This window comes from Glycine soja, chromosome 19 (assembly GCF_004193775.1).
Source record: "Glycine soja cultivar W05 chromosome 19, ASM419377v2, whole genome shotgun sequence".
Classification (NCBI taxonomy): Eukaryota; Viridiplantae; Streptophyta; class Magnoliopsida; order Fabales; family Fabaceae; genus Glycine; species Glycine soja.
In genome coordinates, this window is record NC_041020.1 from 36208679 (window position 1) to 36272998 (window position 64320).

General features: G+C 33.5%; 4 protein-coding genes and 1 pseudogene across 4 annotated transcripts; 4 read left to right on the top strand and 1 right to left on the bottom strand.

Annotated features, from left to right (window-relative positions):
- The first annotated feature begins 24206 nt into the window (after positions 1 to 24206).
- LOC114398796 (protein qua-1-like) lies at positions 24207 to 24789 on the top strand. Its single transcript, XM_028360939.1, has 2 exons — positions 24207 to 24547; positions 24624 to 24789. The coding sequence occupies exons 1-2, from the start codon at positions 24207 to 24209 to the stop codon at positions 24787 to 24789; spliced, it is 507 nt and encodes a 168-aa protein (XP_028216740.1).
- Positions 24790 to 30894: 6105 nt separating this feature from the next.
- On the top strand, positions 30895 to 33064 carry LOC114398146 (NAC domain-containing protein 87-like). The gene is made up of 4 exons (XM_028360304.1): positions 30895 to 31229; positions 31455 to 31735; positions 31908 to 32683; positions 32720 to 33064. The coding sequence occupies exons 1-3, from the start codon at positions 31043 to 31045 to the stop codon at positions 32655 to 32657; spliced, it is 1218 nt and encodes a 405-aa protein (XP_028216105.1). The 5' UTR covers positions 30895 to 31042; the 3' UTR covers positions 32658 to 32683; positions 32720 to 33064.
- Positions 33065 to 39374: 6310 nt separating this feature from the next.
- Positions 39375 to 50320, top strand: LOC114400677 (U11/U12 small nuclear ribonucleoprotein 65 kDa protein-like). The gene is made up of 11 exons (XM_028363249.1): positions 39375 to 39829; positions 41300 to 41371; positions 41644 to 41871; positions 42697 to 42778; positions 42914 to 43093; positions 43450 to 43614; positions 43700 to 43870; positions 48805 to 48892; positions 49088 to 49146; positions 49359 to 49424; positions 49701 to 50320. Exons 1-11 carry the CDS (start codon positions 39624 to 39626, stop codon positions 49782 to 49784), a joined length of 1401 nt encoding a protein of 466 aa, XP_028219050.1. The 5' UTR covers positions 39375 to 39623; the 3' UTR covers positions 49785 to 50320.
- A 1437-nt stretch (positions 50321 to 51757) lies between these two features.
- On the top strand, positions 51758 to 56089 carry LOC114399721 (annotated as a pseudogene).
- Positions 54765 to 60523, bottom strand: LOC114398797 (ras-related protein RABC1-like). Its single transcript, XM_028360940.1, has 5 exons — positions 60379 to 60523; positions 60215 to 60283; positions 59989 to 60058; positions 58909 to 59110; positions 54765 to 54857 (listed from the first exon to the last, which is right to left on the bottom strand). The coding sequence occupies exons 1-5, from the start codon at positions 60512 to 60514 to the stop codon at positions 54765 to 54767; spliced, it is 570 nt and encodes a 189-aa protein (XP_028216741.1). The 5' UTR covers positions 60515 to 60523.
- Positions 60524 to 64320: the final 3797 nt, after the last annotated feature.

Sequence of the window (64320 nt, forward strand, 5' to 3'; positions counted from 1 at the left end):
ACGCTCTGCACTTTCAGCATGGCCATTGCCTATTGACATTGCAAGTCCATCAAAGTCTTTCAATTTCTTCATTAAACCCTGATCAGTATTTCCATATGATTTAGGTGGTGTCTGTATGCTTACAGGAGTCCCAGGCTGCATCGTTAAACCAATTGAAAACCAATCAGTATTCAACTAACAAACTTTGCTAACAAGTGTCCACATTTTTCAGACGCACATAAATCATACTTCAAAGTTCAAACTCCTCCGCTCCCATCAATACCTCTACAAACCCCAATTTACCTACAAATGACATTCATGTTTGACACAACTACAAAAAGGAAAAAAAATAGCACCACAAGGGAAGCACTAGACATGGCAAAGAAAAAAGAAATAGGAATCAGCGATCTACCTCTGAAAAGGATCCAATCAATGTGAAGATCCTGTGTTTGGCAATCCCATCAGAGGCAGAGAGCTCTAAAAATTAACTTGATGAATTCAAGGTTCCTTGTTTGTCACCTAATAGCAGCAAACGGATAATAGTCAGTAATAGCAGTCATATTAAAAAAAACAAAATGGAGGTCTAAAATCACATGACAAAGTAGCCTTGAATGCATGATAAGTGCAAATTAGGGAAACATTTTTCCTGACACAAAAACTAGGCCATGCATCCCTCATATTCCCAATCACACCATGCTCTCTGCACTCGATTATGTAAATACACAAGTAACAAACTACTATACAATAATGTGTATCTCTTCATTCATTCCAGGGTAAATGAATAACAAAATAGGTGACCAAGCACTAAAGGAAATATGAACTTGAGCCATAACAATAACATGATATCAACTTGAAATTGATAATTCAAAATATCAAACAATTGGAAATATATGTAATAAGAAACTACCTTGATCTTCCAAGAAGAAAGCGTCCAGTAGTTGATTCCTTTTGTGTATTGAAACCTCTACAGGACACAACCAATAGGCTAGGGGGTAAGGATGCAATGTGCTGCCATGTAAGTAAAGCACTTTGCCTGGACTAAACTCATCCATGATTGTATTTACTATCTAAAATGAGAATCCAGGAGGCTCAACTCCTTTCAGTTGAAATGTGTGGACATCATGTCAAGGAACCAAGTGATCCAAAGATTGTGCAACAAAAGTAAAACACAATTTGAAAACAATTGAACTTATAATTTCATTTCTAAATTCTAAATCATAAGGATATAGCCCATGTTGCAATGCAAAGAACTTCAGACCCCCATGACATGCTTCCAGGTAAAGAGGGAGACTCAAACAACCAAAAGGTTCCACCTTCTACAAGCTCGACCTTTACTTTAGGGGAAAAAACTTCGGTAAACCAATTAGTTCTCCAACCAATTAAATAAAAAATAATAACAAATAATACTGAAACATTATCATACCTTTTCCTTATCATAGAAGATAATGCAGTGCTCGTCAGTAGTGTCTTCGAGCCCTTTTCGTGATATCCAAAAGTGATCATAACCTGAATTTTTTTATTCAAAGTAGAAGACACCATTTAGAAACATAAATATTAAGCACAAAAAGGGGCTAATTGGAATTGTCAGTTTAGAAGAAAAGTCCTCCCATTAGTCATATAAAGGTAACAAAGTGAAGTGAATTATTTATGTCTAAGGTGACTGGAGCCAGTGCTGAATACAAGTAGATGAAAATAGAACACTTCCTAGTAATAGGATGGAAAATGAAGTCTCATGTTCATAAAGATCATTCCCTTTTTCATTGTCTTGAGCAACAAGCAGTACCACTGATATTAAAAAGAACAAAAAAACTTTTTTCATTAAGAGCTTGAACCTCTACACAAAACACCATTAGAGTTGCATTTTATCTTGTAATCTCACTTTCACAAGTGAAGGAAAGACAAAATCCTATGTATCATTATTGAAGGTTTGGCTATATACCTTCCTGAAAAGATTACAAACAAGCCTCAAGCGAAGAGATTTTTTGAATGCATTCCTAGTCACAGATGTTGAAGGCCCCGCATGTTGCCCCTCCCCAATAACATTTTTTAAATCCTAACCACAAAATCATGCACATTGCCATCAAACATAGAATCCAAAAGCTTTTTCAGCTGCTCCACTGAAACCAGCACTTACTTTATCAGAACTAATATTTTGCTGGAAAGATCTAGCAGGTTGATGTTCATTCTTGAACCATTCATCCTCCAACATCTCATCAATTGTAGCAGGACAGGGATCAAGGGTTGTCTTAATTAGTCTCGTTACACTTGGAGAAAAAAATTGAAGGACAAGTGAAATGAGGTTGGCATTTCTGTTACAATAAATTTTAAAACAGACAAAATTCAATTAATTATAAATCACAACTCAACAAAGAAAGATACATGGACAACAATTTACGTGGCATCTCTTACTGAAATTATTCAAATTTTATCTTGAGTTTATGATTGGTTGTACTTACTTGTACTACATAAAGCACTATATTCAATTGCTCATGATAGAATTGCCCAGTGCTCAGATATCAGGAGTTCTAGAGTAACAGATAAATGTGCTATGTTATGCACTTACGCTAACCAACATTAATTAGGTTCAGAAACATTTAGGGATAATTACCTTTATATATAAAGTCTTAATGTCTTTATCATTGAAGGGTAAATAACTAGCCAATAGAACAAAAAGAATAACACCACATGACAATATATCAGCGTGTGCACCCTCATAGCCAGTAATGCTTGCCACCTATATAATATATGATAAGAGACAACAGTAATATTATTAATAACCGAAAGAGAGAAACTAAATTTGAAGTTTAAGATAAATAATATATAGTATACCTCTGAGGCCATATAATGTGGGGTACTGCATGGTTGTGAAGCTAATAGTAAGAATAGGATAATCAATTAGAAATTGGACATCAATGCCCTTTAAATTTTTGAAAAATTAGTTAGTAATATCTCACTGGAACTTGTTCAGACAGTGGCCTCATTCCAAAATCTGATAGTTTAAGCACCCCCTTGGCATCCAACAACAAATTTTGTGGCTGAAATTAATAGATCATTAATAAAATAAATGTTAATGAAATTGTTCTCTCTTTTATTTTTTAGAGGATGGGAAAAAAAAGGAAGGGACAACATATATATTAATGACATAAGCCACAACACCTCACTACTCACCTTTAAGTTTCCATGGGAAACACCTTTACTTTGACAGAAAGCCACTTTACATATAAGCCTTTGAAAATATTCCGTGCTTCCAGTTTTGTCAGTCACCTGCTGTTTGTCTGGCTCGATCAACAAAATAAAACCAAAAATGTCAACAGTGAATAAAAAGATTGTAGAGGATTTTGATCCCAATTGATGGGAAAAGATAAAAGTGTCTTACGATTTTATCAAACAGTTTTCCACCAGTTACATGTTCCAGTACAATAAACAACTTTTTTCCAGAATGCATGACCTACGCTAGGTATAATGCATCTTTATAAGCCACTTGCAATTAAGAGAGAGAAGTAAAAAAAATATGACAAGCGAAATTTGAAGATAGCATAATTAAATCTCACAATACAAGGGAAGTAATTTCCCTTTTCTTCTAACCTCATACACATGATTCTCAAACATCACAGATTGTCCTTCTTCCGTTTTGTTAGCCATAATCTACAGCAGACCAAAATACACAACAACCAATTATACAACATGTGTATAGGTGAAAATGTATCCAATTTAGATGTCTTGTCTTTCACTACATATGTTGGTCAATTTCTTTATATTCCTGAAAACATTTCTCCAATCAATTAATCATGTTCACAATAACCTAGACTGGCGAATTTGAATTAACCTTTTTACATAGTTATATCAACCTATAACAAGAAGTGGAATAATCATGTTCAAGTTACTATAAATATAGCTATTTGTTCCTTTTTACCTCGGCTCCACCCTCCCATTGAGATTTGTAATTCTGATGCAACAAGGACATGTTAAGCAATAATTTATAGTATTGATTTCTTAAAAATTGGTAATAAACAAAATTGGAAAATAAAAGTTTCATATCAGCATACAAGAGTGTAGTTGAAAGAACCTTATATTTGTTGATGTGAATTAGGCTATCATCGAGACTATTGTAATCCTCAAGTTGACAATGACCTGTAACATGCGCAACTTGGTCGCACAATAAACACTGATCCTATCAATGCACATACCAATTGCGAACACAATGCATTGTCCAATGATTTTGGTGCAAAGAAAATGAAATAAAGAAATATGTATATTTACTCTCAAATAATTGTCAATAATTGTACAGACTTATTGTCAATATTTTAAGTAAACATCAAACACACCATAGTGGTTCTTCCTATCTCATCTAACGCTTTCTAGATCGGATGTTTTTAACTTTTAAAAAATATGTTGTCCATTTCTTGTGAATTGTTGTCATGGTCTCCACGTCTAACGGCGTGCAATCACCAAACCACTACAAATTATAAAATATACAGATTAGTGACGTACATGTAAAATGAATAAAAAGTAATAGTCAACTAATAAATTTTTTGGAAAAGTAAATATACCATGCTCTAATCATTCTTCAACTCCCCGCTTACTATGTTCCACATCCATGACATAATAGCCACACTTATAGCCTCCACTTTGAACGTGACTCTACATTCAATATAAAAATATTTGAGTCTGACAAATACAAAGTTACAAAACATCACCAGTCGAAAATAAACATTCATTATATGACTAACCTTTACTTCAATCCACTGAGGTGCAACTTGATTAGTTTGACCATCCAAAGTAGTCTTTAATGTCTTCATTGCACTGGTTAGAAACAAACATCAACGTATATACGAGGACAAAACTATTTATTTATCGACGTTTAGAATACATTAAATGACTTATGATATAAAACTTAACTTGTTAATTGCAGCTTTGATATGAACATCAAGCTTCTTACGCAACAAACCAAACCCAACGACAACATCCTTCATAGGACAGAAAACAACCAGTTTCCAATGGGCCCTGAATTTGAAAATAATTAGGTGCGTATAATACAAACATTCTTTACAGGGATTTCATAAATTTTACTTACTGATTCAAGTAAGCTCCTAGGTAGACCTCTCGTTGGGATTCCTTAAGCCATGTTTCAATGTAATGTTGACATTCAACACGTCAATCCTTTGCATTGTGTATGGACTAAGGCTTAAGGAATCCATACACCGAACCATGACCCAAGCTTGAGCTCCACTCATCCATGAACCTATTTTGAAAATTTCAAATGAAAATTGATAATCATGTATATCATAATGAATATTAATTATTAGTCAATGATAAGGAATTTACTTACATCATCCACAACTGTAGTATGGATATGTTTAAACATTTGTCACCTGATATTGTTTCATTAACATCAGAATATGTTAAGAAGAAGGATGCATCTACATTTGGAATCCCAAATTTAGTCGTATCCCACAACAACTCAATAGGCTTCTCGTAAATATCATAAAGGCTCTTAATCAACCCACACAAGGGATCATCTACAACAACATTATTTGACCTTTGAACAGGTTCAACAGTAATATGTGAATCCTATATGGTTAATGAAAAGAAGAATTAAACTAATGTTAATAATTAATTTACATCAATCTATATTTGTCTTAATCCATGTTAAACAAAATAAAAATTACCTCATGCGATACAAGTTTGACAAGATTTGTCGGCCATGCAATGAATGTGTCAAGGGCCTTCCTGACATATTGTATTTCAGACGTTGAGAACGGGACTTCAGCGTCGCCATCAAAATTTTTTTCAACACTGACTCTTACCACATCATCTAGATAAGCTACGCTATGTATGGTAGACCCCCCCTTCATATATTTTTCCCAAGGCCACTAGGTGTGTACAATGATCACCTTGCACATACAACCCCATAATCGGTATCACATGAGCAACATGTTCTTCCCCTGATGGGGTGACAGCAGTTTCAGCATTGCTCCCCTTTGTGCTCACATGTGCACTCAATACTTGTATTTCTACCTCAATCGGGGGTGAGTACTGCGATCCCCTTAGGGATAACTCAATTTTTATGGCCTCCTTAAGCTTCTGTTTCATTTTCTCTAAGCTCTATTTGTTTTCTTCTTCCAACTAATTCCTCCATTCTTCCTTAAGGTTTCCAATTATCTCATTATTCTACTCTTCCTTAAGGCTTCCAATTATCTCAGCCAACTGTTGTTGGGTGATGGATGTGGAGGAGTTGTTGGAGCCATGTGATGTCCTTCCATAGTATTGACTAATTGTCACACCAGACCCCACTGCACGAACACGACCTCCATGCTCCGGTTGCCCAATGCTAGTGTTTAGTATGTCCTCATGACCATGGGAAACAAAGCTACCCTGTGTTTTTTGTTCTTGTAACGAGTCCTATATCAAGCACTACATAGACAAACATCAAATGAGGTCATTGTTATTAATAAGAAAAACAAATTATTGAAATTAAATCTCAACTATGAACTCAATATTTTATCAGATATTTCTTGTGCCACTTGAGATGTCATTTGCCTATATCGCTTTATGTGGGCTAACTTCCACTTAACATGTCATTCAATGGGGGATAGGGGATCGTCAATCAATGGTGTATTCTCAGTCAGCATTGTCTCCTCTTTTCTTTTCTTCCTTTTCTCGACTAATAGCTTCTTTTCAAGCAAATCATATCCCCCGTGAGACAATAAATAGGGACAGTCATTGTATTTTTGAATTTCTTGTGCCTTTTTCCTGATTCCCTCTGATGCAGCATATATAATTTCCATCAAATTAATTCAAATGAAATGATTACTTTAAATTGAAATTTAAAGTCAAACATATCCACATCTAACTTGCCAATTAGGGGTCTTGTGGGTTGCAGCAAATTCCTCCCAAGTTTATGGATCTAGATCATATTTTATAGAAGGGTCCTGTTTATCTTGGCCCTCAGTGTTACCATACACAAATTTCATGGTGAGGGAAGACTTAAACTGCCTGCATCTAGTGGTCATTATAGACATGACCTTATTATTCGCATTAGGTGCTTCTGGGATATCAATTTTGGCCTGCGTATGACATTGTTGTGTAACAGTTAGTCAATGTCAACATTTTCAAGTCTTCATAAAAATAAATTAAATACACCTCCATGTTAAGTGGACTTACCAAAATATCATCCCATACAAGGACCTTTAGAGATTTCGGTACATCTTTTCAATTGCTATGTACAATAGGAATCTTTTCTCGAGAAACAACCCCCAGATAGCTGTGGAACTTCTCTTTATGTGGGTATGGTCCTCTCCCAGTTATAGGATTGATGTTAACAGATGGTCTGGGCTTATCCAAGGTTCTTAAAGTCAACCTTCTTAGCCGTGTGGGTTGTCTACTCCTCCTAAACGTAGCCTCTGACTGACCATCTGAATGCGGAGGGAACCTTGGTGGTGTTCCCATGACCCTATGCAAATAAAACATATTCATTAATGTACATCGATTACCTATCGCATATACGTAACAAATTGTAAATATCCACGTTAAAAAACTAGGTTAGAAATAACAAAAAATGATATACATTACTTTGGTACAACGCAGTTACGTAGGAATGTTCTCCCATAAACCTTCATCGTGATCATTATGATTTGCATGTACATCATCCACATTGTGTTCTTCATTTATAGAAGGCATTCGTTTGAAAAAAAAAAAGGTGTCTCACAAATGTCAAGTGTTGAATCATCATTTTGGTGACGGATACCACTTGGTCTTCCTTATAGAACCACTAACAATCTTGAATCACATGGATCTTAGAGGTACAACACATGTCTGGCTTGTTCTGCCATAATGAAAGGTCCATCCATGTGAGTCACCTTATTAAGGTTTACTAAAGTAAATCTCAATTGATCTTGATACACATTGGTACTTCCATTAACCCACTTACACTTAAAAACAAACACTCTAAATTCACTGTAATCGAGCTCCCAGATTTGTTCAATCACCCCAAAGTAAGGCATGGATGCTCAAATCGGGTTATTGTTTGATGCACTACAAAAGTGATCTGAAGCAGCATCAACACTCGCCCCACTGTTCTACACGCTACTTTTATCATCTTCTGACTTCATGTAGAAGGAATAATTGTTTATATCATATCACTTCTAGGTAGGGACATTTATATTTGGCCCAACAACTAACATCTTAATGTTTTGGAAGTACTGTCATCAACAAAGATTGTTTTTCTAAACTAGTTGATGAAAGTTCTATTGTGCTCTTGCAACACCCTCATCATGTTCATTTTTGGGTGAGCAATTGTGACTTTTTTGTGAGTATCTATGTATAGGAACACCTCTGTTGTGTTGTTTAATATATATAAATGCGCTTGTGAGACCTCCTGTCGAGTTATTGTGACAACATTGTATCCTCGTGTACCCTTACCTCCCTATGTTTGATCATGACAAGTTTCAGGATGCCCGACAAATTTAACTGTTTCAATGTACTGAGAGCAAAAACTCAATAGATTCTTTAGTAACGTACCTTTCAACATTGGAAGCTTCTAGTCGGTATTGATTCTTGGTATAACCCTTTAAGACCTTCATGTATCGCTCAACTGGATACATCCACCATAAAAAAAAAAAAGGACCACACAACCGGATCTCCCTCACGAGATGAACAATTAAGTGAATCATTATGTCAAAAAATGATAGAGGAAAATACATCTCCAATTTACAAAGAACAATGACAGCCTCATTCTCCAAATCATCCAATTGTCGAGGGTCAATGACTTTGCTACAGATAGCATTAGAAACAAAGCACAAACAAGTTATGGCAACCCTAACTTTGTCAGGCAAGATACCGCAAATCGCTACAGCCAATAGTTGTTGCATTAACACATAACAATCATGAGACTTCAAGCCAACCAAATTGAGAACATTGAGGGATACAAGGCTCTTGATATTTAAAGAGTATCCTTGTGGGACTTTAGACTCCACAGACATTGACAAAAACTATATTAAATTCCTTGTCATTTCCTTAAAAAAAATAGTAAATTAAAGGAATTCTAATCATTCTTAATCAAAATTGACTATCAATTAAATCCAAATTTCACATTTATCACTACTTCAGGTTTAACTGTTGAAATAAAAAAAAATTCACAAATTTTTAAGTTTTTTACATTTAGACCAGTATCCCCCAATCCATATATCCCTAGATTCCTTTTTTTCTTCATTTCTTTCTTTTGTCCATCGCTAGCTAATGATGAGTGCCTGATAGTTCTCAATTCATAAGACATTTGGCATACTTAACAGTGCCAGTTCTATTTTAATCAACTACTAAAAACAAGCAAATAAAACCTCCAAGTAGCATTTCATAATTTGCATAGAATATTCTAAGCTTCTTAAGAATTCAAATAAATCTAAACTAAATGTGAAACGCATATTAATCAACCCCACCTGATCTACAAAATTCAAAGGACACTTCCTAAGAAGCTCCTTGGGACATTCAATAAGTCCTAAATGACTATAAATCCATAAATACACAAGGTCTTAGCAAGGGAAAGAGTAAGGGAAGCTCACCTTCAATGACAATGACCAATGTGAAAGTAACACAAAGTTACAATGAGTTCAGGGCGCGAGCTACAGTGAGGCCACGGCGTGGGCTACATTGACACCACAATGCAAGCCATAGTGCAGCGACGGCAGGAACTAGACTGAGACCACGACGGGAGCTTGAGTAAGGGAACAACATGACCTACAGTGAGAGATTCGTAGGTAATGAGGGCAACTAGGAGGTATGCTCCAACGAGTGTGATAAGCACAAGAGGACATGTACAACTTTTGTATCTTTAAAGCTAAAAATGGTGCTAAAAGACTGTCTTTGTCTACCTACCTTCTAAGACGGTTGTATCTTGAAATCGTCTTAAATGATTTGCCACTTAATTTCAAAAATGCCAGTGTTTTTTTCATACACTGGATTCTAAGATTGTTTTATAGGTAATCATTGTCGAGGAGGTCATTCAAAGATGGGTTTTCAAAACCGTCTTTGTTTCAAAAGTTGGGATTTACGAAAATGTCACTGCCTTATTATCTAAGACTGTTGTCTAACAACCGTCGTTGAAACTGTGTCATACAAAAGACTTTTTTTAGTAGTGAGAATTTATGTCAAAGTGTTCAAAAAGAACAAAGGTTTCTGCTAGTGGAAATTACTCGTCATCTTCTAACCAAAAGACATCCATAATATGATACGCCATCGCCAATGTCTCACCTGATTGGACAAAAAGCAGCAAAAAAGAAGAGCAAAGGTAAAGAAACTTCTAACACTCTTAATTTATCTAGCATAGAAAGTGTATTGAAGGACAAAAATGTGAACACATCAAAACTTATTCAGTTAAAGGAGGCACAAGAAAGGCATTTACAAGAACAGGAAAGGCGTATGAAGTATGAAATCCTCTTGAAGGATACATCCAACATGTCCGAACAGCAACGACAAAACCACAAAAAGTATTGTGACCATATTAAGAAAAACTAGGATATTAAATGTTTAGTTCTTATGTACGAATGTTATGCTAATGTTGTGTTTGATATTTAATTTTAGCAGTGTAGGTCATTGTTGTATCTTAAATTCAGAATTTTGTGTTGTAAAACTAGCTGTTGGAAAATCAGCCTCTATAAAATTAGCTCTTATGGAACATGTCACTATGAAACTAGCCGTTATAAAATTAGCCATTATGAAACTAGCCATCATAAAACTAGCATTGGAAAACTAGTCGTTATGAATGAAGCTATATAAATGTCCAATGTTTCATCATTCTCACATGTTCTCATGCAAATTACGCAATATTTCCCTCTGATTTCAAACACCTCAGTTACTATATAATGGATCCAAATATCGATTTAGATGAAGTTTTGGATCAAATGATAGATGGAGAATTGGAAGATAACACCAATGAAGAAATCATTAGGTTGATACTTGAGAGCCAACAACAACTACATGGCAATACCACTAGGCATAGGCAAAGAAGAAGAGTGGTGCATCAAAATCATGAAGAAGGTCATGATCGATTGTTCAATGACTATTTCTCAGCAAATCTTGTGTACACAAAGATTAAGTTTCGAAGGTTTTGTATGCGAAGGCATGTGTTTCTCTGAATTATAGACGCGCTCAGCAATCATGATGAGTACTTTCAAATGAGGGTCAATGCACTGTGTCGAAAAGGCCTATCTCCATTGTAAAAGTGCACAATTGCTCTTTGTATATTGGCTTATGGCTCACCTGCTGACAGTGTAGATGAATATGTTCGAATTAGTGAAACAATTGTGCATCTCAATGCCACAAGGAGAAAAACAAAAATTATTTGCACAACGACAAGAATCGGCAAGAAAGGATATAGAACGAGTGTTCATAGTGCTCCAATCTCGATTCATAATTATACATGGTCCGACACATTTTTGGGATGTTGTTAAATTGAAGAATATCATCTATGCATGCATCATATTGCATAACAATGATAATATGATTGTTAAGGAAGAACATGACACATATCAAAATAATATTGATTATGATAGTATAGGTAATAGCACGTCAACATTCGAAGTATCTTTAGGTGTTCACTCTAGTATCAGATCAACATACCTCCAAAGGAGAGCAGAGGTTCATGACAAACAAACACACCGCCAACTTCGAGCAGATTTAGTTGAGCATATTTGGAAACGTTTCAGAAATGAAAATAACTAATTAATTTTATGTAATATTTTTTATTTTTTCATCATTATATTTTTTATTTCAATGTCATTGTGTTTAATTATCTATTATTATGTCAAAATGTATTTTTTTTATTGTTACACATTTCCTTTCAATGTTATCTAATTTTTATTATTTTTAATTAATATTTAATAATTTCTTCAATTATTCATATTTACTATTTGTATACATAAAAACTGAAAAAATGAATTAATTATTTTAATGAAATAATAATTAAGTTATAATAAAAATATATAAATGTGTAGATTTTTTGAAATTTCTTTATGTTTCTTGTATTTGAATAAAATTTTATATAAATTTTTTTATTATTTATATGACATTGTAGAGACCATACAAAATATTATATTGAAAGGTTTGGAGGGGTCAGAGATGGCACAGCTGTAATGTTGTGGACGTGGAATGATGAGGACAATCAGAAGTGGAAGTTGGTACCATACTATAAGTTTTGTATCCACAGCACATCCATTTTTATTATGGATGTGTGTATTCCTTGGTTCAAATATATCCTGAGTTAGGGGACAAAAGGAGGAAAAAATTATCAACAGAGAGTTCGAATTTACAAAATTAGCGTGCCAATAAATATATATATATATATATATAATATTTATATGTAATTTTTAAAAAATGAGGAATGAATGTATCCCTTTTCACTTAAGTGTGTATCCATCACTACTTATAATTAAGTGCTTAATAATTTTAATATTTTATTGTCTAAAAATAAATTTTGAAGAATAATTAATATATAAAATTATTTTATATTATTATTCAATCACAAACTTATATATATATATATATGGGGCATATCAGGTGAGAGAAGTGTTTTATTATATGAGAGATGAGATGATTAAATAGTAATCCTTAGATCAAAATAAAAGGCCCATATTTAATTGCTAATTAAATGGGGTGAGAGAAAGATTATACCTGCATTTAATATTAGCTCTATGAGGCATAATATTTTTCTCTCATCTCATTTAATTAGCAAGACCTTCTATTTTGATCTAAGGACTACTATTTAATCATCTCATCTCTCATAATAAAACACTTCTCTCACTTGATATGTCCCCTATATATATATATATATATATATATTAATAATTACTTCAAAACCATGTCATTATTTATTGAATGATAATTTAAAAACATTTACACTAATCATTGATATCAAGAATATCTAACTCAATGTAGTTAAACAATGTGTTTTAAGTTATTGTAAAGTCAATGTTAGAGTCCTTTGGATTAAAAAAACACTGACCATTCACACAAATTAAAGTCTGATTTTTAGTGTGAAAAATTGTATATGTATAATTATGATTAGCTGTTGTCTGAGGACTTTGTCGTTCAAATTTTCTTTCTGCAATGTTCTTAAAACTATGTGTTATCACGTTTCAGATGAGGAGTCTGCTATTGATGCTGACCAGAGTCTGATGGGGAGATTGGATCGCTCTTGGAGTTGAACATGCAGGCGAGGTTGGATGCTCAGCAACAGTATCTTGAGGGCTTGTCTCAGGGTTTTGATGATCATGCTAAGCAGATGCTAACTATATTGCAGCAGCTCCAGGCTCCAAAACCACTTCGGGTTTCCCCTTCCTTCCTAGAGCTAGTTGATTCATCTTTGGAAAAATTTCCTTATGTTTATTTTGCTGTTTTTTTTTTCTTTGCTTTATGTTGTTTCTTGTTTCCTTTTGTCATCTTAGACTCCTTTGTCTTTTATTTTCATTTTAGCATTGGGTTTGCATGTCTTAAGACTCGATGAAAAATTATCTGGTTATTAAGTATCTATATCTTATTATGGGGAGAAGCCTAGATTATTTACATGCAGAAAACGGTTTCTGGGTGCAGGTTTTGTGCCGAAGAGAATAAATTAAAAATACAATAAAGTTAAATATTTTAAGTTATACACTTTTTTTAAGTGATTAAAATTAAAAGTTTACTTTGCTTGGGTTTGTTTGGTGATTGATCAATGATCATGCACCACATACAATGAGCAGCATCTTGCTTGCTGACAGGATAAGTGTGCCATTTACCAGTTCGTAATCTTTTGCTTTGTTTCCTTTTCTACCAAAAAAAAATGGACTAGAACTAGTTGATTGGCTATGAAGGTTGCAGCTTGGCTATTGCTTCCTGCATTTTCTTTTTGCCTTTCAGAATGTAAAATTATATTTCAGAAATTTTTTTTTAATTTCCCGAGTAGCCAATTAGGAAGGTTATATATATATATATATATATATATATATATATATATATATATATATATCGAAAAGAGTATAAGAAGCAACAACCTTGCAAGGCTTGTTCGTCGTATGAAATATTTTGTTTTTGTTCTATGGATGATATGTATGATTTATGATTTAATGGGCTTCAAAAGTAGATCTACAGTGGTTGTAAGGCTTGTTCGTATATAATCGGCGGTGTGTTGTGTTTAGGTATGACAAATGAATTTAGGCATTCATTTGATTTTTATCGAAATATTATGAAAAATTGTGAAGATGAGTTTAAATTGTAATCATGATTTGCCTATATATGTTAGGATTGGCAAACATAAATAATAAAAAATGATAAATTTAGTTATGATTGAAGTTGTTAATTTAATTTATTAAATTATAAATGTGATAAATTATTTATTGAAGTAATTGATAGTGATATTTTTATTTTTATTTAATTATTTTTATGAATATATTTTTTAAAGTTAATTATAACTTTAAGTTTTTCAAAAAGTTTTGAACTCTTGGAAGTTTTCTATAAAGATGAATCACATCCTCATATCTATTGGAAATCTATATACTCGCTTACCCGATCTTCATCTAGACTTTACTCATGTGGAACGTAAAAAAAAGTATTAATTAAAAAAATAGTACAATTAAATTGAAAGTTTATTTTTAAATAATTCAAACCTAACGTTAAATCATTCAAACATTATAAATATAATCATTTCTATATATCAATGTTGTAATTCTTAAACTTCAATAATCAATACTAGGTTTCAGTAATTAAATTAACAAATAAGTAATAAAATATGTAATTATATATAATTAAATTATGATAGGTAACAAAATATGTTTTAGTAATCAATACTTTTTTTAAAGGTAGTAATCAATACTATATTTTAGTAATTTAAGTTATTTTAATTACATTATGATATACTAATGACTTTTTCTTTGATCCTAATTATAAGTAACAATGACTAGTTTTTAAACTTATTTAGGGTTAAATTTATTTTGTATCCTTAATTTATCGTTAACTCCATTTATAAGCACTCACTCGATTATAATTAGTAACATTAAATATGACCATCACTTACAACATTTAATGTTAAGGACTTTTTTGAAATAAAATTTGAATTTATGATAATTGTAAATGTGCCCACCATTTTTTGAAATAAAATTTCTTTTGGTCCAATGTTGCTTATATATAGGACCAAAAGTAGTATATAATAATTGTGGGTATAAGACAGGTTGGGAATGATGAGAGGGACCAAAGAGAGATGGATTCCCAAAGGAAAAAGAACAGAGAAAGGTGGAGGCATGGTGAGAGATGGGGTGATGGATACACATGAGGTGAGGGGAAGAAGGGATACTAATTTGGGATTAGTTGCTTATTTTTTTACTCGTTCCCCAAAAACAACATATTGAGTAATATGTGAGATGTTTTTAGGAGAAAGGGAAGGGTGGTAGGCATTTTCATTACTCCATGGAGGAGAAAAAATGGCGAAAGATTCAACTTTGTCAAATTTAGGGATGTTAGAGACGATGGTGCGTTGGAAAAAGAACTCAACAACATTTCTTTTGGAGATACCATATTGATTGTCAATCATCCACAATATGTCAAGAAAGGTCCAACACCAAGAACTCAGTATGATAGGAAAATGGAAGCAAGAAAGACAAACACAAGATTTCTAGCATACAGAAGGGAAGGGGTTGTTCTTATGCCCAAGCAATCAATAATACCTGACTGGTTCGAAGGGAAACTAATTATAAATAGGGAGGAGTTGAGATAAGGATAAAGTCAACATATCAAAGCTAGTTGAAGAAATGTCTTGTAGGTAGACCGGTAGAGAAAGCATCCATAATCATCATCAAGGAGGCATTTTTCTGAAGGGTTTGCTCTAATTAGAATTAGAAATTTGGGGGTTAACCTAATGTTGTTTTCTGGAAACCAAGGGGAAGACTTACATGTTATTATAGATAGAGCCAAAGAATGGTTAAGTGCATGGTTCAAAACATATAAGTCGGGGTAACCATATCTTTTACTAGGAAATAGATTGGCTTGGGTACATGTGTATATGGTGTTCCATTGAATTTCTAGAATGAAGATGGGTTCTCGACTTTTACAAGCATGTACAGAACCTTCATTACAATGTCAAAGGAGACCAAAAATTTGGACACTCTGGATGCAACAAGGATCCTAATCTAAACATCAGGGATGACCCCAATAGTCTTTTTCCAATGATTCATTGTTGAAAGGAGACTATTTGGTGTAAGGATTATAGAAGAAACACCTTCATGGGACCAAGGTGGCGTTGTTGCAAAGAGATGTTAGAAGAAGACCAAGAGGAACCATTTGAGGACTCAGTGGATGAGGTGTGGTGGGGTCAGCAAGATATGAGGTGGTTAGACATTGATAAGAGTGAAGAGGAAACTATTAAGTAAAGGGAGGAAAAAGTGATAAGAACACGGAAACAGGATGAATCGCCCTAAAGATTTTAGAGTTAAAAATTGATTTAGTTTTCTTTTTAGGAAGGATATTGATGTCACACTCAAGATATAAGTGAGAATGTGAGTTATAAGTCATAAGTTTGATCACCACAGGTTGTCTTCATAAGATTAGATTTAGTTCTTTACCCAAAAACCAAGGGAAGTTCTCACAAAGGGAAAAAATTCAAACTTTCATTTAGACTTAATTTGCGTCAAAGCTACAAAGTTTCTCCTATTCATAGGCTAACCTTTCTCTAAATATCCCACTAGGAATTAATTACCACTAAGAACTAAATTCCACTTAAATTTATTTCCCACCAAGAATAAAAACCCTACTAACCAATATAATGGCTTAGGAAGCCTAAAAAACATAAAAATTGACCTAAAACATATCATGAGTCATCTAAAATTATTACATGAGGAAAATTAGAAAATGGACCTTAATTATTTCTTTAGCCCAAAAGCTATGTAATTCATCCAAACAAACTTCAACTCACAGTTACATCTTGAGTATAAACTTTTGGTTATTGTGCTCTTCAAATTATTGTCTTTAAATTAGAAAAATGAGTGTTGTATATATTCTGAAACATGAAAATAATCCTACTCTACAAATAAAGCACAATGGGAAAGGAAGGGTAGTCATAGAAGGTTGTTGGACAAGTCACTTCTCAAACACATAAAAACTTGACATTGTAGAGGAAAGAAATACAAAGAAGCATGCTTATGAGTCGACAAGAAGGTGTGACGGTCAAACTATGTTGGTAGACGTGAAGAAGACATCAGAAAAAGGCAGTAGGGTTAGGAGAGGGGGCAGAAGAGACAAAGTTTGAAGGGAGCAACTCAAAAGCAAACTGACACGCTATCATTGTGGGTAGGACTCACTTGAGCCAGGGTACAATATTAACAAAAAAAAGGTGGGTGGAGTGAACCTTTTAGTAATACCTTGGAGGCTGAGGAAGTAATAATGGAGGTGTCAATTGAAAAAGGGAAAGAACCATTTGATGTTTGTGGGACTCAAAAAGAGGGAAGTCATAAGGGGATAGATAACTCTATATTATGGGCTCAAAGGAAAAATCTGGATCTTATGTCCTTAAGGAAGTTGCAGTGATGGATGGGCGTCATGATGTTATCGCAACATATAGCAGGGATCATGAGAATGGAGTATTAGAAGAAATTGTTGGGCTAGGATCTTAAGAAGCATTCCGCTAGAGCAATAGTTAGGCAAATAAGCAGGTTGTTATTGGAGGTAGCTTTCTAAATTTTAATGGTCCTAAACCAAAGTATAATTGTAAAGGTAAGAAGCGAGAGAAGGTTGTTACCGGGGCTAAGAAGCAACAAATTCATGCAGTAAATACCAGAGCCCATGTTGCTAATGATGAATTGTTTTCATGTAAGGAAACTGAGGAAGTAACGCATATCCCTATTGAAGAATATGCACACGCAAACTATTGGCAGATAGGCAAAAAACAAAAGGAAGACCAAGTGTACATCAATGCTAATTACTAAGGAGTGTAAATATACTAAAGAAAGGGGAGGAAAGGAGATGAAATGGATGAAGAAGAGGCAGGGAAATTATGTGACATTACTAATTAAGTTGGGTTTGTTTTCAAAGGCTCTAAAGAAGAGTTTGTGCAGAAAATGATTCAACTGGGTGCAAGAGATCAACTAGTAACAAATTCAAAGAGAAAATGGGGTTTGGAAAGGGGTACTAGAAGTTGTCCGCGAAGGTATCAACTTACAAGGGTTAAGGAGTAAGGTGAAGTTGAAGGAGTTGAGGAAATTTATATTGAAAGAAAATCCAGATTTTGTATGTTTACAAGAAAGAAAATGGAGGATATCAATGACAAGCTTTGTAGAGAAATTTGGGGGGATGTTCATGTGGAATGGAGGTTTGTTCCAGCTGTAAATCACACCGGAGGAGTCCTATGTCTATAGGGGAAGGAAATTTGGCGAGTGACTTCAATGTCGTGAGAAAAAAGGAGGAAAGGATGGTATATGGAGGTGTTAGCCAACAAAGGGGTAGAAAGATAGAAGAATTCAATTCCTTCATTGATGGGATGGAATTGGTGGAGACATCTATAGTGGGTAAAAGGTGTACTTGGGTTCATATCGGCGGTAATGACATGAGTAAAATTGATAGAATACTTATGCTTGGGCCTTTCGGTAGGGGTGAATGCAAGAAAGATTAACACTTAGCAACCAGTCATTGACAAGATGAAAAAGAAGCTTGCACCTTGGAAGAGGTACCATTTGTCTTTTGGTGGGAGAATATGCTTGATTAAATCGGTACTATCTTCTTTATCCCTTTACTACATTTCATTTCTTAAGGTACCTAAGAAAATGGTTATTATTCTTAATAGCATTCAAAAAAAAAATTCTATGGGGAACAAGTGGTGAGGAAAATAAAGTCTCATGGGTAAGGTGGGAGGTTGTTTGTTCTCCTTTAAAAGGGGATGATTGGGAATAAAAAACCTTGAGCTCGTTAATAAGGTCCTCTTAGGGAAATGACTTTGGACACTTTTGAGTGAGAGTAGTGGTCTTTGGAGAGACATTTTCATTAGGAAATATGACATTGTTAGTATGGATGACCTTATGGGGGGCATTTATAAACCCAATGGTGGAGTGATATTTTAAAAAGTTGTGAGGTTTATGAAAATAGGCTTGGGTGGTTTCAAGATAAATTGTCAAGAGTGGTGGGAGACGGAAACCATGTGAGCTTTTGGAAAGCTAAATGGGTGGGGGAAGAGAACTTATGCAAAAGCTTCAATCATGTGTATCTAAATTCGGTAAAAAAAGAATTATATGATTGAGGATGTGGGGTCTTGGCATAATGGGGTGTGGCGATGGAATTTGCAATGGAAAAGGCATTGGTTTGATTGGGAGCAAGAAGTGGTGTGTCACATGTGGAATGCCATTGAGTGTCACGGACCAAAATTGACTGCACTTGATGGTTGGGATTGGTCTACAAACTCAGGGAAGGTTTATAATATGTTAAACATAGGGGACACGATGGTAGGAGCAGATTTTTTTCAACAACTTTGGAAGTTGCCTATACCATCCAAAGTTAAAGGATTTATTTGGAGAATGGCCCACGACAAGTTACAGACTATGGATAATCTCCATAAGAGGAACATCATTACTAATGTCATTGACATGAAGTGTGTGCTCTGTAGAGAGCAAGTGGAAACTTCTCGACACTAATTTTTCGAATGCAAGTTCTCGCATCACATGGAATTATTGCTACTCATGGTATGGTGACACAAGGGTGCTGCCAAATGAAGGCATTACTCACTTTTGGCAACACCAAGGGGCACTCAAAGGGAAGCATGCGAGGTTGACTTGGTGGATTGTGTGGGCCTTTGTTTTATGGGGGATTTGGCTGCATAGAAATGAGATTAAATTCAACAATAAAAGCTGGGACGTAGAATCTATAGTGGACACATTTAGGAACCAAGCTTCGACCTGGGCAAAGGCATATGTGAAGGGCTTTTCTCCATCCCTCTACGCCTGGAGTCTACAGCCAAAAGAACTATTAAAGCAACTAACATAATTACCTTTACTTAATTGTGGGTAGCGTGTTGCAGAGGCGCACTTTGTGATTTGTTAATGTACTCAACCTAGGATATTTGATTGCCTTTGGTTATTGATCTAAACGTGAGTATTGGCAATCAATTCTTGCTACATATCACGTGTGGACTAAGTTGATGTAACTTTGCAGTTGGATTTGTCATATCTTATGCCAAACTCAACTCTTCATTAATATATTCTTTTTGCATTTCAAAAAAAAAAAAAAAAACAGGTTGAATATTATAATACTCATACTCCTATTCATCCCTATTAAAAATTTGGACAATTACCTAATTTTGACCCATCCCAAGGAGTGAATATTTACCTTATTTATTTATGAATATTTTTTCACTTAACTATAGGATATAGGTACCACCATTATCATCCCTGTGCTCAAAGGAAAAAAGGTATAATTATCATCCCTAGTTGAGATGAGCTCCTGATTGCCTTACCGTGGTAGTTTCCTATTGCTTGGTGCTTCGAAAACTCTATTACTATCATTTAAGGGGTGAGACATATTTTATTAATAAGTTTGAGTTTTATCTTAATCACCTTAAATGTCACACATACAAACAATATACGACAATTAATTTCTCTCTATATATATTGAATAATCTTATTAATAAATTAATTAAAAATAATATAACAAAATTGATCATTTAATAATTCAAATTTAAATTAATTTTTTAAAATTAAAATATTAGAAACTCGAATAGAGTCTAATTAAGGCGGTTGACTCAACGAGCCAGCCATGACCAGATATGTCTTGAATACACACTCATGTCTTATGTATTCATTTCGTGAACAGTTGCTAAAAAATTTCACCTCAATTGCCGCTGTTCGTAGTTTCTTTGGTCTTGTTTCCTAGTATCAAACTCGAACAGTTTATGACTTCTTGGAACTTTACATATGATTTTGAGTTTTTTTTTCTTCTTTTCTTTACTTTGCAATGTTTTCTAAACAAAAAAAAAAACTTATTTTCATATCATTGTATACATTTTTTTTCTTTAAATCTATATACCTAATTAAAGTCAAATAACATTTTTTATCTTGAGAAATTCCTCCGTACACACTGATTCATTATTAATGGGCTTAAATTTGTCCCTTGCTTTTATCTATTGCTCCCCATTTTCCTAGTTGACCAAGATGTTCAAGCATTGAATTTTCCCGTTGAAGATTTTTGCTCCTTTACTGGTGTAGAATGTACTAGCTCCGAAGGGTACCTCATGACGAGAACAGTTGAGATATAAATCTCCCACTCATGGTACATGAGATATTTTATTCAACTTTGAACCAGTTAATTTGTTTATGATGATTATGTCATCAGAGCCGTGTACTGTCCTAATATATTTTAATTTAATGGCAACCATACCCTTTCGACCTAATAATTAAAAGCCAAGTACCACCCCTAAATGCTACCAATTCATGGTAAAATACCTACCTCCTATGATATTTAAGTCCCATTGATTTTATTTTTTAAAAAAAGGTATATAGATTGAAATACTCTAGTCAATGGAGACCCACTTGCTGATTAATTTTAACCGAGTAATGACGGGGATCTATGCTGGCAAACCTTGATAAGCGTAACTAGTTGTGAAGGTGCCATCACTGATCACCTTCTTCTTGGTCAATAGTAGTACTTCCCTCTTGGTCTCCAAATCGGAAGGAGCCAATAGATGCGTAAGCACAAGGGGAACCTAGTGTATTAGGGTAGTACCTATGTGGATAATATGGATTGAAACAATATTACAAGAATACATTCTTGGAGTGAAAAAAAAAACTTTGTCACTAAATTTAAATTCAGGATTAATTTTATAATCGATTAAAAAATCAAAACTTAAAAAAAAAAAAAAACTAAAGATCTTAATTACAGTGATTATGAAAAAACAAAATAGATTAAAACAAGTGATTTGAATAATTACAAGATGGTTTGGTGGTTGAAGAGAGATTATAGTTGAAGTAATAAGATAACATATTATGAGGTTAACTACTAACATAATATACTAATTGTTTATACTTGTAAATAAAAAATATTAAAAATTCTATATGAATTTTCACTTTTTTCATTGGTGCGAATTTAAATTTTCCTTATGTTATTTTCTTTGTTTGATGGACAACGCTTTCCATAAAGATCTCTTAGTTTAGACCTATACACTAATCCTTTAAGTAAATTTCTACTCACAGCTCTAATATGTTATTATTGGTGCTATGCTCAGTAATATTACAAGTGTTTTCCTGTTCTATTATTTTTATTAAAAATATATATATAAAACAGCTGCACCATGGTCCATGGCCTTGTGTTTTGCCACACGATTTTACCGAGCTTTGGTGTTAGGATCATGAATGGACCAGGCTGTGCTCATTTTGATGCTGACAGTAATGCCAACTAAAATTTGCTATATCATTCAATTTCAATCAAATTTGTCATTATTTTTATGTCTTCATTCGCTTATTAATGATTATTTGTACTGTTTTTGTTACTCATTATGCCCAAGAGGACTATGTAATTAACACTCAAATACTATATGATATAACATTTTCAAGAGATATATGACGTGCCCAAAATTTTAGGGGTTCATTTTTTGTTTGGTTTAACGGATATACTACCTCTATATATTCATCGGATTATGAATAATGAATCCATTCCCCTTTGTTATGGATATTCCATGGTTTCTAGAAATAGTGCATTCAAAACTTTTTGATTTTGTGTCGAATAAGCCTCATTTCCCTGCCCCCACCTTCTTTTTTCTGTGTTTCTTCAGATAAAAAGGTAAAGGAAAAGGATCTTTGAAGTTTGATTACTCCGACGCTTGGTGATAAGTATGGGCTACACTTGTGGGCCTTCTAATATACCTAAACTCCGGTTCATAACTTTAAAGGTGGTGAACATTAACTCATGTTTGGCATATTGTAAAATTTTGTTATTTTTATGTTTGAGAAAAAAATTTATTTAACAGAACGAATTATATTTAATTTTTTTCCTGCGTAAAATTTTCTTAAATCAATAATAATCGATGTGAGATGAATTCTAACTCCGTAATTTAAGGAAATCTCATTGTCTTTGACTCAAGATGAGAAAAAAGAAAAAAGCGACCAACTTTGTAAGAAACTTCAATATTAAAACTGACTTGAAATGTGATTCCTTTGCATAACAAAAAACAAAAGCAATTTCCATCAGTTGCACCTTATCTCTTCTTTAATTGATATCAACATGATTTGGTCATGTATGTGTGTGAGAGGGACTTTCTCATCGTGACCTGAATACAATTATAATAATAAAAGCAACAACAACTACATAATAATAATAATAATAAAATAGGTTTTTAATCCTGCTCAGTGTATGAATATTTTTATGAATTCACTCAGTCTGATGCATGAAATGCCACATTTATATATACTTGAATCCATTACCACTACTAATTAAATTTTTACTACCAATAATGATATAAACCGAAAAGGATATTTAGTTTAGTATTTTTTTTTAGTTTATTATAAAATGGGAAAGAGAGATTTGCAGGTGTAACTACCAATCAGGCGCAGTTTCATAATTTCGTCTCTATGTTTAAAGCTAGTTTGAATGTTGAAGAATCAAATGCTAATTGGCATACAATTTACACTTTAGAAAAAACTGTTTTATTAAAACTTGGAGGATCTCTCTCTAGTCCAATTAGTATATATTGTGTATTTTTTGTATTAAAGATACTTCCTAAATTAATATTTACTATTAAGAGACTAATCTCTTTTGAAACACAACTCACTAAAATAAACTTTACATCTTTCAATAATTAGCGTCTCTATTAGACTTTATTTGGTAGTATGGTACATATATTTAATTGGCTAAAATACCCATTAAGGTTAGACTTTATTTGGAAGCATGGTACATATATTTAATTGGCTAAAATACCCATTAAGGTTAGCATGCTTATGAGAGATTAGAGTAGATGTATAAAAATTTTAGCCTTAATTAAGGATCGTTTTACTTTTGAGTTTCAAAAATTTTAAAAATAACAATCAGTTTTAGTTTTAAAAAAATTTCAATCTAATTTTTTAAATATGATTAATTTTTAAATAAACTCATTTGAGAGTTTTATATCGTATTAAATTTAGTTTAAAAGTATTTTTGTATGATGATAACGACAATGATGATAATAGTGATGTCCACAGCAACGACGAGGCAGTAGGAATACTAATGATGATGAAGATGTCGATGGTTGTAATAGTGATAACATGGTGGAGGTAGCAGTGTTGTTGTTGGTAGCTAGTGACGGTGGTGGTGATAGTGACAATAGTGGAATGGTGGTGGTAGCCAGTGGCAGTGGTAGTGATAGTAACAGTAATGGGGTGGTGATGGTAGCAACGTTGGTGCTGACAGCAAGTGGTGATGACATTGGTGGTGGTTGTGGTGTTGGTGACAATGACGAAGGTGGTATTGGTAGTAGTGACAATGACAGTGACAATAACATTGATGATGGTGGTGGTGGTGATAGCAATGCCGATGGTAATGGTAATGTCAATGGCGACGATGATGACATTGATGGTGGTAGTAGTGTTAGTGATGGCATCAAGTGGTAATGATGGTGGTGGAGGTTGCGACGATGTTGGTGACAGTGATAGGGACAATGACAATGGTGATGGTGATGATAGTGACATTGATGATAGTGATGGTAGCAATGGTGATGGTGATGGTGATGTCATTGACAATAGTGGTAGTAGCAATGCCGATAGTCAAGATGGTGCTATTGGTGGTGCAGTGGTGATGGTGGTGGCAGCCAATTATGATTATGATAATGGTAGTAGGGTGGTGGTGTGATAATGACAATGATGATAATGATATTGGTGGCAGGAACATGACAATAGTAATAGTAATGATAATAGTGGTGGTAGTAGTGGTGATGACAACAAAAAATATGATCATCAAATGTCAAAAATGTGTTTTTTTAAAACTAAAAATCAAATTCATAAAACATTTTTTTATTTTGAAAATAAATGTAAAAATGTTTTAAAAATTATTTAAAAATCATTCAAGTTTCATTTTTGTCAAACACGTTTTATTTTAAAAATTACATTTAAAAATCAAAAATCAAAGACTAACAATCAACCTAATGATTCTTACTATTGTTATGGTAAAAAAAATGGCCAAAAGGGAAACATAATAATAAACAATAATAGACAATTTTATTCATTTCAACGAATCACAAGATTTATTTATTTGGACTATTAGTTCATTCACAAAACTTGATACACTATTTAATATACTTGTTACTTAGGCTATGTTGGATAAAATTAGTTGAAAACTAAAAAATTAGCTAATTAAATTATAGTGTTCAATAAAATTAATTGATGAAGTAGTTGAAAAACGTAAAATGAAAAAAAAAATAATTAAATAATGATTTATTTAAAAAGTGTAACTAATAAATTAGATAAATATATTGAATATATAAATGAAAGAAAATATAAAAAGTTAATAACTAAGGTTTTAAAAAATATTATTTTAAAAAGTGTTTAAAAAAACATTAAAAATTACTAAAAAAAACTTATTTTTTTACAACTAAACAGATTTTTCAGTTAATAAAAAATTAAAAATTAACTAAAATAACTTATTCAACATATTACTACTGTGACGTGAATTAACAAAAATCTGAAATTGTAATATTACTGATTAAAATAGAAAAAAAAAAGTAAACGTTAATTATGCTTAAATAAGCTTTCTTTCTCCTCTTTCTCAGTATTCTTCTCTTCGTCCCTAAAGAAGAAACATCTTAAAATGTATTTGTCCGATTGCAGCCAACTGTCTCAACCTATGAAACAGTAATATTTTTTTGAATGAATGGTCCCTACATACTTCCCCGCTAATCTGAATTTGCTGCGCTTTACGTTTGTATATATCACCAATAATTGGTGCTACCCAACCCCACCCAATTGGCCCACCATGCCATTCAATTCATTAATCATATTCATAGTAATCAGGTTAAGGATAAGAGAACTTGGATTATATGCGTCGCTTGTTACAGTAAAGTCCACAGATACAATCAAAAGCTTTTCTGACATCACTGTGCTCTCATCAGAGGGTCGAGGTTTGTTCATTCAATTAATGACAATGTGTGCCATGGCGTGCAATGGGGCACAAATACTTAGATTTAACTATTTTAGATTAAAAAATAATCATAATTATAACTATTTGATAATAATAATCAGATTAAACTGTTTTTTAATCTCTGTAATTATTCTTATTTTTAAGTTTTAGTCCATAAAGAAAATAATAAAATTTAGTTCTTCATTACGCAAAAAATGACAATAAATAATATTAGTATTATTTGAATGGGTCACATCAGAGATATTTATACACTAGATGCATTGGGCTAGATCTCCAATGTCACGAAGGTCACTCATCCATTTAACCTTTTCTTGAATACCTTTTTCTATTTAATTTATAAATAAGTAACCTACACTCCATTAATGTATTTTTTTCATTTAATATTTAATTAAGCATTAACAAAAGTTTGATATTTTCAAGACTATGATATTTTTTTCTTTTCTCCTCTTGTATGTTATAATTGCATTTCTTTTCTCCTATGATATTTTGCTATTTAATATTTAATTAGACATTAACAACCTGAAAATAAAATTAGCAACCCTGTTTTGAAAACATTAAAAAAAAAAGAAATACATAAAATAAACTGGTGGTTTAAACAGTCACTATGCACAATAAAAATTTTAAAATGTAATAATATTTTACCGGCGGTTTCAAACTGCCGCTATTCACACGATATAAAAAGATATGATATTACTGTCCTTCGTCACATTTGTGGCAGTTATGCCAGCGGTTCAATAATTGAACCGCAGTTAGATTCTTTAGGATGGTGGAATTCGTATCAGTTTTGGAACTGATGGAAATTAAAGGCATTTATTGGAGGTTAAAACCGCCCGTAAATATCACCTATAGTTGCCACTAAAAACTGATTTTGTTGTTATGCTTACACAGTAGTTTGTAGTGATTTATCACAGTTTGGACAATTTTGTTGTTGTTTTATATCATAAAAAAGTTTACGGATAAAAATAAATAAACATGTTAAAATACCTGAAAAAAGCTTTTTTTTTCTGGTATTATCAATGGAGACCAACACGTTTGTAAAAAAAAAATGGAGGCCAACACTTGGCATTTATGCATGTATAAAAACTAAAACTTACTAGTTTCTCCTATAGAGATTAAAACTTGAAATGAAATAATACAAATTAAATGAATAATTTAATCTAATAATTAATATCAATTAGTGTTCAGTGCAGTGATGTCAATTAAAACTAAAGGAATAAATTAATTTTTTCTATAATACAGTGAATCAAAGTTTGAATTTTCATTAAAAAAAAGGCGTTCATATTTACTAAATAGTGATTAACAATGATTTGAACAAAATTACTTTCAACTGAAGAATCATATTGGAAAAAAAATGAATAAATGAGATTCTAATAAAAAAAACACATGCATCTAAATGAAAAATTACTAAAGTATTAAAATATTCACATAAAACAGTATTAAAATCTTGCTTAATAGATTTTATAATAAACAATCACAAATGCATTTAATTTTCTAAAATGTAATTTTTATACTTTAATTAAAGTAGTTAAATCACTAATATGCGTGCCATTATCCTACTTTGCAACCAAGAATCCCCTTTTGCTTTTGTATTTGAAAAATAGCATATACTGCTATTATTCAAGTTATACCGTCATAAAACGTCAGCTGTTTGGGGTTTGCGAGGACTGTGGGCGATGCTTCCGTTTTTGCTTTTGCCGTTGAGTTTCGTTGTGCAAAAGTCAAACAGTTTTAAGAGCAAGATAAAGAGTCTCTCAAGCCTTCCATTCCAATCCAAACTACCCTCAGATCCCTCTATGTTGTTTTTTGTTATTATTATTATTATTATTACATAGCAATATAATAAATAATAAATAATCAAGAAAGCATGCTCCGAGCAAAGAAGGGGTCCACACGTTTTCAGTATTTTATTCATTTCCTCCCTTTTTTGTTATGTTAATTGACATAATTCCAAAAACTAATTATCAACACAGTAATACTAGAAATGCAAATTAAATTTATAAAGTTGACGTAATAGTGTAAAATTCTATGCATGCAGAAAAATAATCTATTTAATATAAAAACTTATGTCTAAATTTTTTATTTATAATTTTTTAAAATCAACGAAAATCACATATCATAAATAAGATATCACTGTTTCGTCCATAACAAAACAAGAAACGCCAATCAAATTCAATATTGAATAAAATAAAGTGTGCATAACGGAATTTATTCCGTATCGAGTGGTGTAAGGTTTGAATATTGTCTAGCAAAATTCAGAGGGCATGTGGGAGAATCAGCCACAGCCAAACATTAGAGGGCGCGTACCCATTTTAACTCTTTCACCTCACCACCCCTTTTGCGATTAGGACACGTTTAATTAAATTAAAACCATTAACATGGATAATCGACTTTTTTAAATATATATATATATATATATATATATATATATTTTCCAGCTCACCCCACATTCGTTGCCGATAATGTCAACACGTGTCAAGTGGATGTAGATTTTAAGGAACTAAGATATAAAAATAAGAAATAGTATATGAACAATATTTAAAAATTAGTAACATGTATAATTATTACAAAATATTATGTAGAATTATTTATGCATTAATAAATCTTAGCTAGAGATAGTCAGTTAATTAATCTGGTTGGTTTTGCTTAAACAAATGTCATTAGTGCAACTTTTTATGCAGCTGCAGCAAAATGCAAGTATTCAACGAGGAGGAGGTGGTGGTGTTGGATTGGAACAGTGATACTTAACCAAAAAACAACCTAGTTTTCAATGTCGGCGCCGGAATGTTTCACTTTTCACCCTTGGATCTCGTTACTGTTGCGACGCGTTATTTTTTAATTTTGTTTTTTCTTGGTTTTCATTTTCCTCTTTAATAGTAGTAGTAATTGATTAACGACGGCAGCTACGGCTCACCAAAGCCAAATTACAAAAGCAATAGTAGTAGTAATCTTGTTGACCTTTTCCATGGTTAAAGATGATTATCATTAGCAATAATCACCTTCTTAATTTCCTCTAAAAGTGAGGCTTTGATGAGTGCTTATCTCTATTTATTAACATTAATGGTACATTTTTCCGGCTTAATTTAGTGAGGCGGGTCTACTAAAATGGCTATTTGTTGCCATTATTTTAATTTTTGTTCCATGTTTTTCATAAATTGACCATTTTAATCTTGCAAATTTGGTTTAGAAGTTTCAAGGAAGTTGCAGAGATGGTGTCAACAATATTTAGCCCCATTTGTTTAGTGGCTAGTCCATCGTACTCATATATACATGACAAGTGGTGAAATTAAATATTTATCGATGATAATGACTAATATACATTGTTTTCTTCCAAACCAACAAAATCAGCTCTCGGTGCTTTACATTATAAAAAGCATATATTTCATTTAAATTTGAGAGTAAGACAGATTCATTAATTCTCTCCCCGATTTATTAATTTAGCCTTTAAATTTATATGTTAATTTAAAGCCTAGTTGTGACTTCTGATGTCAAAAGGGCAAATATTTCTATACCTTATTTAAAAAAAAAACAAAATTAGAAAATATTCCAATACTTACCTTCTTTTGACACATGTACATACTCACTCTTCCGAATGTTATTTTCAATTGATATTTATAAATATATAAAGAGGGATACAGTTGTTAATTCTTATTTTTATTTTACTGATGATAGGATAACAGTTGTAAAGATCATTTTTTTTTCAATTAACAAAAGAGTCTCCACATTATACAAATCAACACAAAATTTTAGAGGGTAGACCATGTACACATTGCCTGCTAAGAATGGATCGAACATTAGAAATCTCTTGGAAAATTCCCAATCCTTTCTTACTGCTTGGTTTTTTTGACTTATTATTGGTGTGAAACTGTGAAAAAGCCTTTGGAATATGGTTCTCAACATGCACCTGCTTTTTACTTCCCTTCCATTTGTTGTGTGGGGAATTAATTGCTGCCATCATTTCGATAAATTCCATTATGAATATTTCACAATTCATGCTCCTAATTAGTAAAATAAATAAAATCTAGCTAGCCAATCATAGAAGCATTAGATACGTACGATCAATATCATTGGTCTAATTTTTCAATAAGGTTAGGAATTGAAACAAATGTGTACAATTTATATTATGTGAAGCAGCCGAGCCTAGCTACCAACTGAAACAACCACCACCCACCTAAAGCTGCTACTAGTATTTGTAGACAAAATGAAATTTAAGTATTCAACTAAGAAGCAGAACTAGCAACTTCTGCTTTCAATAGTACACATTATAGAAAAAAATTGACATGAAGGAGGAACAGTTCATTTTTATTTTCTACTTCTTCCCACCCTTCCACACATTTAAACAGAGATGATGCAAACAGGCAATTGAAATCTGCAAAAGTTTGGTTGGATAAAGTTGTTATATTTCATTTATTTTATAAAAAAATATATATGAAAAAGTGGGGGAGGGGGCCTATAGAGAAAGTGGGGCCCACAAGCTTTGAAAGCTCCTTTTTTACCATTTTTCTTTTCTCATCACATTCATTTTCAAAGGGGTAGATATAGCGAAGAAACCACCCGGATAGGACATACGTCATAATATACCAATAAAAATACACGTATATATATTGGAAAAAACAAAACTATAAGGGGGAAAGAAAAAATAACAAAAAAGAATAAAGAAAGAAAAAAAAAAACAAATTAAAACACCAATCGTAGGCTTTCTCAGCAAGTGCCTTGCACACTACGGATCTTACAGCGTGTGAGGTGTAATATGCACACGCTCCTCTATTTAAACACACCATCTTCCCTTCGTTCTACTTTCTTAAAAACTCTCTTTCCACTTCTTCTTCTTCTTCTTAGAAATTGATTCTTCATTCCTCTTTTCAATCTCTTCTTAGTTATAATAGCTTTCTTCTTTTGCTAGCTTGAAAGGGTTTTGTGATACATATAATATTTTTGAATTCTTCAAACTTATATATATATATTTGATTTCATGGAAGAGCCTATTGTGGTGAACAAAGGTGAGGAGCCTCTAGATTTGCCTCCAGGTTTCAGGTTCCACCCTACAGATGAAGAGATAATCACTTATTATCTCACTGAGAAGGTGAGGAATAGCAGTTTCAGTGCAATTGCTATTGGAGAGGCTGATTTGAACAAGTGTGAACCTTGGGATTTACCAAGTAAGTTAATTTAATTTCTCTCTCTCTCATATTGTAATAAACTTTAGCTTCTGGTTTGTAAATTTGATGGTTTGAAAATTAAAGTCGTCTGTAATTTATCGACGGCTATTACAGACAAACTCGTGGTCAACTGTAATAAATTCATTGTAATAGCAAACATTCTTCTTGTGATTATTTTGAGGTTCGAATGAAATATTGACTAGGTTGGGTTAATGTGTTGTGCAGAGAAAGCCAAGATAGGGGAGAAAGAGTGGTACTTCTTCTGCCAAAAGGATAGGAAGTACCCAACTGGGATGAGGACCAATAGAGCAACAGAATCTGGGTACTGGAAGGCCACAGGAAAAGATAAGGAGATTTACAAAGGGAAAGGGAACCTTGTGGGGATGAAGAAGACCCTTGTGTTCTATAGAGGGAGAGCTCCAAAGGGGGAGAAGACCAATTGGGTCATGCATGAGTTCAGATTGGAGGGCAAATTTGCAAGTTACAACCTTCCTAAGGCAGCAAAGGTATTATGAAAAAAAGTGAATCCTTTTTTTCTTTTTAGAGAAGTGTCCTTTCTGTGTTAGTTTGGGAGTTTCTTTCATGTATCTCCTTTAGTCATATAGCTTTAGTTTTATTAATTGTCTCAAGAAAGCTAACAGTTTTCTTTTCTTTTCCATTTTTTCTTTATTATTGCAGGATGAATGGGTTGTCTCAAGGGTTTTTCACAAGAACACAGATGTCAAAAAGTCCTCAACTCCTGGCCTTTTGAGGATAAACTCTATTGGGGATGATCTTCTTGATTATTCTTCACTACCACCTCTCATGGATCCTCCTTATGGCAACACCAACACCACCAACAACACTAACCCACTTTCTTCATCAACTAAATCACAATCAGAGGGCTATTATCTTCCCAGTTTCTCCATCAACAACCACCAGCAGCAGCTTCTCATCAAGCCAGAAGATCACCACCACCACAGAAGCTATAATGAGATTCCCACAATTAACTACACCTCAAACCAAGCCAATCTCAGCAACAACGTTAACGCAATGGGCAACAACACTCTCTCACAGCCCTTAAACATGTTCTCAGCTGATTACTATGTGCACCAAAACAGGATCAAAAGTTCCATCATGCCAAGTGTTGCAGGCTCAGATTTTGTTAACAACAACAATAACCATCATGAAGCTATCCTAAGAGCATTTGCAGCCAAGAACAACGAGCACATACAGTGCAAGATGGAGCAATTTTCTTCTAATCACTCACAAGACACGGGCTTGAGCAACGACAGAAACACTACTGACACATCCTCTGTGGTTTCGAAGCAGCAAGACAACAACATGGGAAGAAATAATAATAGGGCATTGTACGAGGATCTTGAAGGCCCTTCTTCAGTTGCACCTCTCTCAGATTTGGAATGCCTGCAGTGGGATGATGACTACTGAAGAACAAGATAAGAGAATTGAATTTTATATATATATATATATATATATATATATATATATATATATATATATATATATATAAAAGCAAGTTTGCAGATCCATGGTTTTTTCATTGTGGGATCATAAGCACCGTGCATAGTAATCACATACCCTTTTGTTTTTTTTGTTTTTCTTTTGATTTTAATTATCATTATAAACATGGTCATACACATTATTAGGACATCATCATAGGAAAAGTTCTTGGGTACACATACATACACTGTATAGATTTATGATATCCAGGCCTTTTCGGTGTTAGTTTTTTTCTTTTTCCTTTTTTCTATTCTTCATAGGTTATATCGAGGGGAAGGACTTGATGAATCATGTACATCTATATTCTTTTGTTATATCAGTGGGTTTTTTTTTTATTCTTTTCGTTGAATTTTTTAGCTGCGTCATATATTAATTCCAAGTTCACACTCGTCCCTTCTGTATACAGACCAGAATTTTCTTTGTATTATAAAAATCTAGTTGAATTCTTCGGAGGATATATACATAATTTCTATCCATTTGTTCTTGTAGATATTTCCAACAAATATTTATTCAATCTATATTATTTTTTACTCGTTAATTATAAATTACCCTTAATTTGATTCTTCTGCTGCATAATATATTTTATACGCTGTCGAATATGTATTTGTGAGTTGTGACACCCCACCAACAGTGCGGAGCATTAATTCCTAAGAAAATTGTGTATTTTTTTTTCTTTTTTGCCAACCTGTGAATTTAAAGTTTCCGGATACCTAGCTAGTGCCTACCTCCAAGACACGACTATTGTTTCCTTTCAAAATTTCATGTACTGGACACCACAAGATATGATGATGCCTTTGATCACGTCGAATTTTTTCGTGAAAAAATTATTAGTGAATTGGAATTGGTTCTGCATGAAACTAGCACAGTTTTAAGATATTCTTTTTACCAGCAAAAATAACATTTTATTAGTGTCAACAGCTTTAACACAAGCTGTTTTAAATCATCAGCTTTAGGATATATTAAGATACTTAATAAATACATTAATTTTTTAAGGGCATTTATTAAACTTAATTAAATTTGGTTATTATATATATATATATATATATATATATATATATATATATATATATATATATATATATATATATATATATAAATGCAGTAATGATGAATACTATTATCATAAACTACATAATGAATAAATTAAGTATTTTTAAGGGAATTAATGAAACTTAACTAAATTTGGTTAATATATATAAATGGAGTAATGAATATGTGACTGGAATCTGAGTGAGTACCAATTAGTCAAGCTAATGAAGCATGTGAATAATTCCCTGAAACTGCGCAGAAGATGACTGTGAGGAGCATTTTCCAGAACATTAACCTGTGTTTTCTTTTTAACATTAACATCAACCTGTGTTAAGCATAGAAAAATAACGAAAATGAGATGGGAGAGAAAATTTTGAAATTTAAATTGAATATAAACATTAAAATACAAAGAAAGAAAATAAATCTTGTTTTCAGAAGTTTTTTTTTTTTCCTTTTCTTTAATCTACAACAATAAGTTAAATAAATTAAATTTAACATTTTAAGAAAATACAAATGGACAAACATGTAAAATAAAACTTTGATTTTTTTTTTTTACATTGTATGTCAGCTAATAAAATATCAGTGTGATTTTCAAGATTGCTATTATAAAATACCACAAATTTATTATATATTAATAATTAAATGACCATATATATGATCAGTATATATACTATTTTCTCTAAACAAAATAGGTAGTATATTATTATTCATATTTTGTCTTGGATTTTTTTTCTCATTCAAAGCAAACCATAATAGAAGCACATAAAGCATAAAGTCTCAATAATAATTACAAAGTAATTGTTTCTGTGACCACAGGCTTCTTGATGATTTGAATTTCTGCAGCATCACAGTGACGAATGTCATAATTATCTTGACCGGAATTAACCAATTACAAAAGTACTCTTATTTTTAATAATTAATCATTGGTGTAAATCCAATGGTATATAGGAGTATGTCTTAATTTGTTACAGAGGAAGGACAGTTTATAAAGGATCCAAACATTGTTTATGATTGCCGCCGGAATCTTTTGTTGAAAGAAATTAACCTACTCATCATCAATGTCCACCTAAATATGCCATAGGTTAAAGGTGTTCTATCTTCCTTTTCTAAGCCTCTTTTCTAACATTGTGCAAATCATTGTACATGTTTTGCACACACATACCCTATATGCATGACTCATGGGTGTATATCTATACCTTTCTCAAGCTATCTTATACTTTATAATTTATTTCTATTTATACGTATATATGTGATCATTTTTTTTTCCCGCTTTTGCCCATTTATGAGTTGTGCGTGTTAGGCAAATTAATAATTGAGTCTCAATGGATAAGATCATAGGAGGGTATATATAAAAAGCTGGAATATCCATGTGAATGTGGGAAATCAAAGGGGAAAAGAGGGATGGATTTATAAGCAAAGGCTAAAAAGGGGTGAGAGAAAGATTGATGGATGGATGGATAAATGATGGGGTACATAGCAAGCACGGTAGAGGTGGCGGGGGAATGGGATAAGGGCAAGGAATTAGAGGGTATCGGTTATTGGAAGAGAAGAAAGGTTTAGTTTCTCCATATTCATGTGATGTGAGTTTTGAGTTTAGGTTTTTTTTATTTTCTTCTTCTTCTTTTTTTGTGATTAATAATGGGAAAATGTTAAGTGCATATTCTTTTCCATTCAAAGCAAAGCGTTCATTGCGGTTTTATGCTTGCGGGGTAGTTAACCGCACTTTTATGGTTGTGCCTTTTGGCTTCTTCCATCTTATAATTAATAATGCACTGCTTGCTACTTGATCTTGATTCTTGGTGCTTTTGTTGCTTCTTTCATGGGAGGAAAAGTAGGGGAAAAACACGCAAAGGTTGCGAAAGTGATATTTGTGGGAAGCAAAGGAAAAAAGCGACCAATACACTCGTTAATCATTGGAAGAAAGAGTAACTTTAGTCTTCTTTTTCTAAAAGATGTCGAAATTATACTGTACGTCATCCTTAAACATGGAAAAAAGAAGCAATTCATGTATGCAAATACATGTTTCAATTCGTTTCATTCTAATTTTAACGGTATAAAATCCGGATTTCATCAAGTTTAGAGTTGGAGTTTCCCAATGTGTAAATAGGTTGAGGGTTGTGGGTATGGAATATGGATACTTGTCCCACACTCAAACCCAATTTACTCCAATGATTAAATTATAATATGAAAAAAATGTTATGCAGAATGTAAATTTTTTTACATGGTCTTTCATCCAATCATAACCTATAATATATAATAAATTTATTAATTTTTAAAATAATTATTTTAAAATAATTTAAATAGTGATTTATGATGAAATAATACCGTAAAACACTACCTAAGTATTAAACTCTTATAATATTAGTTAAATTTCAAAATTAAACTCGAGTATTTAGATTAATATGAATTTAATTCTTAAATTTCTCTTCATATTAAGGTTTTTAATGTTCATTTAACGTATTATTTAATCTGAAATGTGCTTTTTAATATATCTTATAAAAAAAACATGAGATTGCATATAAAAGTAAAAAAAAAACATGAGATTGCATATAAAAGAAAGAAATTAATGAAAGTACCTGGGAGTAAAAATAAGTTGAATCTAATTAGACTTTGTTTAAGTCAATCTTACCTACTTTATAATCCTGTGATTCAAATTTGAAAATGTTACAATATTTTCTTAAGATAGAGTAACTTAACCTTTATATAAGTTTTGTCCATTTATTTAAATATTTACTTCATATTATGATTTTAAGCAAGTTGATGAGCCTGAACATGTCAATAAGCTTACACAGGCTAATGAGCCTATCACTTATTAGAGCAACAAATTTACAAGCTGACGGATTTATCACTTAACAAAACTACACTAAACTTTAAAACTAACAAAACTATCACATTATAAATAGTTAAAACTAAAAGCACAAAAAATTACATTTTACAGTAATCAAAAACCGGTTTAAGTTATAAATATAATGATTTATTGTTAAAATAGTAATATAACATCAAATAATAATATTTAAAAAGGAAGTATAATTTTTTATGTTTATAAGAAATGAGTATAAATTTTTAAAATATAGTATCATTTAGGTGTTTCTTATAAATATAACTTAAGTAAAAAACAAAAATTGAATCATTATAGTTTGATCGTGAATCAAACCTGATTTGTTGCATGAAAACATGGGGAGGAGTTTGAGATCGCTCACCGACCAATGAGGGGCCTCCAACAAACGATCTTCTAGAACAATGTCCTAATGAAAATGATATTCCTAACATCCTAGGATAGGATGATGCAAATTTCTTCTGTACGGAACCACTATTCCACACCCACTGCGATATGCGAGTAAATTTTTTATGTTTTTTTTACTATTTATATTTTTGTGGTTTATTTTTTTTACTCACAAAAATAATTTATTTTTAATTAAAAAAACTCAATCAATTAGAAAAATAATCATACAATAATGGTGTTACTATTTTTTTAAGAAAAATATATTACCAGAGAATAAAATTCCCCGTCCATTGCATTTGCCTGGCTTTGTTATTAACCTTCTAGAGTTTTATTATTATTAGTAGTACTATTTTCTATTTTTATATTTTCATCTCACTCCGATTTTAAATTGGCGCGTAAGGATTTAACCCACTGAATCATGTTACAGTTATGTGTGCTATCTTCTATCTACGACAAGAAAGGAGTGTGCCTTACCCGATAAGCATATAAATGTATCTTTATAGGTTTTGGGATAAATTCTTTTGGCATTCAATTTCTAGCATCATTCTTTTTCATTTTACCGGAAAAAAATAATTCTCGAGGCTGGCACGAACAGACAGGCCGTGTTGACCATAAGGTCAACGAGGCCTTTGCCCTAGGTCCTCAAGGATTTCATTTTTATTTTATATTTTTAATATTTTTTTATCAATTTAAATTATTAAGTGGTAAATTTTATTAAGATATGATGTATTATTTGTAATTATTTTTTTATTAATAAGATTATATAATCTTAAGTTACGAATGCAATGATTATCATAAATCATTTAAATAAAATTTTAATTTTATTTCAAAAAGTTAAAGAAAATTATTTTATATTTATTTTAGATTTAATCTCTCCTTTACCTAAAAAATCTATTAAAATTAGTACAAAATTTAAATTTAATGAGTGAGCCTATGGTTGATATATAAAAAAAAGAAGATATTTTAACGAAAATTATTGATTATAAGATCACACATTTAGCTAAAATTTTATTTCATGTTGATATTTTGTATCATAGATTAATTTAAATCTTTAATTGAGAGTCAACTTAAAATTTGAATAATATTTAAGATATGAAATCATAATTTTTTTTTAAAATAACAAAGTGTATTAAATTAAAATTTGAAGCAAATTTAATATTAAGTCTCATCAAAAGTTTCTTCTATAGTTTTTGGATTTTTTTTATGTTATCCTGTATTTTCAAATTAAATGAGTGTTTAATTTTTTTCTGTTTTTATTTATTTTATTGAATGTTTGCTGAGACATGTTTTTCTTTCAAAGCTTAGAGAACATTGGTCCTAACCCTACAGAAAAGTGGTGGGTTGCAATGGGTCATAGGCATGAAAAACTATTCTAATAATGAGATCGGTTTTAATGTAAAATCATATTAGAAAATTAATCATTCTAATAATTTTTTTCTTTTTTAAATTTTTTATTTTTTAAAAATCTTTTCTAAGATGGTTTATTTTGAAAAACTCAGTCCATGATTATTTCCAAGGAAAAAACATGAGAAAAAAGGGAGGACTTCCGACTTGGAACACAAGATAAAAACCTAGAGCTCGAGAAAAAAAGAAGAAAGTCATTGGAAGTCACCGACTACTTCCACACCATCTTCCTTCCATTCCCCCACACATTGTTAATTTTTTTTGTATGGTTAAGCCTCTCATGATAATGACTCATGAGAGGTTAAACCACTCATGATTGAGGAGCTTTTCACCAAACTCTCTTGATATAATAATTCTCACTATCTAATTAATGTTATTTCTAATTTCATTGTATCTTTTTGTGCTTATTCACATATATTTGATTTGATCACCCATGTATATGCTATATTTAGGGTTTAGGCATTGGAAAATATTTTTAATCCTTAGAACTAGAAAGAACATCTAAATGCTTCATTGCTAGGGATAGTGTGAGATGATTTAGCGTGTGTTATGCATCTCCATTAGTCATCCGGTTCAACTAATTTAGTTCTTGAGTGATTAAGAAAGAAATTATGAGAATTAGTCCCTCTCATGTGAGGAATCACATATAGGAAAGCCCCCAAAATATTCAAATCGTGAGTTCACGATCTTTCGTCACTCCCGGCATTTGTTTTCCTTACTCAATCATGGCTTAAAATAGTATAGTTTGTTTAATTTACAAAAAAAATCCTCAGATTGCACTTCATGAATATATTCATTAATTGTACAAAAATTAGATATATATCATTCATGTGAAAACGATAATCGACCTTTTTTTAAATTATCACTTAAACGAATTAATACATTTAACAAGTTAAATTATATATTATTCTCTTTGTTTATTATTTATGATTAGATAGTGATTAATGATTTAACCCTTATTACTCATTAAATGTTTAGTATAGTCATCCAAGACCGATAGCATTGCAGTAACACTCCCATAATTTTTTTCTTCCAATATCCCTAAAAATGCACTCCCTTGCTCACTACCCCAAATTTTCTTTCCGTCAAATCCTTGCCGGGAGCACTGCACAACAAGCAACTGCAAAATTTTTGGGCATTTGAATTCTCCTTTAACCCTCTCCTTTCCCCTGTGCTTAACCCTTCAAATAAATTGAAATTCGACAGAAAAAAGAGACGGTGCCAGTTGGTGACATTTCATGGCTAGCAATCCTTCCCCTCACGGGCACATGCATCAGCATCAGTTTGCGTTACAGGGCACAGAGTCAAAGCCTTGTGACGCAGAATCACTGGTGCCGGCGACCCTTTTGATTAAGCACTTGCCAGAAGCCATTCCTGACGTCACCCTCTCTCGGATCTTGGCCAATTTCGGCGCTTCCTCAGTTCGCCCTTGCTCTACTGGCAGGTATTTAACTGCAACACCTTTCAATTTCCAACATTTTTTTTTTTAAATTTGAAGGTCGTTTCTCTTGTTTGAATATGACTATGGTTAACACTTTTGTGAGTATTATGTTGTGATGTCAGTTTCGTAGTTTATTTGTAGAGGTAGAAATATTTCAGTGTTGATATGTATCCTTTAAATTGGACATAACGAGAAAGAAAATATAAGTAGGAGGGGTTTGACAAAATGGTAGTGAGGAAGAATAGAAGAAGTAGCTAGTTTTTTTTTATTTTTTTATTGACAAATGTTAGTTAGTTAGTTTTGTTAGAAATGTTAGTTGGACGAATCGAATCCGCGACCTCTCCCCCCTACCTTCTCCCTTCACCCTTCCCGGACCACTGGGGCAACCTTATATCTCCCAGAAGTAGTAACTAGTAGAATGCGAGTTTGTAAGGTTTTAAATTGCAGTTTTTTCCGTTGCAATCCTTGATTTTGTGGTAAATTTTGGACAAATGTAGCCAATGTGGTTGCACTTGCGGTTACACGGTGTTCAAAAACATTGATGTTGCGGTTGGTATAATGGGCATGACCGTTTTTCAGAGCCTTCTGTGTTTGTATTAATACATGATGTAGTTCTTCATTTCAGGCAGTGACGGAGCCTTAGAGTGGAATTGTGTTTTAACATTGCTTATGTGTCTTTTACTTTGCATGATGTGTTTGGCCATTTGTGGTTTCATGAAATGAAACCAGAGAATAGGAGTTTCTTTTGTGGCAGAATGATCACAGGGCTAATTAAATTTAAAGGAGTTCAACAATTGTTGACTGTAAAAGAAAACCAACAATATTTTGTATTTCTTTATAGGAAAGAAACCATCCTCTCATTCTCCCTACTATTTCCACCGTTTGGTTGTGACTTTTTACCCTTTCAAGAGTTTAATCTTGCTTAGTAGTGAAAGCCATCTAAAAATTGTAACAGTGTGACTGTGTTTGGCTGCACATCATGCGTGTTGAATCAAAGCAAAGTCTACTAGCTTCTGCTACATTTTAATGGATTGTATGTTAAAATTTGCTAATAATACATGAGTTTACAAAGCGTAACCAGACACACACTATGTTCATTTTGAGACTGTCTGTTATTGAACCTTTTTTTTTTCATTGAAGTAATAATTCCTTTACTTATTTGTGCTATCATATCTCGGAGAGAACTATGTATTGGGTGCAACTTTATAAGTCTCCTGCTCATTAATCTACCTATGTTTTTAATTGTGAGCCTCAACTTTATATTCCTTTATGTTTAACTGCTAAACTTATTGTGCTACTTGAACCTTGTTTTTGTCCTTGGTGGTACTTCCAATTCATTCATACATGTTCTTTATTCAAGGACATGGAAGATTTGAGTGGCATTTGGCCAATTTATACTTTTTGTTCCAATTTATTTGTGTTCATGAATACTGCCAAATGATGCTTTAATCTTAATTTCTTGATCTCATTCAGGTTGAGAAATTGTGCTTTTGCGGATTTCAAAAATGAGATTGTGGCATCTCAAGCACAACGGCAACTAAATGGGTATTATTAATTGAATAATTTGCATACAGCATACTTTTTTTATTTCAAATATAGAAATAATTTGGCTCCATATTTGAAGAGAAAACCTTGGTATACAGTATTCTTGTTTGGCTTTACATTGCAGTAATCTATTCTGATATCTTTTTTAGTGGGTTCATGATTTTGCAACACAAAGAAAATACGTATAAATAAATTCATGATGAGTCAAAGATAAAACCATAAAATATTTAAGCTAAATGATTATAATTTTTTTTTTGCTTGGGATTGATCAGGTTGAGATTTCTTGGTAAAGTCTTGTCAGCAGAGAGAGCTAGTAACCCAACTGAGAATGGTGAAAAAAGTAGCGGAGACCAGTTGGGAAAGGACTCTAAAACATCAATGCTGAAGAATGCAAATGTAACCAAACCTATTGATGGAGATACAAAATCAGGAGCCCTCCCTATTCCTGAACCTATTGCTGATAGACTTGGTGTCAATTATCCATTTCCTCCACATCTTGAGTATGCTGCTTCTTCTCACTTTGCAGTTGTTAGTATTTGTTGCTTTATTGCAATAGGATGCTAAAGGGATGCCAGCCTGCCAGGTGCACAAATATGAAAAATAGTTTAACAAAATGAAATGACTTGAGTAAAAAATGAAAGAAAATTACTGTAAATTCAGAGGAAAAGGATAAGAAGTTTATGGTTATATATTGTTGAGGTTGATGGGGTATAATCTTGAATCAATTTGAAAGAATTATTTTAAGAATTCTGTGCAACTTAATTTATTAGTGTAATGTCATGGTAACCCATTTTAATTGACACCATTCTTCTTGCAAGTATAAATGTATTGAGTACAGGACATTTTAAAGAATAAACAGTCTATTATTGATATGTTCTCCCCTTCCTCTATATTTTTTTACTCTCCTTTAACATCTTTGACTTTTTTTTATTGCATATGGTTCAATAATAGTATAATTAGGCAAAGCATAATGTCATTGCAAACTGTAATACTATCTAATGTGTACAATGATTATTTCTGCCCCTTTTATTGCCTTAGGTGTTAGATTTGGCCATTTGGGGTGGAAACTTGAAAAGAAAACCATGGATATAGCTTTACCAAATATTATTTCATGGGCAAATCTTACCGAATAAAGTTAGTTTTTTGTGTTGCTGTTAAATAAATAAATGAAATACATTTGAGATTGTTAAATATGTTTACTATCATGCATCCTAATATTAATTATGGATGATATTATATATGATGATAAGTTTTTAAAAACCATCTTTGCAGTGTAGTATCATTTTGTTTGGTTTGCATATAATCTAACAAAACTTGTTTTTCAGGTATGCTTACCCTCCACCTGATGGAAATATATTGACCAATATTGTGAATGCTCTAATTGCTGTTCCTCGCTTTTACACTCAGGTTGTTCCAGTATTAGTTGAGGCTGCTAGGATTTATTGGTTTCTTTATCAACCAATGTAACTTTTTTCTGTGTGCTTGTTTTGTGTTGAACTGACCACAAATAGTAATCATATTGATTGTAACTCTCTTATACAGGTTCTACACTTGATGAACAAAATGAACATCCCGGCTCCGTTTCGTATGGCACTGCCCACACCTCCATTACCTCCAGAGGTACCAGCACCGCCACCACCTCTACCTGCACCTACTGTAACTGTGAATCCTTGGTCTGCAGATCTGTCTAGTGGCGAATCTGAGATGGAATCTTCAGATGAGGTAACATCTTCACTGCTTTCAGAATTGGTAACATCCTTTATGATTGAATATGCAGATTGCCTAAATATTTCAGAATTGGTATAAAACATGTGTTTTTTTTTATCCACCTAAAAGTCTAATGTTATGTATTTAAGGTAATATTTCATAGATATTCACATTCCTTTTTATCACTGCACAATATACTTACACTACACTTTCAAGCTGTTGTTCTGTTTGAATTTGAAAACATTATTACTGAAACATAAATTATTTCATAAGTGATTATCAAACTATAAAATTATGATGCCATTAGGAGATATCTTTTTCCTATCTTTTTAGTCAAATTGTTATTACTGGAAATTATAACAAGTTTTTAGGAGGATGAAGCAAGAATAAGAAAGTCTGGACAAAAGCGTGCCAGGCGTGAGACCATTGTTGGCCCTGCTATTGATAAGGGTGTGGCTCATGAGTCTGTTGGAGTAAAACCAGCCACCTTGGTTCCAAAGGAAATCCCTGTGATAAAAAAGAACCATGTCTTAAAGGTATTTCTTTCCCAGAGATTGATTTTTGGATAACAATTAACAATGTTTTTAGCTCTTTAATTTTGTTTGCATTATGATTTTACAGATAAACATTGTTCCCAAAGCAACAGTGAAAGAACATAAAGATGATGACACAACACAAGAGTTACAAGAGCCAGAAAAAGATGTTCCGGATCCTAACAAATTTTTGACTCCAGATGAATTGGAGAGAGGAAAGTTGCCTCCTGAGGAAATCTTATCCCTTCCAATGTTTAAGGTATGGATATAAAATATCTGAATTTACAGTTCCATTCCAGTACTACAAGCCCAACGACAAGAAGCAAGCTTTATACCAGTCTATGTGGAAATCCAATATTTACTGTGTAGTCAAAGTTATTTTCCAATTTAGTCTCTGCTAATTGATTCAAAGACAATTTTTGTCAATGTCATAAAAATTCATGGTTTATTATATGTGGCTGAGGACTAATTGTGGCATTTCACTGCTGTAACTGTCCTGTTCTGCATTGGTTTATAAATAAGAACAATTTGCTTCAATACTCTATAAGAAAACACAATACACTTGGCTTAAGGAATTTTCCTACTGTTTCTATTTTGTTATTTTGTATAGGATATTAATATTAATGTTTTGTTGCTGGATGTAATTTATATCACAAATTCACAATGTCATATCCTGCATACAGGTTGTATTTCTTTAACTTTGGTGAGTAGTAATATTAGTCAAAATTTTCACAAGAACTGAGTTATTGAGTCTAATAGAAGGCTAGATGTAGTCATTTCTATAACTTATAAGCTAAATGTAGGGCTTGTTTGGATTGGAAAAATGTTTTGCTTGCATTTCCATTTTCCTGTTTTCACTAACAGTTATAAAAAAATGAAAAAAGCCATCTTATTTTCATTTTTTTCTCTGTTTCCACCACTTCAACAACAACAACAACAACAACAACAACAACGCCTTATCCCACTAGGTGGGGTCGGCTACATGGATTAACTTCCGCCATAATGTTCTATCAAGTATCATACTTCTATCCAAACCATTAATTTCGAGATCCTTTTTGATAACCTCTCTTATAGTCTTTTTGGGTCTTCCTCTGCCTCGAATTGTTTGTCTTCTCTCCATCTGGTCTACTCTCCTCACTACAGAGTCTACCGGTCTTCTCTCTACATGTCCAAACCACCTAAGTCTATTTTCCACCATCTTCTCTACAATAGGCGCTACTCCCACCCTCTCTCTAATAGCTTCGTTTCTAATTTTATCCTGTCGAGTCTTACCACACATCCACCGCAACATCCTCATCTCCGCTACACCTACTTTATTCTCATGTTGGCTCTTGACCGCCCAACATTCTGTTCCGTACAAAATCGCCGGTCTTACCGCAGTCCGATAAAACTTTCCCTTTAGCTTGATCGGTACCTTTGCATCACATAACACCCCCGATGCTTTTCTCCATTTCATCCATCCTGCTTGAATGCGATGATTCACATCCCCTTCAATTTCCCCATCATCCTGTATTACAGACCCAAGATATTTAAATCGTGTGACTTGAGGGATAATATGGTCTCCTATTTTCACCTCTGAGTTAGAAACCCTCCTTCTTTTGTTGAACTTACATTCCATATACTCCGATTTGCTTCTGCTTAGGCGAAAGCCATGTGTTTCTAGAGCTCGTCTCCAAGTTTCCAACCTCTCATTCAACTCCTCCCTCGACTCTCCAAGGAGGACTATGTCATCTGCAAAAAGCATGCATCTCGGCGCTATCTCTTGGATTTGTTCCGTGAGGACATCCAGAATTAAGGTAAAAAGGTAGGGGCTAAGGGTTGACCCTTGATGTAAACCAATTGTGATGGGAAAATCGTCTGACTCTCCACCCTGTGTCCTAACACTAGTCGATACCCTATCATACATATCTTGGATAGCTCGAATATATGCAACCCTAACCCCTTTCTTCTCTAGAGCTTTCCACAAAATCTCTCTAGGCACTCTATCATACGCTTTCTCCAAGTCAATAAAAATCAAGTGCAAGTCTTGTTGGGCCATGCGATATTGCTCCATCACCCGCCGTAATAAATAAATCGCTTCCATGGTCGACCTTCCCGGCATGAAACCAAATTGATTCTCAGTAACTTGAGTCTCCTTTCTTAATCTCCGTTCGATCACTATTTCCCATAATTTCATGGTATGACTCATGAGCTTGATTCCCCTATAATTTGCACAATTTTGTATATCCCCCTTGTTCTTATAGATTGGCACTAACGTGCTTCTCCTCCATTCTTCCGGCATGCGTTTTGACCTCATAATTTCGTTAAAGAGTTCGGTGAGCCACTCAAGACCTCTATCTCCAAGAGTTTTCCACACTTCAATAGGTATGTTGTCTGGCCCCACCGCCTTACCATTACTCATTCTTTTCAACGCTTCCTTTACTTCCTGTTTCTGAATCCGACGATAGTACTTATAGTTCCGGTCCTCTTCTCTTGTGTCTAGACTGCTAGAGTCATATCCATATCCATCATTAAATAAGTTGTGGAAATACGTCTTCCACCTTTCCTTGATATCTTTTTCATGCACTAAGACTTTGTCTTCTTCATCCTTAACACACTTTACTTGATCCAAATCTCTAGTCTTCCTCTCTCTACCCTTAGCAAGCCTATATATAGATCTTTCTCCGTCCCTGGTTCCTAGAGCTTGGTATAGTCCGTCAAAAGCTTGGGCTCTTGCTTCACTCACCGCCTTTTTGGTTTCATTTCTAGCTATCTTATACTTATCCCAAGTTTCAGAATTTCTACACCTAGACCACTCCTTGAAACACTCCTTTTTTACTCTAACTTTGCTCTGAACATTTTCATTCCACCACCACGATTCTTTACCCCTAGGTCCAAAACCTCTAGATTCACCCAACGTCTCTTTAGCCACTTTAATAATCTCTTGGGACATCTTGTTCCACATATCATTTGCACTTCCTTGTGATTGTCCACACCAACCCTCCCATATCTTTTGTTGAAAGATTCCTTGTTTCTCACCCTTCAAGTGCCACCATTTGATCCTTGGTGCTACCAGAGGACTTCTTCTCTTTGCCCTATCTCTAATTCTTACATCCATAACCAAAACTCTATGTTGGGTAGTCAAGCTCTCTCCCGGGATAACTTTACAGTTCAAGCAATACTTCCTATCAGACTTCCTGATAAGGAAGAAATCTATCTGAGAACATGTCCCTCCACTTTTGTAAGTGATAAGATGTTCCTCTCTTTTCTTAAACCATGTATTGGCTATAGAAAGATCCAAAGCCTCCGAAAACTCCAAGATGGATTTACCCTCCCCATTCATCTCCCCTAGGCCAAAACCCCCATGCACCCCCTCAAAACCTCTAGCCACGCTACCTACATGTCCATTGAGATCCCCTCCTAGGAAAACTTTCTCTCCTTGGGGTATATCCTGAAATACCCCTTCTAGATCCTTCCAAAATTTTATCTTAAAGTGTTCTGCTAACCCAACCTGAGGTGCGTACCCACTAATAACATTAAAGGTGTCCTGTCCCACTACCAATTTTAAGACTATGATACGATCTCCTACTCTTCTTACATCCACGACATCCTTCTTCCACTCCTTGTCCACAATAATCCCTACCCCATTTCTTGATCTGATTTTTCCCGTATACCACAGCTTAAATCCCGAGTTGTCTAATTCTTTCGCTTTTTCACCTGTCCACTTAGTTTCTTGTAGGCATATAAAATTGATCTTCCTCCTCACCATAACATCCACTATTTCCATAGATTTTCCAGTAAGTGTGCCTATATTCCATGTACCAAAGCGAATCCTCCTGTCATGAACTAGCTTCTTTACCCACACCCGTTCACGAAAATGTGGGAACCCTTGCTTACTTTTCACTACATCCGGGCGGCGATGCAGCGGCCCTTGCTCTTTTGACACTGTACTCGAGCCATACAGCGTGTTGCTTCCGGGCAACGACCTAGCATTCACATTATTACGTAATTGATCCATGTCATAGAGATTCGACAAAGTTTAACGTTGGCTGTCGAAAGCCTAACACAACCCTCTCCTTTTATCCGGGCTTGAGACCGGCTAAGAATAGCAAAGCTACCCTAGGCAGGATTTGTTTCCACCACTTCCAGTACAAATATTCAGAAACAAGAAACAAAATGATAATAAGGTGACATTTTTGTAATTATATGTGAAAACAAGAAATACAAACAGAAAAAGTTTTCTCCAAATGGAACAAGTCCTAAAATATCTGATTGGATTATTTTCCATTAGAATATTACCTGAAAGCAAGGGTAAAGAGGATGAGTTTTGAACCAGTTTTTGCACTAGCATGGTTGGGCAGGGGAAAAAGATTTAGATTTTGTTTACCTTTGAAAACTATCCTGTCTCTATCATGGATACCATTCTTGTGAGCTTGCACAGATAAATTTAGGAGTAGCTTGGATTTCCCTTTATTGATTTTTTAGAAGCCCCCTTAACAAGTTTTTTTGTGCAGTAAACTTGAATTAGTTTCATCTTTCAAGTGAGGAACTCTTACTGCTAGCAAGTAGCAAGTTAGCCTTTTATGTAATCATAAGTCTCATCACAGTACATGGCCTTTCATAAAAAAAAATTTGTCATCAATGGGTACTGATTACTGAGTTTTGGATGATGAAGTTATTTAACTAATGGAACTTTGCTGCTACTATTCTCTAAATGCCCCTGATGCATTGTGTTGTCCAATGGTTCCTGTTTCCTTATAACTGTCTGTATATAAGCTCCGGAACTGATTTCAGTCCGGAGACAATGTACAGATTCATGAAAAATAAATATATATGGCAAAGATAGAAAAACAATACTGCAGGCTCTTTGAGGGCCCTGCTTCCTCCCACCCCAAAACTAACCTTACTTTTTCTCTTCCCCTTTCTCACACTCCACTACCCCTTATACTGCCCTCCCAACAGAATTCTCCTCTGACTCATTCTCTTTCTGCCACCTGTCCATTTCATTAAGCTGCACATTCCTATTGTTTGTATTCTTCGTGATTTCCTCATAACCTTTGAGGCTTGATTCTCTGCTTCTCACCTTATTTCTCCTACAGTATACCTTAGTTATGACTTATGAAAGGTCTATCAAGAAATAATTTATTAGAGCTTCTATAGTGCACAAATTTATCCTTTTGCGACTTTCTTGAACTGATGGATTGTGTTGTGCAGAACTATACAGCTGGAAATCCTGCTCCTGTGTTGTATATTAAGAATTTGGCAAAAGATGTGATTGCTGATGATTTCTATTTTATATTTGGTGAGCTCTCAAGACTTTTACTGGATTCAGAATTTGTTTAATAGTCTTCACTTGCAATTTGAATGCTTTATATCTAAAAATGAAATAATGATATTATAAAAAAACAAAATGAAACAAACTACTGAGATTTTCATATTATATATTGTATGAATGTTAACTCCACAGTTTACATTTATCTTTCTTTTATTGCTACAGGCTCCTTGTTTGGAAGTATTGATGCTGCTAAGTCTGGTCTTCAAGTCAAACTGATGCAGGTAAAGTCTTCATTATTCCATAATCAACTTTACTGTTGATGCTATGCAAAAAGAGATCCAAAATAAACATTGCCTACTTATAAGATGATCCAGTTGAATAACATGCTGGTGTGCTGAGTCAACTAATCAACTAACCAGTATTTATATCCCCATGAAAGTCATGTGATAGCATATTTGTGAGCCTGAAATTGACAGCTAGTTTCGAATTTCAGGAAGGACGGATGAGGGGTCAAGCGTTTATAACGTTTCCCTCCATTGAGTTGGCCCATCATGCTTTGGTATGTTTCTCACACGAGATTGGTTTTACTCCTTTTAATTGTTCGCTGAAAAAAAAATGATGGTTTATTCAAGATGATTATGTTTTCAGATATTTCTTTCCTTTTCTGTTGTAGTCTTTTTTTTGTGTGTGTAGATTGTTACTGCAGCATGTGCAGTTAGACATGCTAATAATTGTTCTTAATTTTCATGAACTGTCCCGATAAGAATTTTTTCATGAAGTTATTTACTTGTTTGTGTTATTAATGGTTTATGTTGCATATTATCGTTGGTTGCAGAATCTAGTGAATGGATATGTATTAAAAGGCAAGCCAATGATCATCCAGTTTGGTCGAAATCCTACTGCTGCTAAGGCAACTTAAATCTATGGACACAGGAATTGCTCTTTGCTTGATTGCACGTATAACGGACAGCTAATGATGCATTCTTCGTTCACTCCTTGGTGAGGACTCTGCATTAGACCACTGCCACCACCACATTCTGGAATGTCAGTGATATGGATGCTGGCATGTACATTCTCCTTGGATTTATGGATGAAAAATGAATCTAGAGTCACATTGCTGGCAAGAGGCGTTGGAAATGCAGACCAAGGTCATTGCAGAAAACGTCGTATATAGTAACAATTTTTTTTTAATGTATTGTACATTCAACTAAGAGGATCCTCTTGGTTAAATTAAGCATATAGGAAATACATGATTTTTTGGTTCATTTTCGGCTGTGGAAACAAAAATATAGGAAACTTGGATCCAGCAACGTTGGACAATTATGGTTCTGACAACAATGGCTCCGGCATGGACATTACATTAGGTTTAGATAATCTTTTGTTATCAGACTAGTAATTGGACACATTTTTTTCCAAGGAAAATCTAGTGAGTTGCAGCTTGTCATTGCCAACATATATTCAAAGTTATCAAACTCGAGAGTTTATGTAAACTCGTGAAAGTTCTATAGACTCGACTCATGGACTCGACTCGTAGACTCGTAAGAGTCCACTTCATATAAAAGTAATAACAAAATATCTATAAATAACATATCAATTAAACATTTTAATAATATAATATAGTAAAATAGTAAATCATAAATTTCATAATACTTAAATAATCAAGTCTAGTAATGCATCAATACTAGATAATAATTTGTAATTAGAGAACAAGAGTTTGATGTTATTAAAGATGAAAATTTTATTATTCGGAAATAATATATTAAATGAAGGTATGTTGAATACTAACGGACAAAAAATAATCCAAAATGATTTACATTTTGATATAATTTTTTTAACTTACTAACTTCTTGAGTTTACTTTAGAGTTTATATAATCTATCCAGAGTCTACTAAAAATAAAATTTACAATGAGTGGGAGAGATTGATAACCATGCATATATTTCTATCACGTAAGAGGCTTTTTTTTTTTTTTTTTAAACAAATGGATGCAAATTTAAACATAAAATTGAGGGGCAGAAACTCCTTTCGTTCCTTTCCCTTTCTCTTCATCATCCTTCTCTATCACCTTCCCTAACGTAACTATGTTTGCTGAAAATTACAGGGTTGGCGAAATGTCTTTTGATTTCCAGCAAAGAAAAAAAAAACATACGTCAATTTCCTAGCACAAAGTTGTTGATAACCTCTTGGAGCTGCACATATTTAAATCTTTATAAGAGTATTTCTAAAGCAGCTATGAAAAAATGTGGCTTAGCAATCTTCAAAGAATATCACGTGAGGCCGTGAGGGCATGTTGACGAGGAAACTAATTTTCATCATCCAACTACAAATGCTTGATAAGATTACAATCAGTCTTGTATGATTAAGATAAATATAACTTATGTAGTCTCTTTTGCCAGAGATAATATTAATGAAACTCACTTGCTATCATATATGATTTGCTATATAATAGATCAACTCGGTAAAAACAGAGAATAGGAATTGCAAAATGGTTTTACAGAAAACTACAAATATTAGATTAAGATACAAACTGATAATTCTTTACAGCACAGAATCTGTTTCTTCAATTTGAACTCAAATTATTATATAACAACAGGCTAGAGACACACATTCACGGTGAAAATTATCTGAACTCATTGTTTTCCACCATTTTCAGTAGGTTTCCCTTCCTAACTTGAGATCTTAAGCGATCCAAACCCAATTTCACTCGTAGTAACATGCTATGGAATATATGAATTAGTCTAAATTACCGTACTGATTTTTTTAGGAAGCATGTATGGAAATATTACTTTAAAATGAAATTTTAGACAAAATAAGCTTACAAAAATTTTACATTGAACATCATCATTAACATCATTCACTGAAGTAATTAAGTGCAAGTAATTAACCTCTTGCAATACAAAAATATTTAACGTGTCTGTATTGTTTGTTTTTTCTTCCAACCACTTGTTCCTTCCATGAGATCACAATAATCAACCGGAAAACAGGACATTGACCATAAAATATTGCGAGCCGCCGTGGCCCGCCACCTCATTAACATTTTATGTAATACATTTCTTAGCGGGTTGGTTGTTGATTTTCCATGCATATACAAAACGTCTCTTCATCTTGTTAATCTTACAATTGCATTGCAATTTCTGAAGCATACAACATCTCTTGAATTTTTATTCTGTGAGTTACAACTTGCAAGATGGTTGAGGCTGCACTTAATGGTGTGCTTGGAAATTTGAGCTCTCTCGCTGGAACAGAGCTGGGAGAATTTCTGGGTTTCAATGGATACAAGAGAAAGCATGACAGCATGGTCAGTGAAATCAAGGCTACACTTCAAGATGCTGAGGACAAACAATTCTCAGACGAAGCTACAAAGCATTGGCTGAGAAAGCTAAAAGATGCGGCTTACAAGCCGGATGACATCTTAGATGAGTGTGCCTATGAAGAATTGGGGTTGGAATTTGAAGGAGTCAAGTGTTGTCTATCAGAAATGGTACTAAGTTCTTCCTTATCCTCTTTTCATCCTATGCATCTTGTTTTTTCGTTACAAAATTGCCAAGAGAATGAAAGACATAAGTGAGAGATTAGATGAAATTGCTAAAGAGAGGAACCAACTTCATTCCACTCAAACGGTTCAAGAGAGAACCAGTGGAGTCACTGAGTACTGTGAAACCATCTCGGCCTAGCCACAACAAGTCTATGGAAGAAAAAAAAGATACATAAAGAATTGTAGACTTTTTTATTGGTGATGCTAATGCTTCTCATCTTGAGGATTTATCGGTCTATCCAATCTTAGGTCTAGGGGGACTTTAAAAAAACAACACTTGCTCAATTCATCTTGGTCACTACTCGTCTTTCAAAGGTTGCAACTATCATGGGAACAATGCTTTGTCATGAATTATCAAAGTTATCCCACAATGATTGTTGGGAATTGTTTAAACATCCAACCTTTGGACCAAATGAGGAAGAACAGCCAGAGCTTGTGGCCATAGGGAAAGAGATAGTAAAGTGTGGGGGTCTGCCTCTGGCAGCAATAACGGTAGGAGATCTTTTACGCTTGAAAAGAGAGGAAAGAAAGTGGCTCTACGTTAAGGAAAGCAACCTTTGGAGTTTACCACCAAGTGAAAACTCCATAATGCCTGCCCTGAGGTTAAGTTACTTGAACTTGCCAATGAAACTCAAACAATGTTTTGCATATTGTGCAATATTTCCCAAAGATGACAGAATAGAAAAAGAACATTTAATTGAACTTTGGATGGCTAATGGATTTATTTCTTCTAATGAAGATGTTGAAGATGTTGGTGATGGTGTGCGGCGTGAATTATATTGGAGATCATTCTTTCAAGATCTTGAGTCGAATGAATTTGACAAAGTTACAAGTTTCAAGATGCATGACCTTATTCATGATCTAGCACAATTTGTTGTAGAAGAGGTTTGTTGCATTACAATTAACAATGATGTAACTAGTATGTTTGAAAGAATCCACTGTCTGGCCCAATTCAATCCAGTTGCAGCAAATGAAATCTTTGAGGACCTATCAATTGCCAATTAGCTTTGAAACTAACCAACTTTCTCCTCATTCAAATGTTACTCTTTGCGGGTGCTTCACTATAAACCTAGAGAAGAATTATCATCTTCAATTGGTGATTTAAAACATCTAAGATACTTGAATCTTTCTCAAGGTAACTTCAAAAGTCTTCCAGAATCGTTAGGTAAATTGTGGAATTTGCAGATATTGAAATTAGACTACTGTGAAAGTCTCCAAAAGTTGCCTAACAGTTTGGTACGCTTAAAAGCTCTACAACAGCTATCTTTGAACAAATGCTTCTCTCTATCAAGCTTGCCTCCTCAGATGGGGAAGTTGACTTCCCTAAGGAGTTTAACCATGTACATTGTTGACAAAGAAAGAGGATTCCTTTTGGAAGAATTGGGACCATTGAGGCTTAAAGGATATTTTCACATCAAGCATTGGAGTGAGTAAAAAGTGTAATGGGCGCCAAAGAAGCTAATAAGTTGAGTAAGCAACTAAACAAGTTGTGGTTGTCATGGGACAGAAATGAAGAGTCGGAAATACAAGAAAATGTTAAAAGGAGATTCTTGAAGTGCTTCAACCTGATACCCTACAGCTTCAAACTTTGGTAATGCATGGATATAAAGGTTCCTAATTCCCACAATGGATATATAGTCCTTCTCTCAAATGTTTAACTTCTTTAGAGCCGATGGGTTGCGTAAGCTATTTAGAATGTTCAGTTATGGGGAAACTACCTTCTCTATAGAAATTATCGATGTCTAAGATGAATAATGTAAATTACGTATACGAGGAGTTCTATGACAGTGGAGTAGTTTTCATGGCTCTAGAATCTTTGATCCTTGTGGAGCTGCCAAGCCTAATAAGGTTGTCAAGGGAGGATGGGAAAACGTGTTCTGAATGTGCTGAATTTTCAGCAGGATTGCATGAGGCTTTACAACACATGACAGCCCCAAAGCCTAGCAAAAAAAAGAAACATGACAACCCTGAAGCCTACCAAGAAAAAACATTGACAGCCCCGAAGTTGTTAAAATTACAAGATCTTCCAAACCTAGAATCTGAATTTTCAGCAAGCTCGCATGAGGCTTTGCAGCATATGACAACCTTGAAGTTATTAAAATTACAAGATCTTCCAAACCTAGAATCTGAATTTTCAGCAGGTTCGCATGAGGCTTTACAACACATAACCACCTTGAAGTCGTTAAAATTACAAGATCTTCCAAACGTAGAATCTAAATGTTCAGCAGGTTTGCATGAGTCTTTACAACACAAGACAACCTTGAAGTCGTTAAAATTGCAAGATCTTAATTTTTTGGCAGGTTTCCATGAGGTTTTACAACAGATGACAGCACTGGAGTCGTTAACATCACAAGGTCTATCAATCCTAGAATCCTTGCCTGACTACTTTGGAAACCTTCCCTTGCTTCGCCAATTGACTATTGTTGGTTGTTCCAAGTTGAGGTGTCTTCCAAAGAGTCTAATCCATAGCAAAGTTGAAATTCAGATTATTACTTTGAGAAGGAAACGGGAGAGGACTTTCTAAAATAGCTCACATTCCTAGTATTGCTATGTGACGCCAAAAGTGTGAATAGTTTGGCTGTTATTGCTGCTTTGGAAGCAAGTTAAAATTCTTGTCCCTGTTACAGCTTCCTCATGTTTTTTGATATTGAAGAGTGAAGACAGATGTGGCAGATTCAAACACAATTGGAAACCTTGTCTTGCTTCACCAATGTCAAAACTATTTGGGATTGTTCCAAATTTAGGTGTCTACCTAGCTGTCTGAAAAGTTTGGAGATTTACGTCTTCCCAGAGGCCTGAGTTAAAGAATAGAATCAATGTGAGAATTAAACAGGAGAGGACAAGCCAAAAATGATCTCACATTCATGTATTTACGTCAAGGCGAGGTGACAAATATTATGATCGGTGTGCCTTTGCAGGTATATTGTGGATGTTGTTCCTTCCTATATGTATCTACAATAACATCATTTGTCACAAAATTTTAGAATTTTAAGTTTTCAAACAAAGACATCAATTTTAGGATTTCTCCTATATTTCATTCCATATTATATATTGGATTGATCAAAACTTAACAATCACCTGGAATGTTTCAATTTAGAATTTAAAATACTTTTTCTTAGAATTGAATTTCTTCCATTTTTGTTTAAAAATAATAGCTTCATTTGACATTGTTAAGAAGGGAGAGGGATTTCGGGAATATTTCATTCTATTACAGATTTCAGATTTCCATCTTATTTTGTTATGCTGCACTATGTGTTTTGTTCTGAAACTGAAAATTGTATCCTTCCTTGTGATTAGAAGAACTCTTGCACTTTGAAATCCAAAATTTGAAGCTCCCCGCAGGTGTGTTTGAAGATTTTAACAGTGCTTCTTCCTTTCATTTAAGTTCACAACAATGTTTAATATAATAAGCTTTGATAAACATGTAACTGTACAATATTCATATTGTATTTTTAACTCCTTTGTATATCAGACCTCGTAGTCTTTTTTATAAATGTAATAAAAAAATGGATTTGATAGACTTGCTACTTTATTTATTTGATTTCTTGTGTCTTCTTATCAATGTATTGAAGACAGTTAATTGAAGTTTGTTAACAACTTGTAGGAGCTGGGAATAAGCAGTATTATGACATTGTTTATTTATTCTTCCTTGATATCTCCTTTTCAGCATAAAAATTTGAGGTCTTGTGTTTGCATAATTTAAACAGCCAATTTCACCAGGACTGCTTCACGTGCTTGATGAAAAGAGAGAGAAATGAATGGCTCTATGTGGAGTTTACAACATGAGAACTAAGTCATGCCTGCCTTGTGAATAGTTAATTTATCATCGAAGGAACAAGCAAGAAATGTAATCCTGCTCACGTAGAATGGATAACTCACCAATGTGATAAACTTAAGATCCTTGCCACTGGTTCCACAATGCTTAATACCTATCACAGACCACTTAATCTGAATAAAATGTTATTTGTTCCTAAAATTAATATAAATCTCTAAGCATATCAAAGCGTGCAGCTGATAACGATATGATTGCTGAATTTCATGCAAACAATTATTCTGTGAAGGACAATGTGACAGGGACATTTCTAGTGGAAGGGAAGCTTAAGGAAGGATTGTACCAGTTGATAAATGTTTCCTCTCAATCAAATAACAAGGTCCTAAAGCATTTCTATCAATCAAAGAAAGATGGCACTTGAGAGTTGGACATCCAAGTAGTAGAGTTATAGAAGAGGTACTAAATAATTGCAACGACAATGTGTCGTCTAATGATTCCCTTTCTTTTTGTGAAACATTCCAATATGGGAAATCACATTTGTTGCCTTTCAAGTTATCTTTTTCACGTGCTCAAGGACCCTAAGAGTTCACATGATGTTTGGAGTCCAACACCAATAAACTGAGTTTTTGGGTTTAGATATTATGTAATTTTCATTGATAATTGTGGCAGATTTTCTCTTATATATCTTATGAAACAAAAGTCTGAGACATTGCATGCAATCAACTAATTTAAAAATTTATATGAGAATCAGTTAAACAGAAAAATTAAAAATTGCTATGTAATCGGGGAGGTGAATACAGAAGCTTTCAGAAATTCGCTCAAGAATGTGGAACTGAAATGAGATTATCATGTCCCTACACATCTTCACAAAATAGCAAGGCTGAGAAGAAGCATAGACATGTCGATGAATTTGACGTAACACTTCTAGCACAGGGCAAAATGCCACTATATTTTTTTTGTGGGAGGCCTTATTCACAGTTGTTTTCTTAATTAATCAGTTAGCCTCACCAGTAATTGAGAATCAGAGTCTATATTTGTTGTTATTCAACAAGTCACCCGATTAAAATTTCCTTAATCTCTTTGGTTGTGCTTGCTTCCTTTGTCTCAAACCATACAATAAATGTACCAAAAAAACTATACAATAAGCACAAATGGTAGTTCCACACTACTAAATGTGTGTTCCCTTGGTTACAACAATTATCCTTGAACGTGGATATCGGATGTGATAAATTCACTGATGCAACACGCTATGAAACATGCACTATGTCAACGCTCAATCAAAAACACCCTTAGTCTATTTCGTCTTAATTGTTGGTAACCAGAGGATGAGAGGGACACAAATCATAGGCATAACCAAATAGAGAGAATAATTCTCAAGAGATGTCATATTGATTAAAAGATATGAAATGAATTACAAGTATTCTTATTTATTGGACTAATCATGCATAACTACCTTCTTGCTACTTGCTGCCATGCTTTGTAAATCATCTTAACAAACTCACCAAATTTTGTCTTTCCAAGAGAATCATTTTTTGACGTTTGGTTTTGCACTTTATCTACTTGAACGTGAGTCACATCACAGCAGAAGCTACAAGTATTTATCTTTATTGATGTGATTCTGTTGTATGCACTACTAAAAAAAGGCCTTCTACATCGGTTCTAATGGCCTTTCTACATCGGTTATGACGCGTGGTGGTAACACAGTGTCGTTGAATACCGACATCGGTTGGAGGACCGTCTTTGAAGGGTGACCTTTCTACATCAGTTGTGTAGCTCAACCGATGTAGAATGTGAGTTTTCTACATCGGTTCTAAGGTTGAAACCGATGTAGAATGTGAGTTTTCTACATCGGTTCTAAGGTTGAAACTGATGTTGAATGGTAGGGTTTCAATATCGGTTATTAGTCAACCGATGTAGAATGGGTAATAATGACAAGGTTTCTACATCGGTTATAAGTCAATCGATGTAGAATTTGAAGGATTTCTACATCGTTTATTACTGAACCGATGTAGAATTTGAAGGATTTCTACATCGTTTAGGAATGACAAGGTTTCTACATCGGTTATAAGTCAACCGATGTAGAATTTGAAGGGTTTCTACATCGTTTATCACTTAACCGATGTAGAATAATGAATTTTTTATTATTATTTTTGTGAAATTTATAATTTTCCCAAAAAGAAAACAGAAAGCCAACGTGGCCAAAAAGAACTTTCCAAATTCTTTGCATATCAGCAATGAAAATTTCTTTAAAACAACCATCAGCAAAACATCAACAAGTAATGGTAAACACAATCCTATTCTTTAACAAATTTAAGGGTAACATGAATCTACATTGTCACAAAATCATGGCAGCCAAAATGGAGTTCCATAATAGATGGAAGGAGGAATATTTTGATTAAAACTCGAGTATTAACAATCCATCATAAAACACCATAACTCCAATAAACATAACATAGCAGCAAAGGATGTCACCCCCACCCTTGCAGCAAACCTCTAAAATGAAAAGAACAAAATTTGCTTCAAAGATATTTTATAGATGAAACATAAATTGGTTGAAAGATATTTGCCAGTATATTCTGTGTAAAAATTTCCTAAATATTTGAATTGATTTGGAATACAAGGTCCCAAGGAAGAAAACTTACACTAGAATTATATAGATTTTGAACAACTCAAGAATGAACACATCTTACACTATATAATGGGAGCATATGATTGTAAACTTCTTAAACAAAGATACCTTGTCTAGTTTGTTTCCAACAAGCATCTTGATGCAATCTTGATTAGTTGAATAAAGGTCTATTTCCTTTGCCCATATTTCAGAAAGATTTGTAAATGTATCTCGCCGAGTTACATCATAAATTGCATTAGTTAGAGGAACAACATTAGCAGCTAATCCAAAGTCAAATTTCACCACTACACTAACTTGGAAGGGCCACCTCCTGGTTTCCAAAGACCATTAAACACATTGCACCTAATACAGATATTGCAGCCATTTTGTGGTGAATCCAACCAATAAGAGAGAAAATTCTAGTTTGGATTACCACAGATCAACTAGATGATAGAGAATCACTAACAAACCAACTAATTCCAGGATTTACACACTAATATTATTCATACCAGCTCTCAAATCAAAATTTTCCCAAGCAACATGAAAGGTATTCAACTCTCACAATAAAGCAATAAAAATTGGATTTGATTAGAGTAGATATAGATACAGTATGCTAAGAATCAGAATCATCAGGTCACCACATGTTTCACAAAAGAGGTCAGCAAATTAGAGGTAAGATAAGAATTAAGGTGCAAGTAACCACATGCTATGATTAAGCAAGGCAATGAAAAAAATTTAATGATGGATGGAATAAGCGTGCAATTCCATAACCTAACATGGGAAAGTTTTACTGTTAACTCCTCTCAGCAAGGAACTAACTAGCTCAATGCATATAACGGAACAAACTAGATTACTGCCGAGTAAGGTAATATGTTAAGAAAGCCAAATAGCTTATTGTCCCTAAATAAAATGCTAAAATCCAAATTTAAGTAAACGAGTATTGATTCCAAGTTTTATTTCAATGCAAGTAAAAATGTCAAAGAAGACCACTATGGTGATGCATAATCTACATCTTACTGTTCTTTAACTGAAACAAATGGGAAAGATTTCAATTTACAGGAATTCACCATAAGCAGTGCCTGTGAACACTAAATAGTATTCTATCCATTGAATACATTCTAGTCCAGGTTGTCATTCAAGGCATTTCACCTAATCCAATAAATGTATAATTGGGGAAGGATGGAAAGTCAAAAAATGGAGAACAAAAACTTGCCCATGATGATTCCTTGTGCCCCTCTGTAGTAAGAACTTGTCAGTGTTCTGAATCTCTCCTGACCAGTTGCATTATCAAAAAGCCTAAGCACAATCAATCACATATAGTATTGGCCGCCACCCATAACAATGTAAAAATCCTCCATGAATGCCAGCCATATCTACCATTCAGCAGTATCCATAAGCAAAGTTATCATGAAAGGAATAACAACAAAGTGAATACCAGTATCCCAAATTGCAAGCTTCAGCTTTTTACCCCCCATCGTCACATATTTGACCTTAAAATCAACACCTGCAGGAGGCATCATCAAATCAAATAAGACACATAGCTATAATATACAAATCAGAGGAGAAAACAATAGTAATTAATAAATAAAAAAAACGGACCGATAGTGGGGGAGAGATCTTCAAAAGCATCGGAGGTGAAACTGAGAAGAAGACTACTATTGCCAACCCCAGAGTCTCCAATCATCAACAACTTAAACAAATAATCGAATTCTTGATGCCCCGAACTCGAATCCATCTGAATCAATTACACACATGTCAAAAACCCACAAAATAATTAATAATTAGAATAAGATACCACCATGTTCTTCGTGAGGCAAGAATTCAAATTCACCAAATAAAGAAAAAAAAAATTACCCATTGAAATCCAAACGATTGTCCTGAGGTTCCAGAGCTGACCTAGACCTGCAGGAATCTCGTCGGAGATGAAGTTCCTGCTGACGCCGAGGAAGCGGAGGTTTTTCAACTGAGAGAGAGACTGAGGGAGAGGATCGTAGATTCTTCCTGGAACGACAGTGAAGTCGACGAGAGCGGAGAGTTTGGAAATGGAAGGGGCTAGTTTTCTAGTCAGACCGGGCGAACCGACTCTCGGATCGCCGAGGTTGAGTGCGATGACTTTGTCGTCGGCGCAAAAAACGCAGGCGAAGTTGCAGGGGTCAGCGGTGAAGTCCCACGAGGAGAAAAAATTGGAACCGGGAACGTCGTGAAGGGATTTCCGAATGGATTGCAGAGCGAGGAAATCGTTGGGGTCTAAAATCCCTCTCACGAAATGGAGGAAGCACACGAAAAGCAAAGTGCAGAAAGCTACGACGTCGTCCATTGGAACTTAGAGAGAAAAAAACGGTGGCGATGGGTTTTTATAGGAAAATGGGAGGGTTGCTTTTTAGAGCTGGATGGTTTTCTCGTGAGAAATCGTGTGAACGTTTTAATGGCGGAAAACTGGATATAGCTGGGTTGGAGGAGAAGCAATTCCTTGCTGAATCTGTGTTGCTCAACACTATCTTGAATCAGTTTTTTTTATTGATCTAGGGTTGTCCAAGCTTTCGCCCAATTAAAACGTGCCACGTCAGCAACAAAAAGTGGAAACACAATGTTTTCAAAGGAGGTTTTGAAAAAACGATGTACTAAAGCATATTTAAAGTCGTTTTTGAAGAAACTGTTTTTAAAAAGTTACAACTATTTACAAAATTGCCACCGCTTACATTGGTCTTTATATAACCGACGTAAAACCACTGTCGTAAAATGTTTTTTTTCTAGTAGTGATGTGAAACAAACACACGCTTAAGACTGTAAAGCACTAGAAAAACAATGAATAGTTTAATGAGTTTGCAAAACTTTCAAAAGATGAGACAAAATGTAAAATGAAAACTGCTTTTTTCATAATACAGAGAAAAGGAGGTACAAAATGGTTTTACAGAAAACTACAAATCTGTTTCTTCAATTTTGAACTCAAATAATTATAACAGTAGGCTTGAGAATTGAGACAGACATTCAAGGTGTCCAACATAATGACACCGCTCTAAAAACACGTTTTTGCATAATCTGTTTTGATGTGGCATTTTGAATAAGACTATAGTTACAATCTTATTGAATATGCTGACTAAACAAATTCACGCTATTCACCTTATGTAATTATGTACTTCATTTAATATACACTTGGAGTTAAGAAAATAGCTATCTTACAGCATAAACTGGATTAGTTTAGTTTTTCTTGTAACAACCACCACAAGCCACATACATCCTTGTTAATTTTACACTTGCCAAAGTCTGTAAGATTTTGTTTTCTGAGCATTCGTTGAATTAACTGCAGCTAATGCTAGGACAGTCCAATTAAAAAGTGTAATTTCTACAGAAGCTATGAGGCTAAAACACTTTTTTTCTTTGTTTATTTGTTTTACCTCTAATTCTTCCACCAGTTCTAACAGGTTCCAAGAATTTATATACTGGATGTAATAACAACGGTGCATTTGGATTTTGCACAAATGCCACTACCAATTTACCAAACCATGGGAACCGTAGCAACATCCAAAAGTGATTTTTTGTTTCTAAATAATAAAAACATAAATAAAAAAGAACAAGACATACACAACACAGAAGTATTTCAGATGAAGTTGTGCGCTTTATTACCTTGTGTGGGTGTGGGGTGATGCTTTGGTTTTAGCACCAAATGAATCAGGAGAAAGAAGAGTAGGTTGTAATATATAGCACATGCACTTTCGAGACCCAAAATAAATATTTATTCTGTGTCATATACATACTAAACTACTAGTTATTTTTTATAAAAAAAAATTAAAAATAGGAATTTAAGCAGGCCTAAGGTATACATGTATCACACATAAAGATGGTTTGCTTATTGTGAGCTGAGTGATGAAAATAAATCTTCTGAGCTGTTGGATCAAAATTAATGATAGGTGAAATATACAAAAAGGAATTTTCTATAGTGAAAAAGAAATATGAGATTATATATAAGGTGTTTCAATTTTTCAGTCAAGAGAATCTTAGTTGAGAGAAGAGTATTAAGTTATTGTAAATCTATCTTTAATTCGTACTCATAAAAAAATCTCATCAATTTTTTATACTTACATTTTATATTAAAAATTATTATATTAATGAAATTCAATGAAAGGTTAGGATCTCTGTATGCAGTGATAATCTCACCCCAGAAGATCCATTCTTGAAAAATACAGGGTTTATGAAATGTCTTTTGACTTTCAGAAATTTTTCTTCACGTGAATTTCCTGCCACAAAGCTTTTTTTAATAACCTCTTGTAGTCGTTACATTCAAATCTTTATTAAAAGCAATTCTAAAGCTGCTACACAAAATCTATGGCCTAGCTATTTTCAAACGCGATAGAATGGTATAAAAATAAAATAGTATCAAAAAATATATCACGTGGGGGAATGAGGGCATATTAACGAGGAAACTAATTTTCACCACCCAACTACAAATGCATTGATAAGATTACAATTTAAGTAAAATCAAATCTTGTATGATTAAGATATATGTGACTTCAATAGTCTATTTTATTTTCGTCCTCATGAACGCTAGTAATACGGGTGGCAAAACATGTTAAATCCATGGGATCAACCTTTTTTGACTCATTTTTTTGTCGAGTTGAAGTTTTTAACTCATTTCATTTTGGTTTGTCAAAAAAATGGATTGAGAAAAAACGGAAATCAATCCATTAATCTTTTTTAGTATATTTATTTGACATTTTATACATATATTATTAATTTTTAATTAGTTTATTTTTTATTTAAATAAATTATTATTCAAAATTTAAGATAATAAATTCAATTTTTAGTAAGTATTTATTATTTAATTTTTATAAAAGATAAAATTAATTAAAATCAATTAAGATATATTTATCATTATTATTTTAATATTTAGTTTTAGGCCAATCCACTAAATCAACTACAAACGAAAAAGATAATCACTTTCAACCCATATATGAAATGCAGGATTAGATAAATTAATTGTTTTAACATATTGATGACACATGGGATGATCAATCTATTTTGTCACCCCTAACTAATACCCAAAAACAAAGAAGGCAGTGAGTGACAGTATACTACTTCTCCTTGAGTCCTTGGAGGTTGTTGGGAAGATGGATGACCTACAAAATCATTATCACTGTAGGTCAATAATCTCAGCCACTTCCTTTGAGGCTGCAAAAAGCATTGGAAAACCAGTAAATAGTTTAATGAGTTAGCAAAACTTTCAAAAAGATGAAACAAAAATTAAAATGAATATTTATTTTTTTCATAATGCAGATAGAGGTCGTTTGCTTTCGTATGATTTACTGTATAATAAGATCGACTAGGCAAAAACATACAAAAGGAGGTTGGGAGACAAATATTAGATCAAAATACATACTGGTAAAGGAGGTTCCTGAAAATGCAAGGATTCAGTAATCTCAAGGTATGCAGGAAGGATAGGTTCCAGTTGAGGCTGGAAAAGGAAAGTGGTGTGTGACTTAAGTGACAATGTTAATTAACATATTTTTTGAGATTAAAATGATGATAAATAATTAAATATTTAGG

Coding starts and splice junctions, on each gene's coding strand:
- LOC114398146 (XM_028360304.1), top strand. CDS start 31,043: ATGGAAGAGCCTATTGTGGTGAACAAAGGTGAGGAGCCTCTAGATTTG. Junction 31,230..31,454: donor TGAACCTTGGGATTTACCAA/GTAAGTTAATTT, acceptor TGTGTTGTGCAG/AGAAAGCCAAGATAGGGGAG. Junction 31,736..31,907: donor ACCTTCCTAAGGCAGCAAAG/GTATTATGAAAA, acceptor TTATTATTGCAG/GATGAATGGGTTGTCTCAAG.
- LOC114398796 (XM_028360939.1), top strand. CDS start 24,207: ATGGTGGAGGTAGCAGTGTTGTTGTTGGTAGCTAGTGACGGTGGTGGT. Junction 24,548..24,623: donor GTTAGTGATGGCATCAAGTG/GTAATGATGGTG, acceptor TGGTGATGATAG/TGACATTGATGATAGTGATG.
- LOC114398797 (XM_028360940.1), bottom strand. CDS start 60,514: ATGGATTCGAGTTCGGGGCATCAAGAATTCGATTATTTGTTTAAGTTG. Junction 60,284..60,378: donor AGATCTCTCCCCCACTATCG/GTCCGTTTTTTT, acceptor TGCCTCCTGCAG/GTGTTGATTTTAAGGTCAAA. Junction 59,111..59,988: donor CAAGGAATCATCATGGGCAA/GTTTTTGTTCTC, acceptor TTTGGAAACCAG/GAGGTGGCCCTTCCAAGTTA.
- LOC114400677 (XM_028363249.1), top strand. CDS start 39,624: ATGGCTAGCAATCCTTCCCCTCACGGGCACATGCATCAGCATCAGTTT. Junction 42,779..42,913: donor TTCCTCGCTTTTACACTCAG/GTTGTTCCAGTA, acceptor TCTCTTATACAG/GTTCTACACTTGATGAACAA. Junction 43,615..43,699: donor AAAAGAACCATGTCTTAAAG/GTATTTCTTTCC, acceptor ATGATTTTACAG/ATAAACATTGTTCCCAAAGC.